This window comes from Saccoglossus kowalevskii, chromosome 8 (genome assembly GCF_978046115.1).
Source record: "Saccoglossus kowalevskii chromosome 8, keSacKowa6.1, whole genome shotgun sequence".
NCBI lineage: Eukaryota > Metazoa > Hemichordata > Enteropneusta > Harrimaniidae > Saccoglossus > Saccoglossus kowalevskii.
In genome coordinates this window covers 29,448,000-29,520,088 of record NC_140648.1, presented here as the reverse complement: position 1 = coordinate 29,520,088, position 72,089 = coordinate 29,448,000, and the positions used below count along the sequence as shown (strand labels likewise).

The 72,089-nt window shown below is 38.7% G+C and overlaps 3 protein-coding genes across 3 annotated transcripts in view; 1 reads left to right on the top strand and 2 right to left on the bottom strand.

Moving 5' to 3' along the window:
- Positions 1-30,247: 30,247 nt before the first annotated feature.
- LOC100373322 (uncharacterized) lies at positions 30,248-32,344 on the bottom strand. The gene has a single exon (XM_006817426.2). It carries the CDS (start codon positions 32,342-32,344, stop codon positions 30,248-30,250), a length of 2,097 nt encoding a protein of 698 aa, XP_006817489.2.
- An 849-nt stretch (positions 32,345-33,193) lies between these two features.
- On the bottom strand, positions 33,194-34,774 carry LOC146739519 (uncharacterized). The gene has a single exon (XM_085502836.1). The coding sequence runs from the start codon at positions 34,772-34,774 to the stop codon at positions 33,194-33,196; it is 1,581 nt and encodes a 526-aa protein (XP_085358962.1).
- Positions 34,775-68,202: 33,428 nt separating this feature from the next.
- Positions 68,203-72,089, top strand: part of LOC100374020 (alpha-N-acetyl-neuraminyl-2,3-beta-galactosyl-1,3-N-acetyl-galactosaminide alpha-2,6-sialyltransferase-like) — a 7,858-nt gene continuing 3,971 nt past the window's right edge. Inside the window, exon 1 of the mRNA XM_002735636.4 lies at positions 68,203-68,334. The gene's annotated coding sequence lies outside the window, so the exon portion shown is untranslated. The remainder of the gene's footprint in view (positions 68,335-72,089) is intronic.

Sequence of the window (72,089 nt, the reverse complement as noted above, 5' to 3'; positions counted from 1 at the left end):
TAGTTTATTTTTTTCAAAATACCAGGTCTTTAACAAAAAATAATGTATAATTATTGTCGTCGGATTAACACCAAATTTTCACAGCTTTAATGTGACAGTGACAATGGGAGGAACTTGAACTGTGTCCAGACAAACTATTTTGTGGATTATTTACCAACGTGTTGTGATTTGATATATGAGCAATGCGATTAAAACGGAAATTAAAATTCAGCACAACTTGAATAAAACTGACAAGACACATTCAATTTACCAGACTATTGAACAACTATGAAAAGTGAAAAACAAACTTCTTATCACCAGCATAATTGCGTAATTATTATTTTTTTTACAGAAAAAGTAATTTGTTACCTTTGATTGAGTAACGCGTCGTAGTATGCAGATACAGACATGAAAAACACACTTTTGAAGTCTGGCGATTCCAAAAGCATATACTTTCCTAGATCTTTTTGTAGTCATTTACTCACAATTAGAAGATGAAAACAAGTATGCAAATAATAGTCTCGCTATATTAATTCAATTATATATTACAACAATTACAAGCTACATGCTAATTTGATTATTGCTAATATATGATGGGTGCCACCATCGTCCGATTCGCATGGCTTCGCTGGAGGCGACCATCTACGGTCGTTCCTACGAACCCATAAGTGATCGTGTTAGGAATAGCTGTATTTGACCTCAGATGAATTGAATAATTCGATTGGGCGCGCCAAAGAGCTTGATCCATCAATCATCCATCGTTCTTGTAATAACAGCTCGCGTCGATTTCATATCTAAAGATGCAATAAAATAGTACTACATGTACTAAATGTACTATATTTAAATGGGTTTTGTTGTCGCGTATCACGCCCTAGCTGAACTGACAAAAACACGCGATTTGGCGCTCGATATCCCATGGAAACGCATCACAACACTTACAAGAGCATGCAACTTTAAAGCGGGGGAGTCGTCACCTGCGCATGCGTCAAATGGCCAAAACGTTTTATTGTTTACAAACAAGCGTCTACCCATGAGCCTTTGCATTTTTAGCATGTGTTGTTATCGTCGCTTGTGACTCCCGCGCGTGCGTAGGTAGGTGACGACCCTCCCGCTTTAAATGTTTTTTCATTTCGTCGACAGCGAATACAGGTTTGTACTGTGTGCGACTGTCGAATAACTGAAACTTGGGTGGAGGAGACGAGGTGCCACATGAGCTCACTCTATTCGATTCACCTGACATCACTTCATGTATGCCATGGAGTCCATCTATCTTTTACTTACGTATTTGAATATTTAGTGTAATGTACTTACTCATTGTATGTCTGTATGTTTTCTTAGAATTTTAAATTTCATTCAGTTAGTTAGTCAGTCAGTCGTATGTAGGGATGTAGTAATGTGATTTTTGAAGCCAGTCATAGAGAATAACTAGTAGAGCTACAGGGGCCACTGCAAACCTGGGTGAGCTAATATAAGAATAGTCGAGCTAGAAATCATTGAAACACTAATTAAGTTAAAATCGCTAAACTATGCGAGCTAGGAATCATTTAATCACTAAGAGAAATGGGAACCATTGACAAGAAATCATTGAAACATTAATCATGCTAGAAATCATTGAAACACTAATCGTGCTAGAAATCATTGAAACACTAATCGTGCTAGAAATCATTGAAACACTAATCGTGCTATAAATCATTGAAACACTAATCGTGCTAGAAATCATTGAAACGCTAATCGTGCTAGAAATCATTGAAACACTAATCAAGCTAGAAATTGTTAAAAAAACTATGCGAGCTAGGAACCATTTAAACGCTAGGTGAATTAGAAACTGTTGGAAAAACAACCGAGCTAGGAGTAATTGAAACACCAGTAAAGATAGAAATAATTGAAACGTTAGTCAAAATAGAAATCATTGAACCAATAGACTAGGAACATTGAAACTCTAGTTGACCTAAAACAATTGAAAAAACTAGTAAAGGTAGAGATCACTGAAACATTGGACGAGCTGGGATCATTGAAACACTAGACGAGCTAGGGATCATAGAAACAGTGGTCGAACTGGGAATCTTAGAAACCTTGGTTGATTTAGACATCATTGAAACTAATTCCTTGAATCATTGGACCACCAGTGGAGCTAAAACACTATTGATACACTATCCAGGCTAGGAATCATCAAAACACTGGTCGAGTTATTGAAACACTGGGCGAGCTGGTAATTCTTGAAATACTAGTCGAGAAAGGAGCGACTGAAACACTTGTTGAGATAGAAGCCAATGAAACACTAGTCGAGAGAGGAGCCCCTGAAACAGTAGTCGAGAAAGGAGCCACTGAAACATTAGTCGAAAAAGGAGCCACTGAAACACTAGTCGAGAAAGGAGCCCCTGAAACAGTAGTCGAGATAGGAGCCCCTGAAACAGTAGTCGAGAAAGGAGCCACTGAAACACTAGTCCAGATAGGAGCCACTGAAACACTAGCTGAGAAAAGAGCCACTGAAACACTAGTCGAGATAGGAGCCACTGAAACACTAGTCGAGATAGGAGCCACTGAAACACTAGTCGAGATAGGAGACACTGAAACACTAGTCGAAAAAAGAGCCAGTGAAACACTAGTCGAGAAAGAAGCCACTGAAACACTAGTCGAGATAGGAGCCACTGAAACATTAGTCGAGATAGGAGCAACTGAAACACTAGTCGAGATAGGAGCAACTGAAACACTAGTCGAGATAGGAGCCACTGAAACACTGTACTAGTCGAGAAAGGAGCCACTGAAACACTAGTCGAGAAAGGAGCCACTAAAACACTAGTCGAAAAAGGAGCCAAAGAAACACTAGTCGAGATAGGAGCCACAGAAACACTAGTCGAGAAAGGAGCCACTGAAACACTAGTCGAGATAGGAGCCACTGAAACACTAGTAGAGAAAAGAGCCACTGAAACACTAGTCGAGAAAGGAGCCACTGAAACAATAGTCGAGAAAGGAGACACTGAAACACTAGTCGAGATAGGAGCCACTGAATCACTAGTCGAGATAGGGGCCACTGAAACATTAGTCGAGAAAGGAGCCCTTGAAACACTAGTCGAGAAAGGAGCCACTGAAACACAGGTCGAGAAAGGAGCCACTGAAACACTAGTCGAAAAAGGAGCCACTGAAACACTAGTCGAGAAAAGAGCCACTGAAACACTAGTCGAGAAAAGAGCCACTGAAACACTAGTCGAGAAAGGAGCCACTGAAACAATAGTCGAGAAAGGAGACACTGAAACACTAGTCGAGATAGGAGCCACTGAATCACTAGTCGAGATAGGGGCCACTGAAACATTAGTCGAGAAAGGAGCCCTTGAAACACTAGTCGAGAAAGGAGCCACTGAAACACTGGTCGAGAAAGGAGCCACTGAAACACTAGTCGAAAAAGGAGCCACTGAAACACTAGTCGAGAAAGGAGCCACTGAAACACTAGTCGAGAAAGGAGCCACTGAAACACTAGTCGAGAAAGGAGCCACAGAAACACTAGTTGAGAAAGGAGCCACAGAAACACTAGTCGAAAAAGGAGCCACTGAAACACTAGTCGAGAAAGGAGCCACTGAAACACTAGTCGAGAAAGGAGCCACTGAAACACTAGTCGAGATATGAACCACTGAAACACTAGTCGAGAAAAGAGCCACTGAAACACTAGTCGAGATAGGGGCCACTGAAACACTGGTCGAAAAAGGAGCCACTGAAACACTAGTCGAGAAAGGAGCCACTGAAACACTGGTCGAGAAAGGAGCCACTGAAACACTGGTCGAAAAAGGAGCCACTGAAACACTAGTCGAGAAAGGAGCCACTGAAACACTAGTCGAGAAAGGAGCCACTGAAACACTAGTCGAAATAGGAGCCATGGAAACATTATTCGAGAAAGGAGCCACTGAAACTCTAGTCGAGAAAGAAGCCACTGAAACACTAGTCGAGATAGGAGCCACTGAAACACTAGTCGAGAAAGGAGCCACTGAAACACTAGTCGAGATAGGAGCCACTGAAACACTAGTCGAGATAGGAGCCACTGAAACACTAGTCGAGAAAGTAGCCACTGAAACACTAGTCGAGATAGGAGCCACTGAAACACTAGCCGAGAAAAGAGCCACTGAAACACTAGTCGAGAAAGGAGCCACTGAAACACTAGCCGAGAAAGGAGCCACTGAAACACTAGTCGAGAAAGGAGCCACTGAAACACTAGTCGAGATAGGAGCCACTGAAACACTAGTCGCAAAAGGAGCCACTGAAACACTAGTCGAGAAAGGAGCCAATGAGACACTAGTCGAGATAGGGGCCACTGAAACACTAGTCGAGAAAGGAGCCACTGAAACACTGGTCGAGAAAGGAGCCACTGACACACTGGTCGAGATAGGAGCCACTGAAACACTGCTCGAGAAAGGAGCCACTGAAACACTGGTCGAAAAAGGAGCCACTGAAACACTAGTCGAGAAAGGAGCCCCTGAAACACTAGTCGAGAAAGGAGCCACTGAAACACTAGTCGAGAAAGGAGCCACTGAAACATAAGTCGAAAAAGGAGCCACTGAAACACTAGTCGAGAAAGGAGCCACTGAAACACTGGTCGAGAAAGGAGCCACTGAAACACTGGTCGAAAAAGGAGCCACTGAAACACTAGTCGAGAAAGGAGCCACTGAAACACTGGTCGAGAAAGGAGCCACTGAAACACTAGTCGAAAAAGGAGCCACTGAAACACTAGTCGAGAAAGGAGGCTCTGAAAAACTAGCCGAGAAAGGAGCCACTGAAACACTAGTCGAGAAAGGAGCCACTGAAATACTGGTCGAGAAAGGAGCCACTGAAACACTAGTCGAGAAAGGTGCCACTAAAACTCTAGTCGAGAAAGTAGCCACTGAAACACTGGTCGAGATAGGAGCCACTGAAACACTAGTCGAGATAGGAGCCACTGAAACACTAGTCGAGAATGGAGCCCCTGAAACTTTAGTCGAGAAAGAAGCCACTGAAACACTAGTCGAGAAAGGAGCCACTGAAACACTAGTCGAGAAAGGAGCCACTGAAACACTAGTCGAGATAGGAGCCACTGAAACACAAGTCGAGATAGGAGCCACTGAAACACTAGTCGAGATAGGAGCCACTGAAACACTAGTCGAGAAAGGAGCCACTAAAACACTAGTCGAGAAACGAGCCACTGAAACACTGGTCGAGATAGGAGCCACTGAAACACTAGTTGAGAAAGGAGCCACTGAAACACTAGTCGAGAAAGGAGCCACTGAAACACTAGTCAAGAAAGGAGCCCCTGAAACACTAGTCGAGAAAGGAGCCACTGAAACACTAGTCGAGAAAGGAACCACTGAAACACTAGTCGAGAAAGGAGCCACTGAAACACTAGTCGAGAAAGGAGCCACTGAAACGCTTGTCAAGATAGGAGCCACTGAAACACTAGTCGAGAAAAGTGCCACTGAATTACGAGTCGAGAAAGGAGCCACTGAAACACTAGTCGAGAAAGGAGCCACTGAAACACTAGTCGAGATAGGGCCACTGAAACATTAGTCGAGAAAGGAGCCACTGAAACACTAGTCGAGATAGGGGCCACTGAAACACTAGTCGAGAAAGGAGCCACTGAAACTCTGGTCGTGAAAGGAGCCACTGACACACTGGTCGAGAAAGGAGCCACTGAAACACTGCTCGAGAAAGGAGCCACTGAAACACTGGTCGAAAAAGGAGCCACTGAAACACTAGTCGAGAAAGGAGGCCCTGAAACACTAGTCGAGAAAGGAGCCTCTGAAACACTAGTCGAGAAAGGAGCCACTGAAACACTAGTCGAGAAAAGAGGCCCTGAAACACTAGCCGAGAAAGGAGCCACTGAAACACTAGTCGAGAAAGGAGCCACTGAAATACTGGTCGAGAAAGGAGCCACTGAAACACTAGTCGAGAAAGGAGATACTGAAACACTAGTCGAGAAAGGAGCCACTGAAACACTGGTCGAGATAGGAGCCACTGAAACACTGGTCGACAAAGGAGCCACTAAAGCACTGGTCGAAAAAGGAGCCACTGAAACACTAGTCGAGAAAGGAGGCCCTGAAACACTAGTCAAGAAAGGAGCCACTGAAACACTGGTCGAGAAAAGAGCCACTGAAACACTAGTCGAGAAAGGGGCCACTAAAACACTAGTCGAGAAAGGAGCCACTGAAACACTAGACGAGAAAGGAGCCACTGAAACACTAGTCGAGATAGGAGCCACTGAAACACTAGTCGAGAAAGGAGCCCCTGAAACACTAGTCGAGAAAGGAGCCACTGAAACACTAGTCGGGAAAGGAGCCACTGAAACACTGGTCGAAAAAGGAGCCACTGAAACACTAGTCGAGAAAGGAGCCACTGAAACACTAGTCGAGAAAGGAGCCACTGAAACACTAGTCGAGAAAGGAGCCACTGAAACACTAGTCGAAATAGGAGCCACTGAAACACTAGTCGAGAAAGGAGCCACTGAAACACTAGTCGAAATAGGAGCCACGGAAACATTATTCGAGAAAGGAGCCACTGAAACACTAGTCGAGAAAGGAGCCACTGAAACACTAGTCGAGATAGGAGCCACTGAAACACTAGTCGAGATAGGAGCCACTGAAACACTAGTCGAGATAGGAGCCACTGAAACACTAGCCAAGAAAAGAGCCACTGAAACACTAGTCGAGATAGGAGCCACTGAAACACTATTCGAGAAAGGAGCCACTGAAACACTAGTCGAGATAGGGGCCACTGAAACACTAGTCGAGAAAGAAGCCACTGAAACACTAGTCGAGAAAGGAGCCACTGAAACACTAGTCTAGAAAGGAGCCACTGAAACACTAGTCGAGAAAGGAGCCACTGAAACACTAGTCGAGATAGGAGCCACTGAAACACTAGTCGCAAAAGGAGCCACTGAAACACTAGTCGAAAAAGGAGCCAATGAAACACTAGTCGAGAAAGGAGCCAGTGAAACACTAGTCGAGATAGGAGCCACTGAAACACTAGTCGAGAAAGGAGCAACTGAAACACTAGTCGAGAAAGGAGCCACTGAAACACTAGTCGAGAAAGGAGCCACTAAAACACTAGTCGAGAAAGGAGCCACTAAAACACTAGTCGAGATAGGAGCCACTGAAACACTTGTCGAGATAGGAGCCACTGAAACACTAGTCGAGATAGGAGCCACTGAAACACTAGTCGAGAATGGAGCCCCTGAAACACTAGTCGAGAAAGGAGCCACTGAAACACTAGTCGATAAAGTAGCCACTGAAACACTAGTCGAGAAAGGAGCCACTGAAACACTAGTCGAGAAAGGAGCCACTGAAACACTACTCGAGATAGGAGCCACTGAAACACTAGTCGAGATAGGAGCCACTGAAACACTAGTCGAGAAAAGATCCACTGAAACACTAGTCGAGATAGGAGCCACTGAAACACCAGTCAAGAAAGTAGCCACTGAAACACTAGTCGAGATAGGAGCCACTGTAACACTAATCGAAAAAGGAGCCACTGAAACACTAGTCGAGATAGGAGCCACTGAAACACTAGTCGAGATAGGAGCCACTGAAACACTGGTCGAGAAAGGAGCCACTGGAACACTGGTCGAAAAAGGAGCCACTGAAACACTAGTCGAGAAAAGAGCCACTGAAACACTAGTCGAGATAGGAGCCACTGAAACACTAGTCGAGAAAGGAGCCCCTGAAACACTAGTCGAGAAAGGAGCCACTGAAACACTAGTCGAGAAAGGAGCCACAGAAACACGAGGCGAGAAAGGAGCCACTGAAACACTGGTCGGGAAAGGAGCCACTGAAAAACTAGTCGAGAAAGGAGCCACTAAAATACTAGTCGAGAAAGGAGCCACTGAAACACTAGTCGAGAAAGGAGCCACTGAAACACTAGTCGAGATAGGAGCCACTGAAACACTAGTCGAGAAAGGAGCCACTGAAACACTAGTCGAAAAAGGAGCCACTGAAACACTAGTCGAGATAGGAGCCAATGAAAGACTAGTCGAGAAAGGAGCCACTGAAAGACTAGTCAAGATAGGAGCCACTGAAACACTAGTCGAGAAAGGAGCAACTGAAACACTAGTCGAGAAAGGAGATACTGAAACACTAGTCGAGAAAGGAGCCACTGAAACACTGGTCGAGATAGGAGCCACTGAAACACTGGTCGACAAAGGAGCCACTAAAGCACTGGTCGAAAAAGGAGCCACTGAAACACTAGTCGAGAAAGGAGGCCCTGAAACACTAGTCAAGAAAGGAGCCACTGAAACACTGGTCGAGAAAAGAGCCACTGAAACACTAGTCGAGAAAGGGGCCACTAAAACACTAGTCGAGAAAGGAGCCACTGAAACACTAGACGAGAAAGGAGCCACTGAAACACTAGTCGAGATAGGAGCCACTGAAACACTAGTCGAGAAAGGAGCCCCTGAAACACTAGTCGAGAAAGGAGCCACTGAAACACTAGTCGGGAAAGGAGCCACTGAAACACTGGTCGAAAAAGGAGCCACTGAAACACTAGTCGAGAAAGGAGCCACTGAAACACTAGTCGAGAAAGGAGCCACTGAAACACTAGTCGAGAAAGGAGCCACTGAAACACTAGTCGAAATAGGAGCCACTGAAACACTAGTCGAGAAAGGAGCCACTGAAACACTAGTCGAAATAGGAGCCACGGAAACATTATTCGAGAAAGGAGCCACTGAAACACTAGTCGAGAAAGGAGCCACTGAAACACTAGTCGAGATAGGAGCCACTGAAACACTAGTCGAGATAGGAGCCACTGAAACACTAGTCGAGATAGGAGCCACTGAAACACTAGCCAAGAAAAGAGCCACTGAAACACTAGTCGAGATAGGAGCCACTGAAACACTATTCGAGAAAGGAGCCACTGAAACACTAGTCGAGATAGGGGCCACTGAAACACTAGTCGAGAAAGAAGCCACTGAAACACTAGTCGAGAAAGGAGCCACTGAAACACTAGTCTAGAAAGGAGCCACTGAAACACTAGTCGAGAAAGGAGCCACTGAAACACTAGTCGAGATAGGAGCCACTGAAACACTAGTCGCAAAAGGAGCCACTGAAACACTAGTCGAAAAAGGAGCCAATGAAACACTAGTCGAGAAAGGAGGCCCTGAAACACTAGTCAAGAAAGGAGCCACTGAAACACTGGTCGAGAAAAGAGCCACTGAAACACTAATCAGATAGGAGCCACTGAAACACTAGTCGAGATAGGAGCCACTGAAACACTAGTCGAGATTGGAGCCACTGAAACACTAGTTGAGATAGGAGCCACTGAAACACTAGTCGAGAAAGGAGCCACTGAAACACTAGTCGAGATAGGAGCCAATGAAACACTAGTCGAGAAAGGAGCCACTGAAACACTAGTCGAGATAGGAGCCACTGAAACACTAGTCGAAATAGCAGCCACGGAAACATTATTCGAGAAAGGAGCCACTGAAACACTAGTCGCGAAAGGAGCCACTGAAACACTAGTCGAGATAGGAGCCACTGAAACACTAGTCGAGATAGGAGCCACTGAAACACTAGTCGAGATAGGAGCCACTGAAACACTAGCCGAGAAAAGAGCCACTGAAACACTAGTCGAGATAGGAGCCACTGAAACACTAGTCGAGAAAGGAGCCACTGAAACACTAGTCGAGATAGGGGCCACTGAAACACTAGTCGAGAAAGAAGCCACTGAAACACTAGTCGAGAAAGGAGCCACTGAAACACTAGTCGAGAAAGGAGCCACTGAAACAATAGTCGAGAAAGGAGCCACTGAAACACTAGTCGAGATAGGAGCCACTGAAACACTAGTCGCAAAAGGAGCCACTGAAACACTAGTCGAAAAAGGAGCCAATGAAACACTAGTCGAGAAAGGAGCCACTGAAACACTAGTCGAGATAGGAGCCACTGAAACACTAGTCGAGAAAGGAGCAACTGAAACACTAGTCGAGAAAGGAGCCACTGAAACACTAGTCGAGAAAGGAGCCACTAAAACACTAGTCGAGAAAGGAGGCACTAAAACACTATTTGAGATAGGAGCCACTGAAACACTTGTCGAGATAGGAGCCACTGAAACACTAGTCGAGATAGGAGCCACTGAAACACTAGTCGAGAATGGAGCCCCTGAAACACTAGTCGAGAAAGGAGCCACTGAAACACTAGTCGATAAAGTAGCCACTGAAACACTAGTCGAGAAAGGAGCCACTGAAACACTAGTCGAGAAAGGAGCCACTGAAACACTAGTCGAGATAGGAGCCAATGAAACACTAGTCGAGATAGGAGCCACTGAAACACTAGTCGAGAAAAGATCCACTGAAACACTAGTCGAGATAGGAGCCACTGAAACACCAGTCAAGAAAGTAGCCACTGAAACACTAGTCGAGATAGGAGCCACTGTAACACTAATCGAAAAAGGAGCCACTGAAACACTAGTCGAGATAGGAGCCACTGAAACACTGGTCGAGAAAGGAGCCACTGAAACACTGGTCGAAAAAGGAGCCACTGAAACACTAGTCGAGAAAAGAGCCACTGAAACACTAGTCGAGATAGGAGCCTATGAAACACTAGTCGAGAAAGGAGCCCCTGAAACACTAGTCGAGAAAGGAGCCACTGAAACACTAGTCGAGAAAGGAGCCACTGAAACACGAGGCGAGAAAGGAGCCACTGAAACACGAGGCGAGAAAGGGGCCACTGAAAAACTAGTCGAGAAAGGAGCCACTAAAACACTAGTCGAGAAAGGAGCCACTGAAACACTAGTCGAGAAAGGAGCCACTGAAACACTAGTCGAGATAGGAGCCACTGAAACACTAGTCGAGAAATGAGCCCCTGAAACACTAGTCGAGATAGGAGCCACTGAAACACTAGTCGAGATTGGAGCCACTGAAACACTAGTTGAGATAGGAGCCACTGAAACACTAGTCGAGAAAGGAGCCACTGAAACACTAGTCGAGATAGGAGCCAATGAAACACTAGTCGAGAAAGGAGCCACTGAAACACTAGTCGAGATAGGAGCCACTGAAACACTAGTCGAAATAGGAGCCACGGAAACATTATTCGAGAAAGGAGCCACTGAAACACTAGTCGAGAAAGGAGCCACTGAAACACTAGTCGAGATAGGAGCCACTGAAACACTAGTCGAGATAGGAGTCACTGAAACACTAGTCGAGATAGGAGCCACTGAAACACTAGCCGAGAAAAGAGCCACTGAAACACTAGTCGAGATAGGAGCCACTGAAACACTAGTCGAGAAAGGAGCCACTGAAACACTAGTCGAGATAGGGGCCACTGAAACACTAGTCGAGAAAGAAGCTACTGAAACACTAGTCGAGAAAGGAGCCACCGAAACACTAGTCGAGAAAGGAGCCACTGAAACAATAGTCGAGAAAGGAGCCACTGAAACACTAGTCGAGATAGGAGCCACTGAAACACTAGTCGCAAAAGGAGCCACTGAAACACTAGTCGAAAAAGGAGCCAATGAAACACTAGTCGAGAAAGGAGCCACTGAAACACTAGTCGAGATAGGAGCCACTGAAACACTAGTCGAGAAAGGAGCAACTGAAACACTAGTCGAGAAAGGAGCCACTGAAACACTAGTCGAGAAAGGAGCCACTAAAACACTAGTCGAGAAAGGAGCCACTAAAACACTAGTTGAGATAGGAGCCACTGAAACACTTGTCGAGATAGGAGCCACTGAAACACTAGTCGAGATAGGAGCCACTGAAACACTAGTCGAGAATGGAGCCCCTGAAACACTAGTCGAGAAAGGAGCCACTGAAACACTAGTCGATAAAGTAGCCACTGAAACACTAGTCGAGAAAGGAGCCACTGAAACACTAGTCGAGAAAGGAGCCACTGAAACACTAGTCGAGATAGGAGCCACTGAAACACTAGTCGAGATAGGAGCCACTGAAACACTAGTCGAGAAAAGATCCACTGAAACACTAGTCGAGATAGGAGCCACTGAAACACCAGTCAAGAAAGTAGCCACTGAAACACTAGTCGAGATAGGAGCCACTGTAACACTAATCGAAAAAGGAGCCACTGAAACACTAGTCGAGATAGGAGCCACTGAAACACTGGTCGAGAAAGGAGCCACTGAAACACTGGTCGAAAAAGGAGCCACTGAAACACTAGTCGAGAAAAGAGCCACTGAAACACTAGTCGAGATAGGAGCCACTGAAACACTAGTCGAGAAAGGAGCCCCTGAAACACTAGTCGAGAAAGGAGCCACTGAAACACTAGTCGAGAAAGGAGCCACTGAAACACGAGGCGTGAAAGGAGCCACTGAAACACTGGTCGGGAAAGGAGCCACTGAAAAACTAGTCGAGAAAGGAGCCACTAAAACACTAGTCGAGAAAGGAGCCACTGAAACACTAGTCGAGAAAGGAGCCACTGAAACACTAGTCGAGATAGGAGCCACTGAAACACTAGTCGAGAAAGGAGCCACTGAAACACTAGTCGAGAAAGGAGCCACTGAAACACTAGTCGAGATAGGAGCCAATGAAAGACTAGTCGAGAAAGGAGCCACTGAAAGACTAGTCAAGATAGGAGCCACTGAAACACTAGTCGAGAAAGGAGCAACTGAAACACTAGTCGAGAAAGGAGCCACTGAAACACTAGTCGAGAAAGGAGCCACTGAAACACTAGTCGAGAAAGGAGCCACTGAAACACTAGTCGAGATAGGAGCCACTGAAACACTAGTCGAGAAAGGAGCCACTGAAACACTAGTCGAGAAAGGAGCCACTGAAACACTAGTCGAAAAAGGAGCCACTAAAACACTAGTCAGATAGGAGCCACTGAAACACTAGTCGAGATAGGAGCCACTGAAACACTAGTCGAGATTGGAGCCACTGAAACACTAGTTGAGATAGGAGCCACTGAAACACTAGTCGAGAAAGGAGCCACTGAAACACTAGTCGAGATAGGAGCCAATGAAACACTAGTCGAGAAAGGAGCCACTGAAACACTAGTCGAGAAACGAGCCACTGAAACACTAGTCGTGAAAGGAGCCACTGAAACACTAGTCGAGAAAGGAGCCACTGAAACACTGGTCGGGAAAGGAGCCACTGAAATACTAGTCGAGAAAGGAGCCACTAAAACACTAGTTGAGAAAGGAGCCACTGAAACACTAGTCGAGAAAGGAGCCACTGAAACACTAGTCGAGATAGGAGCCACTGAAACACTAGTCGAGCAAGGATCCACTGATACACTAGTCGAGAAAGGAGCCACTGAAACACTAGTCGAGAAAGGAGCCACTGAAACACTAGTCGAGATAGGAGCCACTGAAACACTAGTCGAGATAGGAGCCACTGAAACACTAGTCGAGATAGGAGCCACTGAAACACTAGTCGAGATAGAAGCCACTGAAATACTGGTCAAGATAGGAGCCACTGAAACACTAGCCGATAAAAGAGCCACTGAAACACTAGTCGAGATAGGAGCCACTGAAACACTAGTCGAGATAGGAGCCACTGAAACACTAGTCGAGATAGGAGCCACTGAAACACTGGTCGAGATAGGAGCCACTGAAACACTAGCCGAGATAGGAGCCACTGAAACACTAGTCGAGAAAGGAGCCCCTGAAACACTAGTCGAGATAGGAGCCCCTGAAACACTAGTCGAGATAGGAGCCACTGAAACACTAGTCGAGAAAGAAGCCACTGAAACACTAGTCGAGATAGAAGCCACTGAAACACTGGTCGAGATAGGAGCCACTGAAACACTAGTCGAGATAGGAGCCACTGAAACACTAGTCGAGATAGGAGCCACTGAAATACTGGTCGAGATAGGAGCCACTGAAACACTAGCCGATAAAAGAGCCACTGAAACACTAGTCGAGAAAGGAGCCCCTGAAACACTAGTCGAGAAAGGAGCCACTGAAACACTAGTCGAGAAAGGAGCCACTGAAACACGAGGCGAGAAAGGAGCCACTGAAACACTGGTCGGGAAAGGAGCCACTGAAAAACTAGTCGAGAAAGGAGCCACTAAAACACTAGTCGAGAAAGGAGCCACTGAAACACTAGTCGAGAAAGGAGCCACTGAAACACTAGTCGAGATAGGAGCCACTGAAACACTAGTCGAGAAAGGAGCCACTGAAACACTAGTCGAGAAAGGAGCCACTGAAACACTAGTCGAGATAGGAGCCAATGAAAGACTAGTCGAGAAAGGAGCCACTGAAAGACTAGTCAAGATAGGAGCCACTGAAACACTAGTCGAGAAAGGAGCAACTGAAACACTAGTCGAGAAAGGAGCCACTGAAACACTAGTCGAGAAAGGAGCCACTGAAACACTAGTCGAGAAAGGAGCCACTGAAACACTAGTCGAGATAGGAGCCACTGAAACACTAGTCGAGAAAGGAGCCACTGAAACACTAGTCGAGAAAGGAGCCACTGAAACACTAGTCGAAAAAGGAGCCACTAAAACACTAGTCAGATAGGAGCCACTGAAACACTAGTCGAGATAGGAGCCACTGAAACACTAGTCGAGATTGGAGCCACTGAAACACTAGTTGAGATAGGAGCCACTGAAACACTAGTCGAGAAAGGAGCCACTGAAACACTAGTCGAGATAGGAGCCAATGAAACACTAGTCGAGAAAGGAGCCACTGAAACACTAGTCGAGAAACGAGCCACTGAAACACTAGTCGTGAAAGGAGCCACTGAAACACTAGTCGAGAAAGGAGCCACTGAAACACTGGTCGGGAAAGGAGCCACTGAAATACTAGTCGAGAAAGGAGCCACTAAAACACTAGTTGAGAAAGGAGCCACTGAAACACTAGTCGAGAAAGGAGCCACTGAAACACTAGTCGAGATAGGAGCCACTGAAACACTAGTCGAGCAAGGATCCACTGATACACTAGTCGAGAAAGGAGCCACTGAAACACTAGTCGAGAAAGGAGCCACTGAAACACTAGTCGAGATAGGAGCCACTGAAACACTAGTCGAGATAGGAGCCACTGAAACACTAGTCGAGATAGGAGCCACTGAAACACTAGTCGAGATAGAAGCCACTGAAATACTGGTCGAGATAGGAGCCACTGAAACACTAGCCGATAAAAGAGCCACTGAAACACTAGTCGAGATAGGAGCCACTGAAACACTAGTCGAGATAGGAGCCACTGAAACACTAGTCGAGATAGGAGCCACTGAAACACTGGTCGAGATAGGAGCCACTGAAACACTAGCCGAGATAGGAGCCACTGAAACACTAGTCGAGAAAGGAGCCCCTGAAACACTAGTCGAGATAGGAGCCCCTGAAACACTAGTCGAGATAGGAGCCACTGAAACACTAGTCGAGAAAGAAGCCACTGAAACACTAGTCGAGATAGAAGCCACTGAAACACTGGTCGAGATAGGAGCCACTGAAACACTAGTCGAGATAGGAGCTACTGAAACACTAGCCGAGATAGGAGCCACTGAAACACTAGTCAAGAAAGGAGCCCCTGAAACACCAGTCGAGATAGGAGCCACTGAAACACTAGTCGAGAAAGGAGCCACTGAAACACTAGTCGAGATAGGAGCCACTGAAACACTAGTCGAGATAGGAGCCACTGAAACACTAGTCGAGATAGGAGCCACTGAAACACTAGTCGAGATAGGAGCCACTGAAATACTGGTCGAGATAGGAGCCACTGAAACACTAGCCGATAAAAGAGCCACTGAAACACTAGTCGAGATAGGAGCCACTGAAACACTAGTCGAGATAGGAGCCACTGAAACACTAGTCGAGATAGGAGCCACTGAAACACTAGTCGAGATAGGAGCCACTGAAACACTAGTCGAGATAGGAGCCACTGAAACACTAGTCGAGATAGAAGCCACTGAAACACTAGTTGATATAGGAGTCACTGAAACACTAGTCAAGAAAAGACCCACTGAAACACTAGTCGAGATAGGAGCCACTGAAACACTAGTCGAGATAGAAGGCACTGAAACACTAGTCGAGAAAAGAACCACTGAAACAATAGTCGAGAAAGGAGCCACTGAAACACTAGTCGAGATAGGAGCCACTGAAACACTAGTCGAGAAAGGAGCCACTGAAACACTAGTCGAGATAGGAGCCAATGAAACACTAGCCAGGCTTATATCACCAAGGAATACTAGTATTCTGTACTGCAAGGTGATATCTCGTATCAAGGAATCTGTTCACAAAGTTGTCAATGACATTGAGGCATAGACCGAGAACAGTATTATAGCTGTAATTGTCTCACTATAAATGTCACGCATTATCAACGAAAGATTATTTATCGCTCTAGCCATCACGCCAACGGAATCCTACAACGTCGTGTTGCCTGAAACTTGGACTCACATGGTGGATACTTTCACCATATGTCGATATTTACTCCTCTCCGATGCCTAGTGGAAATGACAACTGGATGACCTTCAATATGTCATATCAATTTGGCTTTTTTAATATTCGTTTTTTTATGGTTTCAGGTAAATGCGATTACTGTGGTTTCCTTCTATTTGCAATATTACAAGCCCTTTATATATGTAAGGATATCACTAATCGTTTTGAAAGTCGGAATTCAATGAACAAACCGGACGACGCGACATTACTCTCTTTTTAAAACCAGCGTTGAACTGTAAAATTTTCATTATTTTATAAGCTTATAAATGTTTGCTTTTCGTAGTGTCGCATAGAGGAGAGCCACTGGCAGTTAATTGTAATTAGTATAAACAAGCTACAAATGGAACAAAATAAGCAATCTGAACACATATACAGGACGCACACATACGTTGTGAGAGAAATGTTCTGGAAAAAATGTACGTATATAAACAAAAGACGCTTACCGCCACGAGGTACACTGAATGGTGGGTATCAACGAATAAAGTAAGAACCACAACCGTGCCACAGATTTTGTCTATCCTGGTACTGTCTCGCGGCGTTTATTCGAAAACTGTTGATCCGTGTTTCGCTGACGGCCACGACAAATGCATCAGTTCAGTAACGCGTTTGGTGACTGGAGTGCGCGGTATGTAACACGATACGAACGTTGTAGATAGTATAACAGTTTCCATGGTTACAGTGGAAAAGAGACATGATTTAGAGCAAGACGTTGAAGAACATGCGCTTTGTCGTAGAAACGACTGTAACACTGAACGTTTTGGATTTCTCTTTCCGTGAAATTAATCAATCAGTGCTAGAAGTAGAGCCGTTTCTATAACAAAGAGGACAATCCCCTAACTACGGCGCCATCGTGGTATTGATATTAATCATTGATTATTCGATCCAAACATCTGATTACAATGTTGCCATCCAATATGTGTACATCAAATCTTGAACAATTATACCGAAGAATAAAAATCTTGTAAAATGAGAAGAAGAAAAAAACATCGACTTTTCAATTAATGTAAATAATTTGGGTGTAAGAGTTCACTGAGGTAGAATAAGTGGCGAGAGCCATTTGGTGAGTTAAATGTGACAAGGACCCTCAAAAGGCGAGCAAAATGTATCCCTGAAATAAATTAAGGGATAATCATTAAAAATAGAGGGTGGGCTTGTTCTCGTACACATGAGAGCTGCTTGTTTACTCTTTTTTTTCATTACACTTATTCCCATTGCACGTACTCAGCAACTAACTGTTCTGCCCACCCAATCTATTTCAAAGTGTGAACCCTGTTGTTTTATGGGAAAACTTTGCTCATTAGTTACGAAAGACGTTACGCGTTCGATTTTGTGAGCAAAATCATTATGACTTGCAAAATTTCAGCGCCGAATTGTACCCCCCCCCCCATTTACCTATCGCCAACTTGAAGCTAACCGAGTGCTGACCGTTTTTAAGACTTTTGTTGCGAATATTTTAATACCATGTCCATGTTCTTTTCTTTCACGCATCATATTGCAGTCCTTCCGTGGAGGCAGTTAGATGTAATCTCCGTGACTTGCGACCTCTTTCAATCCCATACTTAGTCAAAATTGCAGTCAAATTCCGCCAATAGGGCGCGAACGTCCTTTTTTTAACCTGGTAAGATACACAACTTTCTACACAGGTTTATAACACGTATATAATAAGTATTTTGCCATTCTGTGGGTGTTTAGCAACTTTAAACAACTCTTTCGTGTAAACGAATATAAGTTTTCGATTAAATAAAATGAGTTTCGCAAACCGGAACTTATCACGCTTTCGACATCAATTGCCGATCGACCGTCTCCCCCCATTTATAGCGCGGAATGTTAAGGTGAGAATTATTACCCTGGCAACGAGGCAATACCACATGTACATCCACCATGAACACATGAGGCTATTCAGGCGGAAGCTTTTTATCCCAGTTGACCGAAACGAACACAATCTTTGCTCGCACTCGACCTGACCGTGTTAATTAGTTGGCTGTTTGGACTTGTTCCCAAGTGACGCTCTGGTATGACGTGCTATGGAATGTAAACATTCTTCGTATACACCACTAGAGAGAACACCACAGCGAATTGCTGGCGAGATAACCCTGTTTTGAAAAGAAAAACTGATTCAGTTCTATTATCTGGGTCAAAGTACCGTATACTCAGCAGTTAGATGCAGGACATGTTATTTACTTAGAAAGTCATGTTTGTTGCACCATGTATCTTGCAGGTCCACGGTTGCACAGTCACGCGTTTTTAAATTGTATTAATAATATCATTCCTAATAGAGAGATAAGAAATAGTAAGTGGGGGACATGTACACAACGAGGCGTTGAGACTTCCAATAAACGTGCATTACCATCACAAGTGGTAATATGAAGTGGATGACCGGTTGGAAACTGAAATCCATGATGCGACTTGATGGCACTAATATAATTAGAGTTAAACAACTGCTAGTGGAGAATCTACATGAGATTTACTAAAAAAGAAACCACTGGAAGTGGTACTGCTTTTATACATTTGCAAAGATGTGTTCTCATTGGTCGATCGACATCACGTGATCTCCAGTTATCACACGATAACTTCAAGTTGGAAACAATGCACTAACGCACGGAAAAAATGCTTGTTGGCGTCGTCGACTCCCGGCTCTCGTTAACTACACGGTCGATTTATTTCTTTTCAAGCGTACCACTGCTCGAATATTAAATGTATCTATATTTCGCGGTTAATAAAATCGAAATATATAACTCCGCACTGCCCATTATTACGCGTTATAAAAACAGCACTATCAGAATTAGAGATTTTTATGACGTCATAGCTTTACATTATCATACGATGAATTAAACCTTTATTTGCAAGTAAATTCATTTCAACAACAAAAAACTAAATCTAACTTGTTGTTTAAATAACTGGGTTCGGGTGACGATGTACGCTTTATTTTGCGTCTCGTCCATTGTTGCTCACAATATTGCCAGGCAACTTAATGGACAGCGCGTTGTACTTTATTCCTCATGATAATGGCTATCGCCAGAGGTCTAAAGCTGATTTTTGAAAAAAGTCGATCACAAAACCATATTGTTAACCGATCATTGGAGTTCTAGTTTGTAATGCCAATGGTATCCATAGCAACACAATTGTTAAAATATCCTTGGTGGCGTTTTCATGTGTATTATGTTTCTGAAGATAAAAGGTCAGATATCTGTAATCAAACGATGTCCAAATTCCATGATGATACGCCGCGACCAAATCTCGTAAATTTTCTGGTAAAATATTGCGATGACGTAAATAATGGATCAAGACTATGTACACCACGGCTAAGAAGAACGACTTTTTTCCAGGAGGGACGTACACATTTTTCGCCAACTTGGCAAACTTATCTGCATCTTCAGAACCACCCAGGTGACAATTCTTTGCATTCTAATTTCAATCATGTTTGTAATTTCACGCTTATCTATTGATGGAATGTGACATTATACCTTTATGATAACATAAGTGAGGAATTATAATGTCGACAGTCAGCAGGCATAATTTGTTAGTATAGCAAAAGTCGAAGGCGGCGTTTGCAAGATATGCCGCAGGCATTTCAGCGAATGCCGGAGGCTGAAATTCATGTGGCATTCCTTGCAAACGCCTACTATACTAAAACAATTAGGCCCGAGGACTGCCGACAGTCTAGTGTGAAATAGTCGTACTGAATCTAAGCTAGCGATAAATGGTTTTCGTTTTCCGATTGTTGGTTTTATAGATTTATAGAGTTTAGCATATCGTTTAGCATATTAAAAATTTATTGTTGCTCGGCTTTACCCATTTTCCTTCAATTTACAAGCCTCTCCGAGGAAATACTTTACAATCTTAGACTAAATATTAACATACTGTGTTTTCGTCGAAGCGGTGCGCGTGCCATGTGTCACTGAATGCAGACGCGACTGCGGATTAAGCCCAGAACCGGGGTTTGTTCAACAACGCCCTCTATCGTTTGTTTTTTGTTGAGAATGGCGTTACATGCATCATTTGCTGCGGTACTAAACACGACCCATAATAAAAACTTCAACGCGTGTATGAATTTATCATTTAAAATGTATTTGAATTTATCACAAAATTCCAACTTACTACTAAATGTGTTAAACTAATTTTATTTCAACAGTCACTTAAGATCGTCAGATTACCGTAGTACAGTACCTGTAATTCCATTATCCAGTTCTCAGGTAGCGAGAAGGTTTTGTGACGTTTTTAAATAAAACATTCTCTGTCTGTTGTCTCGTTCAGAACAGTAATTTAGGTTATATATATCAAAAGACTAAGTATAGAGATGCAAGTTCGCACAAACTGGACAGACATTGTTTACATAATTGTCACATGACATCAAAAATGGCGAACCTTGTAAAAATGACTAAGTCCGCGATTGCGAGAGCACACTGCGGAATTTCCTGGTGAAATTTACGTCATGCATTGTCCGTAATCAAGTTCATTGAAATGCGTCTCCGATAATCAAAAGACCTATTATTCCGATTTCTATGCAGGTTTGTTTTTTAGTCCCCAAATTATTTCATACTTGGCACCTTTAACAGACTATTATTCTGTGACAAAGCATTTTCTTTAAAAACCCAGACATATTTCGCACCATCGTTATCTTTTGAACGATAACTGCGAGTTTGAATGTCCTAGTCCGAACGCACTTGATTTGGCGGCGGTCCCAATGAGTCGTACTCGATCAAAACTTCAACTCGAGAAAAACGCGAAAAACAGTTTTGGTTAATAAAACACTGTAGATTTGCTGCATTATTATAAATATACACTAAAAATGGCCAAACATATTGACCACTGATATCATAGAACTCATAAAGAGTGTTAGATAATGAATAATTTCAAGCTCGAGCGTGAAAAATGAAGAAAACTGCTGGCATTTGAGTCCGTACTCCAGGAACGTTCGGGTTTTCCATTGTTATGCAAACTAACAATGAGGGATAATCCTCTGACAAACATTACTGTCCCACTGTACACGCTGACAGTTTACAAACAAGCTAATCCTTCAAGTGTCTCTGATAAGACATCTAAAAACGGTTTTCATGGTGAAACAAAATGGCCGATGTTTGAAAAAAAATTGCTGTGTCAGAGTGCGACACTGAGTGGCAGATTTTTCTTTGCCTCGTCTGTCAACGCTTTCTTTCTTTTCTTCGCCATTGCGTTAGAAAAAAAAATGTATTAGTAAAATAGAATATTGACTTGGAAAATAAAACGATTTAAAAGAAAGTTGTGCAAAGTTACAGTACTCCTTTCGCACAACCTCCCGCCCGCTTCCGCTTTCCAATCACCTTTTTCTCTCGCTTTTGCGACCGCTTGTTGAATTCGACCGGACAATTTCCGCTTTGTTTTCGACCGCGCAAACCCCGAAATATCACCGCCCACCTGCTCGCTCGCGCGCATTTAAAATTCAGACTAACAGAATAATTTCCGAGGTTCACATTGTCTTATAATTGTCTTTCTGGTTTTTATAGATGTTGAACAGCTGACAAAAGTTCAAATACTTTTTGTTTTAACTATATATAATTATATGCACGCAACCTGACCCTTTGACCTCGATTTGGCTTGGACTGAATATTTTATTTTAAACAATATTCTGACGTGAAATACAAAATGTATTTCAACACAAGTACGACATGGTTGTCTGGGGTTTCTTTCCTGATTGTTGAGTCTTCGCAATGTGTTTTGTATAATTATTGTTGTTTTCCCCGATGCTGAAGGACCGTAAAGCTAAATGGCAGTTACATGCAGTGAAAGAAAATATTTCTAAGCCTAAAATAAAACCTAATATTACACCTCTTTGTGTATTTGTTAATTTTACATATGTTTGTCATGACAGTATGTTTGTAAATATCTAGAAAAATCTCGTCTTTCGTTGATAATTTCGATTGTTTGTTTGGAATGTCGATCCCCGTTGGTTTCTCCATACTGAGTTTAGAAAGGGCGTCGATCAACACCGTGACAATCAGCCGAGAGAAGACAAACATTGACCGTAATTCATGGGGATCATGTCCGTAATTTGTGGGCTGAAACCCCAAATAATTAATCAATATTATTATTTTAATATATATTTTATTTTACATTGCAAAACTAAACCATGCCCAAAACAGAGCTAGAGTTGTTCGCGGTGAAACAACCGCATTGAAGACGATGCAACTTCAACTAGCCACTTTTTACCTTGAAATAAAAAAAATGAAAATTCGAAGAGCATCGGGGAAAATATTAATAATCATCCTTATCAATCGCTTGCTTTATTTTATTCGAATCCATGAAATTCACGATTTTTTTTAACATTGTTGGCAACTTCCGCGCTAAAAAAGATTGAAAATGTGGGTGTGGTTATTTTGCAAAGTCCTGTTGATAATACGGACAAATATGGTTCTGTGACCCAGGTCGTGCTCCGATCAGGTGACTCTCAGCCAATCAATGATGTTGTAACAAAGCATATTTGACGCTAATTGAAGGGTCGTCGTACAATCCAATCACCGGCGTCGATTCACATGGTTTTTTGTGCTGTGACAGGCTTCAAAATTATTCGCTGAAAAACATATATTTTGACAAACTGATGGAATTTGACCTTAGTTCAAAAAGAAAATACTAGGCTAAGATACATTAGAGTTCACGCGAATCAGTTTTCTCTGCAAGTTGTGAAATAAAGTAAACCAGAGTAGCGTCGACGATTTTCAGCCCTGAAGGACTTCCGTGTGAATCCTGAGTTTTGAATTGTTCATCGACTGGCCACCAAATAGTTATGGCTACAACTAAATTTGACACGTTTTTCTTTTAAGCCCAATAAATTATTCATACATGTCAAGCTCTGTTCGATTTTTTCAGGGCATGTGGCCGTTTTTAGTCGAAAATATTTTTTGTGGGAACACTTTTGTGGTACGTATACGGTATAGACCGAGCTCATTCAATGATCGTGACTTAATTTTAAAAATTTAATGTCAAATTTTACCAGACGTGGACCGATGTGGATTCGGTGTCGTTATTTTTGGAATTGATCATTAACATTTCCTCGTTTCTCTACTCTCTCAAAAGGAGTTACCTAGGCTTTTTTCACGTAACTGTCTCATTAAAATAAAAAAAAATATTACATCTAGAACAAGCACCCAAAACACGTAACAAGAGGTCCCAGTTCAGTTGCTTTCACGATACAAGTGTCATACAACTACTAGATTTGAAGTATCGTACAGAATTTAATAATAGTTAATACTAGTTGTATGTTCACACTTTACTATCAAAACCACCATTTCGACCACCCATGTGCCAGTTTTCAGTGCTTGGGCGAGCGGTCAATGTTTTCAATGAGCGAGCGAGCGAAAAAAAACGCGATTAAAATGCGGTCGGTTTCCGGTCGGACAAGACCGCGTGGTCGGAAATTAAGCGATAAGCGGTCGATGTAAAAGCGGAAGGTTGGGCGAAATGAGTACTGTATGACCATGTTTCTCCGACGAAGTCTCGACTGACAATAATGCTGACAATGGACGTTAGATAAACACGCGTTGTTTGCAACTGGAAGCTTATCACCCGTTATATCAGAATCGTCAACAACAGAGTATACAGATAAGATGTTATCATTTAAACCCTTTCAAAGATAAACATTATGCAAATATCCACGAAACGGCAGTTGTAGTCTTTTCTGCTAGTGTTTTAAAACACTAATTTGAGCAACGTTATTTCGCAATTTCGATCTTTTGTAAACCTGGGGTGATGTATCAAGGTCTAAAGTAACCGTTTTATCAATTTTTGAAAAATCAAGAAAAAAGTGAAAATTTCCCTTCTCGCTACCTAAACCTTTTCAACACAAATTCACAAAATAGTCCCCGTTATAGTCTGCACTTTCCTTCTGAAGATTGGGGCAAAAAAAGCCAAATTTTTGGGGTAAAAACTAAAAATTGACTCAAATTCTATCTGTTTGCTCCAAAATTAGGGTTCATTTTCTATAAATATTGAAGATTATAAGAAAAAGGTGGAAACAGCTTTGGGCGAGAATGTCTGGTGTTGAAAAGATTAATGGCTGCGTCTGTCACGTGTGCCACCATAGAACGCAAACATCCTCGGGGCGGACATCCGGGCATTTTCACCGCCTGGCAACCCGCGGCGGTGAAAACAAAGGCCCAAAACTCGCAGAAAATGGTACTTTGGAATGATTATTGAGACTCCTCTGAACAGTGCAACAAGAATAGCCCTACGTGTGTAACATATATAAATTTGGTTGTTCGGGAGTACTTCAAAGTTGAGTTTGTGTTGTTTTCTCGAGTTTTCACCGGCTCCACCCGCGTTCCACAGCAGCGCGCACAGAGCCCGTAGAAATGCATGATACAGTGGTGCACGTCTTAGCAACGTGGAACGTCTGTGACGTGGCTCCGCCCCCGAGGATAAGAAAACTTTGTATGCATGGTTCCGATTATCCTTTTCCACACGCTCTTGTAACTCTTGTCAGAAGTGAGAAGGGAAAACATGATGAATGTCGATAGCCAATGTTAAGTGAATGGTGTTTCACTCGCAAAAGCACATTTAGTAGTAATTAGGATTTATGTGATGAATTCAAATAAATTTTAAATGATAAATTCATATACGCGTTGAGATTTTTATCCTGGGTTGTGTAAAGTACCGCAGCATATGACGTATGTAACGCCATTCTCAACAAAATACAAAAACAAACGCTAGAGGGCGTTGTTGAACAAACCCCGGTTCTGGGCATTTAGTCTTAGATTTTAAAGTATTTCATTGGAGAGGCATGTAAATTGAAAGAAAATGAATAAAACCAAACTACAATCAATTTTGAATATGGTACACGAAACTCCATAAAGTCAGCAACCGGAACACGAAAACCATTTATCGGTAGGTTAGATTCAGTACGACTATTCCTCACTAGACTGTTGGCAGTCCTCGGACTGAATTTGTTAGTATAGTAGGTTTGCAAGGAATGCCGCAGGCATTTCAGCCTCCGGCCTTCACTGAAATGCCTGTGGCATAACTTGCTAACGACTACTTCGACTTTTGCTGATTTACTATACTAACAAATTAGGCCTGAGGACTGCCGACAGTCTAATTCCTCACTTATGTTATCATAAAGGTATAATGTCACATTTCATCAATAGATAAGCGTCAAATTAAAAGCATGATTGAAGTCAGAATGCAAAGAATTGTCACCTGGGTGGTTCTGAAGATTCAGATAAGTTTGCCAACTTGAAGTTGGCAAAAAATGTGTACGTCCCTCCTGGAAAAAAAAGTCGTTCTTCTTAGCCGTGGTGTACATAGTCTTGATCCATTATTAACAGCATCGCAATATTTTACAAGAAAATGTACGATATTTGGTCGCGGCGTATCATCATAGAATTCGGACAGCGTTTGATTACAGAAATCTGACATTTTATCTTCAGAAACATATTATCAAAGACTGTGTATTGATTTGTTTTGGTCAATACACACTTATTCACATAAAGACGCCACCAAGGATATGTTAACAATTGTGTTGCTATGGGTACCATTGGAACTGCAAACTAGAACTCCAATGATCGGTTAACAATGATGGTTTTGTGATCGACTTTTTCACAAATCAGTTTTAGACCTCTGGCGATAGCCATTATCACGGGGAATAAAGTACGACGCGCTGTCCATTAAGTTGCGTGGCAATATTGTGGGCAACAATGGACGGGACGCAAAACAAAGCGTACATCGTCGTCCGAACCCAGTTATTCAAACAACACTGACCCCTCTCCCCTCCACAGCGCCACATTGGATGAGTAGAAGGGTCTACGGCAGGATATTCTGTGAGACGTTGTTGTTGTTGTTATAAAGTTGTTGTTATCCAATGGATTTTCTTTCAGCGCGTGCTGTCTGAAATGCGATGTATGAGGGCATACTCCAATTACGTCAGCTGTTAGACTTGTGCGTGTAGCTTTATTTCTTGACAAGTACCGGTGACTTGTGGATCTGGGTCACTCTTGATTGGACACTTCCAAACTGGCTGCGTTACTGAGAATATTGAAGATAGAAAGCCTAACATATCTGTGTGTTTTGTTTACAACCATTTTGTTGGAGTTTGACCTGGCCAACAAGTGTTTTACTGGCCAGAATTATATTACATACATGTGATTTCAACAAATTAAAACAATATAGTGATTTTTGTAATCCTTATTTTTGGAAAACAATCACCCAAGACGCTAACGTTGTCGTCTACGGAGTATTAATTAGTGGTGTGAGCCCTAAAATGTTCAGTAAACTTCGCCATTAGTTTAGCTATGTAAATAACAATAACGAAACCACTTACAGTAAATTTACATTCTCGCTATATTGATTGCTACTATAGATTCCCAATCGATCTCATTCTCAAGCGCAAAAATATAATTATTGAATTATTGCATTCGATGTCAATACCACCAAACGTGTCTTAGTCGTTTAGCACGCATCTAGGTAAACGTCAATAATATCTTCATTATTTCAAATGAAATATTATGGTATGATCATTTCTGTTTTTTTGTATGTTAAGATGGATCAGTATTAAGATCATATGACCGAGGTCGACCTAGTTTTCACACAAAATCTAGCAGATTGACCTTGGTCATAACCGAGATCGAAGTACCTAGTCAAATTGAGAACGAACGAAAATACATGACCGACTTTTATCTAGTTATTCGTAAAAGTTTGTTTTCACTGGCCTGTTGTACCCGACGATATTACAGATATCGCAAACAGTTTCTCGTAATGAAATGATTTCCATTACGTAAAACGCTACCGTGGCCGGGATACGTGCGCGCCCTCTCTTGACCAGCGAAACATCCTGTTCCGCCCATACAACTGAAATGGGGATGACGACTGGAAATCACATTTAACTGTCACACAGGGCTATTTGATAGTGAAATATGTGAACAAAAATTGAGAAGACGGTATTGAATTCGAGGGTATGTTATATAATTGATGTTTTGGAAATAGAATAAATATAGATGTATGAAACAAGGTATGGAATTTAACAATATCATTACGCTTAATGTTAATCAACAGAGAAAGGTCTGCCCACACTTACGAAAGTGATTATTTATAGCGGGAATAAAAAGTTTATTTCGAAAATCATGATTTGAATTCAGGGTGTTGCTGCTTTCATATATATCATTTTTAAATAGTGAGGGGCGCGTTATGCTCTCCACTCGAGTCGTACGAGAACAACGGGTAAACGGGTATTGTTGATAGCAAATTCATAATAAACGTGTACTGCTTGGAACTAAGAAAGAGTACCTTTCTAGTTAATGCTTAACAACAAATCTATACTCTTGATATCAAATATGCCATTAACTACCACTGGCATTCATTAATCGGTTTAAAAAGATGCACAAAGATAACGAGTTTTGATAAATTACATACCTTCCAGACTGGATCATGATGTGCCCCTATAATGCTTATATATATATCAAACATTCCTTACCAAACAATTGGCTAATAGTACCCAGTTCCAACTGTGCTGTGTTGTGAATGTATAATAGGGTGACGCCCGAAATGATATATTATAGAGCGCTGATCGTCGCGACTGTATATGTTCAAACTTGAGGTAAATGAACATTAATGGATTAACCGATTGAATGATATAACATGACAAACATAATTGCCGAAGCACTATATGTCTCAATATGATAGGATTCGGATTAGATTACAAATGCGGTTAGGATTCATTTACCTTAACGTATGTTAACGTCAACTTTAACGTCATTTGCAAATTGCTAGGATGGAAAGCAGGCTGTTATTTCTGTGTATATAATTGAGTCAGAACCTGAGATCCAGTCTTGGTCCATTGTATGATAAAGTTGATTATTATAATTACGAGCTTGTACTGATTACTTAGGGTTAGCAGTTGACTAGACACAGCATGTACCACAGAACAGAGTTGATGAAGACTTTGTTATACCTGCGTATGGAGATTCTGTGATTTTAGGTATGAAGGTGAAGTTACCAAAGTGAATCTCCACACTTCATTTACAATCTGGGTATTGTTTCTGATGTGGATAATGTAACGGAAATTTGGTTTTGCTGAAAAGTTTCGTAAACGATTCTCATGGATGTATCACGGGGGAAGTTCTTCTCTCTGGGTTCTCCACACTTGCCAGGGGGGAATCTCGTCTCGTCTCTCTATCTCGTCCCCTTGAGGTACGGGATCGGGGAAGTCACTTAAGCCTTACGGTCAAATAAGACACACACAACGAAATACGTTTCAACTCTCGTCTTAGTCGATCAGTCGAGCACTCTATAAGACACAGCGCCCTGGGGAAAAATCCCCAAGACTATCGCCAGGCTGACTCAAGACTCGCCCAAGACTCTCCAGGACTGGACCACGACTGCGTCTGTCGTGCTGTACTCGCCAAGACCAACTAAAATAACTTTATTCATTTTCAAAACTCTAACCAATTACAAAACAGTAAAAAGACTCTAGGGCGTAACCTTTAATCATAAAGCCAATCACACTAAGTACTGAATACGACATATCTTTTGATTAATCGTTCACTACATTAATAACTACGGATACTAACTGTCAGAAATAGTAGTCAGAATAGCGACGGTTATCTCGTAATTAGTTCCAAAACACTGAGCCAAGTTCCGTCCAAAACTTCAAATAGGCCTAAACGATGACAGACATAACACAGCAATTCAGCTAATAATGAACTAATTAAGTCGGTCAACAGATACGCAAAAACAAATTCATGACAGATGCTCCAAATATGATAAAACTGAAGTGAGGAAGAATATGTTGAGGTGGGTTCATTGTTATCTGAGCCAGTATGTACAAACAAACTCCATGAGAAACAAAATAAGTTGACAGAGCACCAACCTGCACGGAAAGTTCTTGAATATAATTTGACAAAAGCATGTTGAGAAATTGTCTCACTTGATGTCAATTGTTTGAAACAGGAGATGGTACAATCTTGAGGTTATGGAGTTCCGTGAGTGTAATGCATGCGCTACATGGTTCTGAATCAGGAGGTCATTTGGTAATGGAACAAAAATTTCAATGTGAATAAGCAAAAATCCGGACACCATCTGAATTCACAATTTCAGTAAGCCAAAGGGACAGACACGACAGAATATAAGACAGTCAATTCAGGGAGAGGTACATGGACCTCCTGAAAAGAGGTGACGTGAAGAGCTTCAAACAATTGTGAAGCACATCCTACCCTGCTGCAGCACCCGCCACATGCCTACTTTGCGATATAATACGAAGTGTGCTTACGCACTTGAGATAGGGTCCGTTAGAGGAGAGAAAAAGAATGGCCAACAAAGGCGTGAAGTGGAGTTGGTTATCACAACGCTTTTTTCTAACAAAGCACTCAAATTCAAGTACAATGTACAATGCTTATATAACAATAACACTATGAATATTAATGAGTAAACTTAAATGAGTGACATATGATTAACATAATAAGTAGGAGGTGTTGATGGGTGGAGCTTACATTTGCACACGGTTCCCGACATCCTCCCCCTAGCAAAGATGAAAAACACCGAATAAAGATTACATGACTGTTTATAAACACATCCTGTAAATCGTATTAACAGCAGGATTAACAGATGGAGCATGACAAATAAGACGTTTACAAGAAATAATCCATAAAATACTACTACTAATACTAAAAGTCAACACCGTCTGGAATGTAATTATACTTGGTAAATAAACGCTGGGTTCTAACATATTGTTAGACACATAATCGAATGTTGACAATCCGGCTTTTAATGCCTTTCCCTTTTGTTATAATTTCTTCCAGGTGTGGCAATCTACAGTAACTCATTAAGTATTTATTAATGCTTACCATCTGTCTAAAGGATCGTCTAAACGATGGCGTGAATAAATATAAGACTGAAGTTATCAACCTAAATTACGATAACACATGAAACGAATGTTACGAATACTAACTTGAAATAAAGGTTCTCAATGACCAAGTATTTCACAAGGTTGATAAAGTTGATAAAGATAAAGTTTCTAATTGATAATTGACCTCCAATGGATAAAGTTTTGTAATGGGCCTGCTAGTCTTGCCAGTGGCTGTCCTGATATATGCAGACCTCACTAAACCATCATTTCCGGTGTTCAGTTGTTCGATCATGGCCAGTTTCCACTTTATTCGTGGTACAGAAGTGTCTTCCACCAAAACTATATCTCCCACCCGAATTTGATTTTGTAGGGCCCCTTTACCTGATAATCTATCTTGTTCGCGTAACGAATTGAGATACTCTTGAGCCCATCTTTTCCAAAAATGATTTTGAATTTTGGCTAAATGTTCAGATCTCTTTTGGAGGTTTTCAAAATTGTCATATGTTGGGTCATTTAGTTCCTCCTCATCTACACTGTAATACGGCATAGTCGTAATAAGGCGGCCATGTAAAAAATGTGAAGGTGTTAATGGTAGTAAATCATTGGAATCAGAGGAGAGATAAGTTAGTGGGCGGTCATTTAATGTGGCTTCGATTTCTGTAAGAACTGTTTGCAGTTCGTCAACAGACACAAAGGCGCGACCGAGGACTTTTTTGAGGGATGTTTTTGTCATACCAATAAGTCTCTCCCAAAATCCTCCAAACCAAGGGGCACGTTTTGGTATGAAGGACCACTCCATGCGGTGGTTTGCAAAGTAGTTTTGAATTGACGCTGACTCGAATAATTTCTGTATTTCTTTAGCTGCGGAAAGATACGTTGATCCATTGTCCGAAATAATTTTACTAGGTAATGAACGCCTCGCAGCAAACCGTCTGAAGGCACGTAAAAATGTATCGGTAGAGAGATCCATAACCAATTCTAAATGAATAGCCCGAGTCACAGCGCATGTGAATAAACAGATATAGGCTTTCCGCTCTGACTTCTCTACCGAGACAAACACGGCTCCGGTAAAGTCCACACCTGTAACGGTGAAGGGTGGAGCATTACGTAATCTACATGCTTGTAGGGGTGCAGGAATCGGTTTCCTGTAGGGTTTTCCACACACTAACCGGCAGACAACACAATTTCTCAGTATCGATCTCACAAACGGCCGAATTTGTGGAATCCAAAATCTTTGGCGAATATGTGTGATTGTTGCCTGGGAACCCGAGTGTTTAATATTTGAATGGGCGGCGGTCACCACAAGTTTTGCGAAATGGTTTCCTCTAGGGAGAAGAATTGGAAATTTTGTGTCACAATTCACTGGCGCATTGTGAAGCCTGCCGCCAACACGAATAAAGCCCTCTCTATCAAGAAACAAACGAAGTTGGTGGGCTAACGGGCTTGTAGATTTCTGTTTGATACTCAGTACTTTAATTTCTGAAGGGTATGCGTGAATTTGAGCATCGTGAATCCACATTTTTTCGGCAGAGTTAATTTCACGAGCAGTTAAAGTGCTCAAGTGTCGGTCTTGCTTTTTGGCCTTTATGTTATGAATAAATCGCATAACATATGCGCTTACACGTAACAGTTTATTTAATGAACTGTAATTGGACGCGTTAATAACATTAGCAATACCGATAATTTCAGTAGTATGTTTATCCGTAACTTTGTGGGTGTTTGTCGGAGTACTTTCATCCGAGACATGCAATACCCGACTGTCAAAGATTTCACAAACAGGCCAATCACCGAATTTAAGCCACTGAGGCCCATACCACCAAAGTGTATTGTTTGAAAGTTGGCATGGGGTAATTCCGCGAGATAATATATCTGCTGGATTGTCATTTGTAGGACAATATCTATACTCATTGATTATCGCATTTGTTTTGATTTCAGTAATGCGATTCTGCACAAAACAAGGTAATTTTTTGTTATTTTGCAGCCAATGTAGGACGATCTGACTATCGCACCACAAAACACTTGAATAAACGAACTTTATGAGACGTGCTCCTAACAATGTACCCATAAGCTCGGTACGTGGGATAGTCAATGGTTTGACAGGAGTCACTCTGCTCTTAGAAATTGTTAGCGCAGATTCACGCGAAATTGTATTGCGTAAATAAACTACAGCACCGTAGGCTTTCACACTGGCATCAGTAAATACGTGTAACTCAAATGTCCCGCCACTCATTGTGGAATTAAAATAGCGACGTGGAATCTGAGTGTGGGTAACGGTTTGTAACTCTTGACATAGTTTAACCCATTCGCCATGGAGTTCGCTAGTCAAGGGTTCGTCCCATTCAAGTTTAGCTTTCCATAGTTTTTGAATAAATATTTTTGCACTGATATGTACAGGCGCAATAAAACCGAGTGGATCATACAAACTGGCGGTTGCCCTGACAACTTCCCGTTTTGTGATAAGTAGGTCAGTCTTAGACGGCTGTACAAATTCTCTTTTTGGGTAACAAAGTGAATCAGTATTAGTATCCCAACGCAAACCAAGAACATTTACTTTGGAATCTAAACAAGAACTGTTGGATTTTATGGCAACTTTTCTAAGTTCACGAGAGTTTGTAGCCCATTCGCGCAGATTGAAACCACTTGTATCATGAGATTCGTAGCTTCAGTATGGTAAGCAATGAGATCTTGTTCAGTATCGCGTCCACTGAGAATGTTATCCACGTAAATGTTTTTACTGAGGTCTGTAGCAATTTCCAATCCGTCATTTTCTAAATGGGACTTAATCGCTGCATTTAGAAAAAATGGCGAGCACGCTGCGCCAAAAAGAACTCGATAAATTTGAAATGTATTGTTTGGATCGTCCGGGTCAGATATCCACATGAATTTCGTGAATTTTCGATCATTCTCATCAAGACCTACATGTAAAAATGCTTTCTCGATATCTGCAGTGGTTCCAAATTTGTGTGTACAGAAACGGAGAATAATTGAAGCAAGATCGTTTAATAGCGGAGGTCCCGTTTCTAAACAATCATTTAAACTAGGATTGTTTGAGATCTTACAACTACAATCGTAAACTATTCTAATTGGTGTTGTTTCGGAGTTTTTTTTTCACGGGATGATGAGGGAGATAATGACCCGAATTCTTGTCATCATTAGGAATAATTTCAATAAAGCCACGATTTAATTGGTCCTTTATAAGCTTATCGTACACGTGTCTTAGTTCCGGTGTTAGTCGTTGTACCATAGCACGCGTTCTTTTCTCACAAATATTTTCATTTGTAGGTAGGGGAGCGTGATCTTGGCTCCAGGGAAGTTTAGCTACATAACGATTCTTTTCTAAGCGTAAATGTGACTTGGTATAACCATCGTAATTAATTTCTTGTGGGGTGGGATCGTCCCTAACACCTATGCTCTCAACATTCCAGAAATTTTGAAGTAGAGAATCTTCACCGGACACGTGCGTAGCGACATGCATTACAGTAGAGGTGGGGAGGGGGTTCGTATGTTGCGGTGGTAATGGCCCAGATAATAAGTAACCCAATTTGGAAGACACTGCTGTGGGTCCCTGGCCACGAACAACATGATCACCAACAAATGAATAATAAAAATCTGCACCTACCAGAACTGAAACTTCAAATTCCCGGTCACCAGAAATGGCGTGTGCCAATTTTAAGCCTTGTAGATAGGGTAAATTGGCAAGACTGGCGCTAGATTTCAGATAATTTTTAAGAGGTGTAGTGATTTGGGGTACAATCAATGCATGAATATCAACAGTTGAACCACTAGAGGTAATCACCGTAATTTCTGCAATTTTCATTGATCGTAACCCTGTAGACTTTGCGCCAAGTGTGGAAACATTTATTATTTCCGAAAAACATTTTTCAAAGTCTATTCCGATTGATCTGGCTGTACGTTCTGTTATGGAAGTTCTTTGTGATCCGTCGTCAAATAGCAGTGTGGCAGGTAACGGTGTTGAGTATCCTTTGGCAGTAATGTCTGCAATAGCCGTCTTTAACATCACGTGAGAATTTCGGCTAGTGGCAGATGAAACACAGGTATGTACATTATCTTCCGATGTGGCTGGTTGTCTGCGAATTTCCCCTTGGCATATCGCAGTGTGGTGTTTGCGTTTGCAAGTTTGGCATCTGAATTTCGATTTACAATCTGAAACTCGATGTGTGCCGAGGCAATTGTAGCATAATTTGTCTCTTTTGATGATTTCGGAACGTTTTGCCTTGTCGGAAACTACCCTGCAGTCTATTGCCTTGTGTCCGCTCTTTTTACAAAATGCACAGTGAGCTGACTTCGGCGGTTTTTCTCGGGTTGTTGTCACGAATGCGGCAGTGGCTGGCGGTTCTGTGTAGTGATCGCCGTCAAGTTCAAAAGTAGTTTCTCCCGCTCTGGTAGCATTGATTTCGTGTTGAATCGCTTCCCTTAGGCTTTTCAATGTCCAGTCTACGTTTCTGTTGTCCCTAGAAATTTGGCTTCGGGTGTTAGCTGGTAGTTTCTCTAGTATTATTGGGACTAGTAGGTCACCGAAGGTGTCATCTGATTTCCCGAGGGCATTTAATCCACGAATGTAACTTTCTATTTTGTCGTGGAAAGTTACAAGATTATTCAATGTTCCGGAGGGTAGCTCAAGTTTCCATAAAGCCTTCATATACGCGCTAATTATTTTCTGTGGCTGACCATATCTCTTGGTGAGTAAGTCGAGCGCATGTATGTAATTGGTGTTGGTGAGTGCATGGAACTATAGTTCCATGGTGAGTGGTAGTCCGTCGATAGTTCGCGCTGCTTCGCCACACAGATGTGCCCTCAAATACTGAAATTTCTGGACATCATCCAGACTTGAATCGTTGTGGACGGCAGCGTCAAATCCGTCTTTAAAACTCATCCAGGTCAGAATGTCACCACTGAACGGGGTTAACGTCAGCTTTGGGAGGTTGACTTTCCTTGTTGTTTGCTGTGTAGAGTCTGGCGAAGGACCGTTCTCAGTTGTAGAGGTATTATCTCTGGAACTTGTTGAACGAGTCGTCATCCGTTGTAGAAATCCTTCGAATTTTACCACGTATTCGTCTGATTCCTCAAGTTCCTTGTCGAAATCATCGTCTTCGGTTTCGTTTAGTATTTCTTCGTCCAATAGTTTGAGATTTTCTAGTTTTGAAGTCATACTCCCAATTGTCGCTTTCAACTTGTCAATCGTGCTTTGTTGTACTGGAGTGTCGGATGCGACGATATATTCAGCCCTTTGAATAAGTTTAGTCATTTGACTGCGGTGGCTCCCTCTACATCGCTTGTTTCTCTCAATAGACATCCTGGTCTCGGCACCAACAATGTGCTTACGCACTTGAGATAGGGTCCGTTAGAGGAGAGAAAAAGAATGGCCAACAAAGGCGTGAAGTGGAGTTGGTTATCACAACGCTTGTTTTCTAACAAAGCACTCAAATTCAAGTACAATGTACAATGCTTATATAACAATAACACTATGAATATTAATGAGTAAACTTAAATGAGTGACATATGATTAACATAATAAGTAGGAGGTGTTGATGGGTGGAGCTTACATTTGCACACGGTTCCCGACACGAAGTATATTTAAAATTTGCTTGTTAATTAGTTGGGAGTTGAATCAATCAACCATATAAAATACATAACCCTGCTAGAAACTAAATTAATCAACAGCCAGTTATATTACCACTTTCTAACGCCTTTTTATTATTTAACATACTTTTATTTCCTGATTTTATTTCCTGATACACGAAACAAAGACAGAAAACCATTTGACAATGTTTCATCTTGTCAGTATTTGATACTGGGACAACTACCATCTTTAACTGAGAATTTGTGTAAATATAAAGTTTTAAATAAACAAATACAATGTACAGCTTTCTTGTATAACGCATGTTGAAAGCACCCGGATGTTTTCACGTCATTTAACAGCTGGCTATTGCGGTATCATATTTAATAAAACAATTTGAAATACATGCATTGCTTAAAAAATAACTGGAATTAGAATCATAAAAGTACACAGGACAATACAAATGAGAATTACAAAGTATGTGTTGATAGTAAAACAGCGCCATCACAGTTAGTGACGCAAAGCTTCATTTGTTTTTAGTGTCACGACTGTACGTATACAAGTACGGTTAATAACCGTGTTATGAGTTAACTTGCCGAGTCAAAAAATAATTATTCATGTTAAAAATAACAAATAAGCCCGCCCCCCCAAAAAAAATATGTGTGCCCAAAACAAGATGGTGCAGTTGTGAATAAGAGTGAAGACTTTCAGGTTTCGGCATTGTGAGATTCTTCCGTTTTTTTTGTTTGTTTTTGTAACTGAAAACAATTATTTTGAGTGAATTTATAAGGGAATTCATGATGGTATTTGAGAATATTTCGCAACGAATGTATTCAATATGCACATCAATAAGGACTTACATAATTACCGATTACACGTGAATATTGAAGTAAAACATAATTAGTTATAATAACGATATTTTGGTATTTCATTGTCTTGAATTGTGACTGAAACAGCTGGATGTAATTCTAAAATGTATATTGTGTTCAACAGCTCATTTATGAACAATAACTTTAATAAGTACGATTTTAATTGGAAAACATCTCGTATTTCCTCCATAAAAACGAACAAATTTCACAATTTCAAAACTGTAAAGTTTTTATATTAGTGTTTGGGGTAAACTTTTGAATTAGGTGAAATACTAGCCAAATGAGTTCCACAGCATGTTTTTATTTTATTTATTGTGGTGTTATTCAGTCTATTCTCCCTGAATGGAAACAAAATGCTGATCTGGTCAAATTCACAGTCCGTCCACAAAACACAAAATGATCACATCAACCGTGCAAGAATACATTTATAACTTTCTAAATTAATCAACCAACGTTACCAACCAAGCACAGTTATATTAGTTTCACTGGTGATCAAGAATAATGAAATGTTTATGTTGATTTACTGGAATTGTATTCTTGGTGGTTACACCAATGCAATTATATGGTATTTTTTTCAGTGATTTCACCAGTGAATTAGAATGTTGTCATAGTGATTAAACTTGTAGACTTGAATAGGATTTCCTCTCTTTGATTTCACCTTTCAATTTGAACGAGAAACATATTTACTCAGTTTGCCAGATATGTATAATCAACTGTAAAATTAAATGACAACTGCAATAAAACAATCACTTGTTGGTTATTGAGTCGTCAATATAACAACTCTATAAAACAGTATTTTAATTCACTAACGACCCCCAGATCGACGCCCTCAACGGCGTTACATACATTTCAATCACATTACAGATTGAATTGCTTTGCCACTAGTGGGCGCCACTTGTGGGTGAACAGGGTGATACTGTAAAATATACCACGTAGTTAAATAGAGTATTAATAATACTTTGTATTATTTGGTAACAATAAGCCCCATTACTACTAGCATGAATATGTTTCCTATGATCCCCCGAGAGTCTGTTGCTAAATTTTCAGAAGTTGTATGCGTCGCGTGGGTCTCACATTGAACATTACGCGACACGATGACAAATGTGCTGATGGTCAACGTATTACTTCATAATTTTTACGTCGATGTTCTTTTAAAACAAAGAATGTTTGATATGAAGGATGTGTAAACTAATATCTAGGAATATATTTACAACGCAAATTATTAAAGTGCCTGTGAAATGCTTGCTATTTTCTGGCCTAAAATAATTTATTGTTACATCAATATTATTATTATACATCTGTCACCGTAACGCCATAAGTTACAGCGTACACGCATTGCTGCATCCGCCAAAAATACAACGTTTCAAAAAAACGCCGAATGACAAATATATACATGTATCTATAATAATATCGTTGTAAATGACGCAGTATTTATAAAAGTATAGCGCAAGAGTGTTGATTCCTCTCATATTTTGGCATTTGGCGGCGCACCTTTACTTCGGCTAGAGTCGGAAAGCCGGAAACAGTCGACTGTTTCGGGATAGGCGGACGTGGTTACAACACGAGAAATACCTCAGATGTACTCTGATACGATTAATCATTTTCAACAACAAAATCAATAATTTCTGTTACAGTGGAACTCTAAAGTTAAATTTTACGTTACGTTGTAATATTTTTGTCAACTTGAATTATAACTTTGAAAGCTTAAAGATACATTATAATATTTTATTTTTTTAAATTGTGGTGGTATACGTTATATATAATCGAAGGAAAATAAATAAATAAATAAATAAATAAATAAATAAATAAATAAATAAATAAATAAATAAATAAATAAATAAATAAATAAATAAATAAATAAATAAATAAATAAATAAATAAATAAATAAATAAATAAATAAATAAATAAATAAATTTAAGATGTATTCATATTCAAAATACTAGGTTTCAATAAATTCAAACACAGATTTCTTTGTTCCAAATAGTACCCGTTTACCCATTATCATTCAATACACAAAACGTTACGTAACACGCGTACCCTGTGACAAACACACAACCCGCACTGGGGCTGTAGAAAAATCGCAAAATTCCAGTGTTACCTTAGTTAAAGTACGACTCGGACACCGACGGAGGTTAACGACCAGTTTGTGAATCATATGGGTCAAGGACGTTTACTAATACCTTGACCCCAAACAGACCGTTAACTTTTGTTATCCAGTGTCCGAATTAGATAAACGTGATACCTTGAGGGAACAATCAATTGAATTCCAGTGCCAGTTTAACATCACAAAAAAGAAATGCTTCACGATAGATTATATGTAAACAGCGCTGTGTTTTTAAATTTGTCATGTAATACAAAAACAGGTCATCAACTATTGTTACCGTTCTCGTAGACATTTGTTAGCTAGCAGTAAATGCTGCCCGAGTTAGATATACGTGATATCTTGAGGGAACAAACAAATGAATTCCAGTGCGAGTTTAATATCAATAACATGAAATGGTCCATGAGAGAGAATATGAAACCAAAACAATATATGGTCATTTAAATTTAAAATCGTAAATCAGGCGTGGTCCTGGCTTCTGAGTGGCCAGTGTCAACAGATTGTGGAAATTAGAATATGATTTCTTTGGAAAATTTTGTAGATTTTGTCTAGTACTTTTGTAAAGTAGCTAACACTTCTCTGTTACAACACACTTAAATTGTGGAAGTAAGTAACAAAATGAGACATGGGAAATTGTGAGGGCTACGCCCTCTAACCAGTCCCGTATTACCGTAGTTCAGGCCTCGATTTATACTGAAGTAACTACGCTATATTTTCGTTTTCGTGTCGCGATCATCGTGCTTCAATTCAATTCTATGCTCAACATGCTGTGGTTGAACTTTTAACTTGAATCCCCCCTCACTATTCGCGTGTAACAAAGACATATTCATGAAATGGACAGGAAAACTACTAGTGATTCACCAGTATCCTCTCTGGTTGGCATTTTGCTTGTTATAATGCCGATTTATTGTGACATTGAAAGATTCAAAATTGAAGAATTTAATATCATAATTTCGAGATTATGATTTTTAGGAACGGCATTACGGAATTCCGAGCACGTATTTGCAATCTCAATATGAAAGCCAAAAGTCAAAATTTCGCGAATAAATTCCGAGTTTCAAGATTATATATTTCTAAGCACAGCTGTCGTACATAGAGCCCAGGCACGCCCATGTGTCCTGCTTCTATGTAGCCACGTGGTCTCATCGACCCTGTTTCCAGCCTTGTTCCTGCACGTGATAATGTGGAGATTACATGCCTACATGTCACGTGTTCTCAGTGCCCCTGTAAATATACTTGGTTACGTGTTACAGATCTAATACTGTAGTAAGGATGACTTGCAATATACGCCAGCAATGCCAGCAATGCCAGCAATGACACATCACAAAAACACCGTCTTTATTGCCATTTAATGAATAACAAAATTAACCACAATTTGGGTATTCTAAAATACCAGGCTTTCTGGACATATATATAAACATGACGTTTAAATCTCAAGGCGGAAGCCCACTCATAAATACAACTTGAAATATATTGCGATAAATCGGAGTCACGTCCAATGCTCGTAAACATGTTTACGGGGGTATATTTTCGAGAAAATGATGGTTTATTTTTTTTAAGGAATGGTGGTAGTAGAACACTTTTACAATTGTTGCTATGGTTACGATATTATGACACATCTAAATGACATGAGGTGGCATATTATATATCGTAACTGATGGGGCACTTTTCGTTTTCCTTTATTATTTCAAAAATCTAGTTTTAAAACGTTTTAGGAATAAGTATGTATATTGGTTTATTATGTAAAATCATGGATCTATAGTTCCATGGGACCATGAAATAGCATTTTTGTTTTTGTTACAGTGATATATTTTGGGATCTTGTCCTAATATTGTTCAAGTATGGTTAGTTTTAGAACAATGTCATAGAACACAATCATTTTTTGACATTTTTAAAACCTAATTTTTTTAAATAATTAAGGACAACAAAAGTTTGTTCAGCCTACGTCACCAGCCTACATGTTGAGATATGGCATAATATCTCTGCCATAGGGACCTATGGTAAAAGTGTTATAATACTGACAAAAATACAACCATCATTTTCTCAAAACTTGGGGCGGTCACCCCGATTAACTTTTTTTTACAGTTAACCTTATATTACCCGGGAGTACCAGTTATTTCAAAATGAACAAATTCTCGTTATGTGCATTTATAAGTAGGCTTCTATATACCTTAACATTGTGTCGAATGGAACTACTCTAAACATAGCAATTTGTGAACATTCAGTCAACGGCTGATATTAACCGATCTCAAACGACAGACAAACAACACTATTTGTTACCGTCTATTTTGTATGATAAAGTTACCATTGTTTAACTATTGTTGTGTGCCATTCTCATTTTGTCCCTTGTATTTTTTGTTTTTATCCCACGCCGCGAAAATCTTTCTCTCGCGAATATCAACAACTCACCCGCCTTTTATTTCCCAGACCAACACTAAAGGAAATCTTAGTACTTCTATTTATATCTCTACGATGCCTCATTAGGAGCATTATTTGCAATAATATATTTCAAATATTATTTAACAATCTCAGACTGGATACTTATATCAGGGGGAAATTCTTCTCCACAGGGTTCTCCACACGTGTCAGGGGGGAAACTCGTCTCGTCTCTCTATCTCGTCCCCTTGAGGTACGGGATCGGGAAAGTCACTTTAACTTTACAGTCAAATAAGGCACACACAACGAAATACGTTTCAACTCTCGTCTTAGTCGATCTTTTGGAGCACTCTATAAGACACAGTGCCCTGGGGAAAAGTCCCCAAGACTCTCACAAGGCTGAACCAAGACTCTCCAAGACTGGACTGCCTCAAGGCTCGCCCCTGGACTCTCTTAGACTGGACTCGACTGCCCAGGACTGCACTCTCTCTCTTCTGCGTCTATCGTGGAGTATTCGCCAAGACCAACTCAAACTCTCTTTATTCATTTTCAAAACTCTAACCAATTACAAAGCAGTAAAAAGACTCTAAGGCGTAACCTTCAATCATAAAGCCAATCACACTAAGTACTGAATACGTCATATCTTTTGATTAATCGTTCACTACATTGATAACTATGGATATAAACTGTCAGAATGGCGACGATTATCTCGTAATTAGTTCAAAATCACTGAGCCAAGTTCCGTCCAAAACTTCAAATAAGCCTGCACGATGACAGACATAACACAGCAATTCAGCTAATAATCAACTAATTAAGTCGGTCAACAGATACGCAAAAACAAATTCATGACACTTACATGCAATTAATAAGAATATAACTTTAAAACAGCATCATATGTCTACGAACATTAATCTGCACACATTGGCTCCTTAAAGATAAATCGTGAAACTCGCATCTTCGCGATTATGACCTGCCCTATGGCTATGACATATTTTTAGAATGACTAAACAAGAAACCAATTGAAAAGTTGCATTCCTCTATAACCGTGGATACGACACAACCGCATAACCGGTACAAGTGGCTTGAAGCGCACACCGACGGTCATATATTAATTAACTGATATTCGGCTGAACAGCCAGCTACATGCATACACCAAAAAAGGGCGTTCAATTTGTCAAAAAGAAAAAGCGACGTTACACGGTCAGAGTTCTAGTACACGTGTCGCAGGCGTGAAGGAAACGTACATATGATCGTCGTTATCCTCACGATGTAGCGGCATGGAAGCAATGTACATTACATCGCTATATGCTCTGCCGATAACTATTCTAATGTTCCAATAATAACATTACTCTCAATTGGTAGCCGTTAGTTGCCCGTGTGTTCAAAATTATCCCAAAATTACAAGTCACCGTGATTCTCAAACCAAGACACACGGGCAAAGCACATGCACAACCAAGGCACAATAATAAGTAAATTAGGTGTCCATACATTCGCGATGTCAATCAATAATGACGTCGTATATGACGTTATTGATCACGTGGGAGAATCAATGACACTCCACGCTGCCGTTGCTCACTGGCACGGGTTCAATTCGTGATATAAAAAATGTAATATTCTAAGAAATCCATCTAGTCATGGACATAATCGATTTATGGTCTATGGTCTGATCTGTTAAAATCATCGCTTATATATTGGCGATTACATATATTATTAGATATATTGTTGACATCGGTACATTTGAGCCACCTATTAAACATGCGTTGTTTTGAACCCACATGTTCATTTCAAATACCATACAGAATTTCCTCTAATACAGTGAAAAGCTGAAATATGAATATTTCCTCAATAGGAAAATTCGACTTAGTATTGTGCACATATCAATATAATGTACAATTATAGCAAGTATAGCAATGATTTTATCATTTTATACTAATTGTATATTATTCAATTAATTTAGTCTTACTAATTGTTTCTCTATAGCTTTATATTAAAGGTGACATTATATATCGTGACTGGTGGGTCATTTTTCTTAATTATTTCAAAAATATCGTTTTAAAGAGTTGCGTAAACATATGTTGTCAACATGAATAGAACTCGAAACATAGCAATTTTTGAACATTCATTGCTGTATTAAAACACACAACAACACTTCGAGTAGTATACTCAATAATCCAAACAACAGTGTCTTGACGCGACTTGTGACCAACACAAATTCTAAAACAAACAATATATATATATAGACTTCATAGAAACCGTTGACGTGTATTGGAAGTGGTGGAGGAATTCATGCTTGTAATGACTGGTTGTAATATGCTATCTATATATTTGACGCAGGTATTTTTCCAGAGGAATGGGTTAAAGGATTTATCGTTCTTTCACATAAAAAGGTAATATAAATGATCCCCAAAATTACAGAGGAATCATGTTACTAAACTCCGTAAGTAAAATTTGTACGTACATATTGAATAAAAGGCTGGTACAATGGGCAGACTTTATTGGGTGTGTCACAGAGTCCCAATGAATGTCTTAGAAAGGGTCATTGTACTGTTGACAATATTTTCATTGACGGCGTTGGTGGGAAAATGATGAATATTTTAAAATCTATGCATAAAGTATGGTATTACAAATTATTCCCCATGTAATGCTGGCGCAAGACAAGGGTGTATGCTTAGCCCCTTTTTGTTCTCACTTTTTATAAATGAACTAAATAGTATGCGGGACAATTCAGGGTATCGGGGAATACAAATTACACAAGATTTGATTAATTTATTCTCATTCTTGTATGATGATGATGTTGCGATATTTAGTGACTCCCCTATTGGGTTGCAGAGACTTTTGGCAATATTAGACTCTTATTGCTCAAATGGCAGTAAATATGACTAAAACACAAATTATAGATTTTAGACGTGGGGATAATTAAAAAGAAGTGAAAATGGTTTCTAAATAGCAATCCTGTAAATACCGTTGGCTACTATAAATATTTGGGTTTACTTATTTCAAGTAGAAACACTTTGGACAAAGCAGTAACAACGCTTACACAAAAAGCACTAAAGGTCATGTACACCATTTTTCGTATGATGAGAAAAACTGGGAGCTTGCCTCACCAAGATTATTTTAAATTATTTGATAGTATGGTTTTGCAGGTTTTAAGCTACGGGGCTGAAATATGGGGGCATAGTAAATACCAGGTGATGGAAAGAGTACAGCTAGAATATTGTAAAGCACTTTTGGGGGTAAAATCATCAACACCCGATGAAGTAGTTTTGGGAGAATGTGGCAGGTTTCTAATTTTCTTGCATACATATAAGAAATGTCTCAAATACTGGTTTAAACTACTAAAAATGTCTCAAAATAGAGTCACTAGACAAACATATGATTTGGCTATTTCAATTGATAATAATATTAGGGAATCTTGGGAATCAAAAGTAAAATATCTATTATCTGTGCATGGGTTCGGGGAGGTATGGCTATGGCAGGGACCAGGAGACTTTGATGCATTTTACATCTATGTATGACCAGAGCATCTGATATATTTAAGCAAGAGTAGTGGGGGGGGGGAGTGTTGTCTCAAAGGAAAAGCTGTGGACATATCGAAATATCAAAACTTAATTTCACCCATAAGTATATTTGTATTGTGTAAAAATTGATAAATTAAAAATGACTCTTGCTTGTATCAGGTGCTCTAGTCATAGGATAGAAATATAACAGGGTAGATTTATGGGACTGGGGATAGAAGAGAGAATATGTGAAATATATGAATCGCTTGAAATAGAGGATGAATCCCACTTCGTTTTAAAATGCCCTATGTATGAAAACATTAGAAAAAAATAATTACCCTCATGGTCATATACTTATCCAACATTAGACAAATTTTATTCCATTATGTCAAATAAATCTGACCAAATAATCACAAAACTAGCAATGTTTGTACATAAAGCACAAATTCTGAGACAAGAATGTATTAACATGAGGTGACTTTTGACCTCAGGAAAACATTAGTTATGTATTTATTTTTCCATTTATGTTGTGAAATGGGCCAGTGGCCTTTAAGAACAAATAAAGATTTATTGGTAATAAGCTATCTCGGTGTTTACAGAATGCAGCCTGATATTTGTTGTTTTCTTGGTTGTTCAATTATGAATACATTTTTTGTGGCGGTGGATTATGTGTTGATTGGTTGTTGTGTCATTTGTTTAGACACCCTGTAGCTTGAAATGGTATGGTCCTAATCAAAGTACCATCGATATGGCGGTGTCTTCTGAAAACATTGCATCAAAATAATTCATGTGTATTTGTTACATTGTAGATCCTGCGAACTAACCATTGAATATGGTGTCGATGAATAAAAGGTACGCTGAATAAGATGTATTAATTATTGCTGGTAATATTTCACTTTATATTGGGAGCAAACTGTGCCACCAAGGCTAATCGTTATATTGTTATGCTTCTGAAATAAATTTATAAATGTCACGAAGCTGAAATAAAATGTAAGGACATGGATTGTAAAATGTGAAGATGAAATAGTGTCTAACAAAGTAATTTGTATATGGTAACAGTCAAGTATTATTGACACTCACTGGGGTGAATCTTTTCATGTATTAGTAAGAGCTTTTTCAATTTTCAGAAACAGAATTTATTCAAGTATATTGTAACAACGGCTCAAGTGATTGTCGAATATGACTTGTCCTCCCTTCTCCTCCCTTCTTCTCTACTATTGGTACTGGTATACCCCATACTTGATGCAAATAAGTATATTCAATTTTGGCGAATTTATTAATTAATTACATTTGTAATTGAGTGCTATGTAACACCGCTAGGAGTTTTAGTATGCCCGTGCATATTAAAACTCCCATAAAATCCAGCGAAATACTGCACAAATTAATTATATAGCAAATTAGTTTTAAAGAATTCACTTAAAATATTATGAAATAAAATAAATTAAATATAGATAGTATGTGTATTTGTGTATGTTTTTTTTTTTTCATTTTTGTGTGTGAAAAAAATTGTTTTTTTTGTTTTTTTTTAAATTGCAAACAATAAAACACTTAGTGTGCAAGGCTAGATCACCAACATGTCCTACATGTCTCTTCCCTTGGTTGAGTGTGAAAGTACGTGGTTACGTGGCTAACTCATATTTTTTCAATTTATTAATCAGTATAGTTATGATGGTATATTGTTATTTCCATGCTCTTTATTCCTTGATTTGTTTTATTACTAATACTAGTAGCTTCGCGATGAGTGGCTTTCGCGGTTAGTGGATTCCGTTGTGAGTTGCTTTCACAGTGAGTATATGCTTTGACGCAGTAACTGGTTCTTTCATCGGAGTTGAGAATTAATGTTTTATGTGTCATTGACAACTGGTGTTAATCTTGGAATGCCGTCCTTAAGAGCTGTTGATTTGTTCTTATTATTTGCTAAGTGGCTCTGACGGAAGTTCCTAAATATGAGCCATGCTCTGATATTGCCCCCCCCCCTATTGCCTTCTTACTTTGACCAAGAAACATTTGACCATTTATAGAATGGGCTTTGTATCAACTTATTGGTTGAAGCTATTATAGTTATGGGGAGGTGAGGTCAGGGGGAATCCATTTTATAAGTAGTGTAATGTAATGGGTGTATTTAGCGGTCAGTGATATTTAGAAAAATATTTGTTCACAATTTTATAAAATTAAAACTGGTTTGGCAATTCCCATCACCAATTAGATATCATATCACAGCATATTGGCAAATTTTTAACAAACCAAAAATCACTCTCGATAATCGTGTTTACTTTGCACATGTTCTATGTATTGTATTTGAGGTTTTTATATTTTAATACATACATGTACACTCACATAAATATCAATGAAATATTAATTACAGAATTTATTATAAAACCTTGACAAAAGAAATCAATTTCAAGTTTCCTTGCTATATTGATAACGTGTAACTTCATGTGGAAATCCTAATAAATGAGATCTGAAACTCACAACTGGCGGTTTAGCATTAGGGAGTGTCAACTAGTGCAAGGGGTCTACACATTTAAAAAAAACAAAGTATTTTATTCACTGACAATTATTTTGTAGTTACATTTTCATGTATATCATAGGGTCCCTAGTATATTTTGCTTACTGACTTGACTACACTTTATACTTGGCAGTTTCCAGTATGTATACTGTGTTCTCCAGCATAAATTATTATATCTGATTATTCTGGAACAAAAGATTGATGTGAATTTCGTTCATTAATGCTGTATCATGATGACGCTATCATTAGGTATTGCCTGTTATTCAGAGTCTCATCCCAGACCGTTTACATAATTACTGACTGACATACAAAATGCGATCAAAAGCTTAAAATCAGTTGCCCGTGCAAAGAGAGCAGCAGAACCAAAACAATCTGTCAGCCGTCGTCGTCGTCCACAGCAGCGATATGATTTTACACATAGAAATTGAGAGTCACAATTGCATAGAAATATAAACACTAAATACAGCTATCCCGGCCAGCATTCGACTCATCAATCTTCATGAGTGATGTAACTACTATTTCCATCTATTTGCTTAGTGGTCTGTGAGTGAATATTGTAAAGTTCGATAGTGCGTCTTTCCGTACGGCGACGTGAACATTATCTATACAATCAAAGACACGTTGAACAGGAAGTCTATTTGGGCTAGTTCCAATGCTAAATGAATTTTAATAAAGGACATGAATTCAGTTTTATTACAGACTCCAGATATTAGTGATATAATTCACTCGGGGGGGGGGGGGGTGACAAAGGTCAAAAACAAATGTGAGGGTCTTCAAACACGTAACTTACGGCACGTGACTTAAACAAAAACAATTTAATGCAAGCGAATTTCTCAACGAACGTTTCAATGTTCTGGTTGTCTCTGGTGTGGGAAGAGTAAAGAATAAATAAAAATGGCAACAAAGGTCAAAAATATTGTTATGCTAATTACGTTTTCGTCAGGTTAAAAACGTTATTGGCAAGATTCCAGGGACTGCAGGGACGAGTCCCAAAACGTAATTGAAGGCAAGTAAACACGTGAAGCATAACAAACTGTTTCAAATCTTAGCTTAAATTGCGGGACTTGACAATTGTCTAGCCTTAATGGGAACTGAAATTAATTATCATAATAAGCGAGGGTGAAAACCGTGTTTATGCTATGAGGTAGTATAAGTAGTATAAGGTAGTAATAACTACTTTTTAGCTTTTTCGTTCAGAATTTAAAGTGAAAGTTCTGTCTGTGTATCAAACAATACCCGTTTAGTACCCATTGTCCTTCGATACAAAAGGAATTATGTCACAACCCACAAACCGCGCTTAGGTTGCAGAAAAAAAAATGTCAAATTTACATTGGTTAAAGTACGGCAAGTCGGACGCTAGCGGCAGTTAACGGTCTGTTTGGGGCCAAGAACGTTAACTAGTACCTTGACCCCAAACAGACTGTTAACTTTTGTTATCCAGTGTCCGAATTAGATAAACGTTGACACCTTGAGGGAACACATAATTGAATTCCAGTGCGAGATTAATATCACCAATAAGAAATGCTCCACGAGAGATTATATGAAAACAGCGCTGTGTTTTTAAATTTGTCATGTAATACAAAAAAAACAAAACAGGTCATCAACTATTGTTACCGTTCTCGTAAACATTTGTTAGCTAGCAGTAAATGCTGCCCGAGTTAGATATACGTGATATCTTGAGGGAACAAACAAATGCATTCCAGTGCGAGCTTAATATGAATATTAAGAACGTCTGTTAAGCCACTATTTTGGTATTTGCCACTATTTTGGTACCCGGGAAAATTAAAACCAACGTTCTCTTGCTTTTTGTTATTATTTTTCTTCACAAATCAATAAATCTCATAATTCTGAATAATTCTGGACAGTTTGTGTATAATTTGGAGTAATTTGTTATGTTTAGTTTAAGTTTTCTTTGCTTGCGCATCTTTTCCGACCGAATTGTCATCTTTTTGACGCAGACACAGTGACGCTAACTTAGGGGGTATTACAATCAGCTGTCCTAACAGCCAAATCACGGAGCTCAACTCAACTGTCGTACTTTTAAAAATCAATTGTATAGCATATCCGTCGCCGATTGAAATGGTATTAGTGCATCGAAACTGTTCGGCAAAGCTGCTAGCTAAGTATATGGCGATTCAATACTAATATTGATATTTACTAGCTAGCTATCCCACTATGACTTGTTCAGTGTGCCTGCTCAGACTGCTGCGGCGTCTCGAGTCGTCCATTTGATTCTATCATCATCATCATCATCATGTTGTGTTCAATTCCAATTTTAAATGTGCATCGATTTCTCAAAACAGTAATTTATAGACATGTATATAGTTCATCTGATCCAGAAAGTGATAGTTTAAACTTCATGTACATGTCCAGCTTGAATTACATGTAAATAATCTATATGCGGACGTTGAGCAGGCGGACAACAACAGAGCCACCGAGCGAAATGATATTTTCCGTTTTGTGTTTCTTCCATTTGAGATGCATTTCTGTAAAATATTCCATATATGATGACTTTCCAGAATTTGCTGGTGTTGTCAAGAGTTGTAGCATCCATTCTGGAAAATCCATATTTTAGCAGCTATTTATTTTCTTGAAATTAAAATGTTTTAATACGCAAGATTTACAGTAATTAATGAGGTCTTGATGTTAGTAATTTATATCCATAACCTCAATGGTATTCTTGTATAAAACATGTCAGTCACTTTCTTATTTTATCATATTTTTCTCTATAACATGACGAGATAGAACAATTTGTATAATATATTATGCACTTGCGTAAATGACAAAGGTGTGTCAATAGTCAATAAAACAGCCTAGGCAATACTATAGTCATTTAGAAAAGACATACAATTTTGTTATTAATCTTATTATTATCTTATCTTTGTATTACATTTTAATTTGTTTAATAAGTTTTACAATACAAAAACCATCTTTATTATTGCTGCATTGTGGATATACATTTGTAAATGTAGCTCCAGAATGTGAGTAACCACTTGGAATTCCTACTGAATTTTGGGACGCCATGAATTCACAGAAATGCTTTCTTAATTTCATTTCCAAATACTTGCTGTGATAGATGAATGTTTAAACTATACTTTATACATGTACCATAAGTGAATGAATAATATTACTAAAAAAATCCTTTGAAAATAAAAAAGTTTGCCATGCAATCTATTTGTATCTAACTACCTTGGCCTGTCTCACTGACCTGATGATCAATGGGATAGTGGCTTCCTATAGAGGAGAAATGTGTTAACTCAATATTGGATTTTGCAAAGAATTGTGGGATTGAAAATTCAACTGAACAATATAACCATAACATTTTTAAAAATAACTTGCATGTTGCTTGAAAACAGGAGAGGTAAAAAGCTTATTTTAACGGAGGGCTCTATGGAAAAGATGTGAGCCCCCCTCCCCCCAAATGCCCTCTTCAGTTCAATTATCTATCCCACAACTTTTTGCAAAATCAAATATGGAGTTAACACAGTTCTTCCCTATACATGTATATCTAAAACTGGATATTATGAATCACTGCCTTAACTATGAACTAAATAATAAGGTATAATTATTCCCTTAGAACCTAACCTGACTCACTGCACTAACAACCAATAAGACATTTGTTACTCATAATTAGGACTAGGTATTATTATTATTTTTAATAATTTTTTTGTGCCAGGCAATGTGAATGTCACTGTTGTCTCTCCTGACTTTTTTTTATGTGCAAATTGCAAGTGCTGACACATAGTGCATTTTTGCCACAGAAGTCATATTCAAGTTTGGGACTACATGACAGGGCTGTGCGGCCATTTTCCTATCAAATGGCAATTTAATGCGCTATCCTAGTGGACCTTAATCAAGGTTCCCCCAAAGTCGCATTTGTTAGTGAATAAATCTTGGCCAGTGGAATTGGGCTTTCCATGTTCAGCCTAAGTAGGATTTGAACTTGGGTCTACAAATCATGAGTCTGATGCGACAACCACTATGCTACCAGTGACCGGTAGGACTAGGTATTATTAATCGAAGACGACCTGACCCGACTCACTGCACTAACAATAAAACTAATAATAAGGTATTATTATTCCTCTAGAACCTAACCTGACTCACTGCACTAACAACCAATTGGACATTTTTTACGTACATGTATAACAACAGTGTTCTCCCCAGACCTCTAAAGCGTCATAGTACAGTGATGTGACCCTGTGAGAAGTTCTTTCAAGGGTGTGGCCCCTCTAAATCCAAATCAAATACTAGAATATAAATAATTTGCCCATTGCACGTAACAGCAACAATGTGACAAAATAAGTCTCACAAATCACAAATGCTGCATACGTCTGGAAAATATACTGATTTGGTATACTGCTGTTATTTGCAGTTTTTGCTTTAATTTAAAAAAAACAAGTGAAATTAAGTCCCATTGAAAATAAATAAAACTGTACATAAATCGAAGCAAAAATTATTCAACTGCAGGCGAGATCGCCAAAGAAAAAAACTGACTGGCAACACTATTGTTTGGAGGTGTCAATCTGCCAAACGAATGTGTGTCTTGGCTACGCTGGTGGCTCACGCTTTGCCAAATTTTGCCGAATGGCGAGTACACACATTGAGTTTTAAGTTGAGTTGCCAAATAATATATTTTATAGCCAAAATTGACCATATTTTAGGAAAGTAATGATTATTTGAATGTATAAACCATCTTTATAGTAATGTTCTTGAATGTATAATAAAGAAAAATGAACGACTTTTACCATAACATTTTTTCTGATAGTTGATTTTTCTAGGATAGTTGACGTCGCAATTTCTACAACAGAGCTGGTATTATGTTACTGTATTTTGCCGATCATGTATTAAAAAACTCTTGAAAATATGATACATCAGGGCAAAATGTAAGATAAAATATTAAACTTCGGCCTGACCTTTTGCATCACTTCCTGTTGAAACACCATAGTTCCTCACAAAGTCGTATGTTATCGCTTGACTTTGTGGACATTTTTTTTATCATCCCCAGTTCTTTCTAAGATTAAAACATTAACTCGAGACACATGTTAGATCAAAAGAAATACCTGGATTGCCAAGTCTGTTTATTAGTGGTTCTAAGATAATCGCCAATGAATCATTTTCAGGAATTTTTTAGCTCCGCTGTCGACTTTGTCGAGCGGAGCTTATCATATGAGTGATTGTCTGTCGTCGTTCGTGTCAATGTTTTACTTTTTCGACTTCTTCTTGAAAACTACAAGCCTGAATGCTTTGATACTTGGTGTATAAGTACCTTGGGTAGACTTCTCTTAGATTTGTTCATTTCATGATGATATCTTCAATTCTCTAATTTTGGTGAATATTTTTGTTATTTTTGATAAAAAGTGATATTTTCAACTTCTTGTTAAAAACCGCAAGTCCAATTGCTTTGATATTACATATATAGATACTACATGTGGACCTCTCTCAGATTTGTTCATTTTGTAATGATATCTTCAATTCTCTAATTTTGGTGAATAATTTTGTCATTTTTGGTAAAAAGTGATATTTTCGACTTCTTGTTAAAAACCGCTAGTTCGATTGCTTTGATATTACATATATAGGTTCTACATGTGGACCTCTCTCATATTTGTTCATTTTATAATGATATCTTAAATTCTCTAATTTTGGTGAATATTTTTGGTAAAAAGTTATATTTTTGACTTCTTGCTGAAAACAGCAAGTCTGATTGCTTTGCTATTATATATATATATATAAGTGCTACATATGGACCTCTCTCAGATTTGTTCATTTTGTGATGATATCTTTAATTCTCTAATTTTGGTCAATATTTTTGTAATTTTTGATAAAAGGTGATATTTTCGACTTCTTGTTAAAAACTGCAAGTCTGATTGCTTTGATACTATACATATAGGTACCTCAGGTAAACCTCCCTCAGATGTGTTCATTTCATGATGATATCTTCAATTATCTAATTTTGATGAATATTTTTGTCATTTTGAGTAAAAAGTGATATTTTTGAATTCTTGTTGAAACAGCAAGTCCGATTGCTATACATACTATATTGTTCATTTTCTTATATGATATCCTCAGTTCTTTAATTGAAATGTGCCTTGTTAACAGCGGAGCTATCTCAGCCGACAGGCTGCTTGTTTTGCTGTTCTATTTCAAACTTTATTTGACTTGATAAATACATAAAAGACAATGGAGTAAAATGATATAAAATATCAGACTGTCTCGTCTTTATTTAATTGTAGATAGATTGTTAAATAATTTTATACCAACAGTTATTGTATCAGAATGTTCAATGGGGAAAATTATGCAAATTAGATACAGTGTTTGACATGGGGTCTGGGGAGAACACTGAACTTGGACTGGATTTTATTAATCCTGAGGCCCTGACCTGAATCACTGCACTAACAACCAATGAGACATTTGTTATCTATAACTAGAACTGGGTTTTACATGTATTAATCCTGAGACCCTGGCCATAATCATTGCACTGATGACCAATGGGACACAGGTTACCTATAACTAGAACTGGGTATATTAGTTTCAGAGGACCTGACTTGACTCAGTGCACTAACTACCAATGGGTAATTTGTTATCTATAACCAGGACTGGGTATTATTATTACCAGAGAACCTGACCTAACTCACTGCACTAACTAGCAATTAAACTTTTGTTACTTATAACTAATACTGGGTATTATTAATCCCAGAGGACCTGACCTAACTCACTGCACTAACTAGCAATGGGACTTTTGTTACCTATATTTTGGACTGGGCATTATTATACCGAGGGAACCTGATCTGACTCACTGCACTAACTAGCAATGGAACTTTTGTTACCTATATTTTGGACTGGGCATTATTATACCCAGGGAACCTGACCTGACTCACTGCACTAACTAGCAATGGGACTTTTGTTACCTATATCTATGACTGGGCATTATTATACCCATGGAACCTGACCTAACTCACTGCACTAACTAGCAATGGGACTTTTGTTACCTATATCTAGGACTGGGCATTATTATACCCAGGGAACCTGACCTAACTCACTGCATTAACTAGCAATGGGACTTTTGTTACCTATATCTAGGACTGGGCATTATTATACCCAGAGAACCTGACCTAACTCACTGCATTAACTAGCAATGGGACTTTTGTTACCTATATCTAGGACCAGGCATTATTATACCCAGGGAACCTGACCTAACTCACTGCATTAACTAGCAATGGGACTTTTGTTACCTATATCTAGGACTGGGCATTATTATACCCAGAGAACCTGACCTAACTCACTGCATTAACTAGCAATGGGACTTTTGTTACCTATATCTAGGACTGGGCATTATTATACCCAGAGAACCTGACCTAACTCACTGCACTAACTAGCAATGGGACTTTTGTTACCTATATCTAGGACTGGGCATTATTATACCCAGGGAACCTGACCTATTTCACTGCACTAACTACCAATGGGACTTTTGTTACCTATATCTAGGACTGGGCATTATTATACCGAGGGAACCTGACCTAACTCACTGCATTAACTAGCAATGGGACTTTTGTTACCTATATCTAGGACCAGGCATTATTATACCCAGGGAACCTGACCTGACTCACTGCACTAATTTCATGTACAAATCAGACTTTTGTTACTTATACTAATACTGGGTATTATTAATCCCTGAGGCTCTGTTCTGGCATTTGTTAATGAGGACTGGGTTTTATTAATCCCAGAGAACCTGACCTGACTCACTGCACTAATGACCAATGAGTCATTTGTTACTTATAATTAGGACTGGGTACTACCGGTATTAATATTAATTCCCTGACCTGCCTCACTACACTAACTACTAATGGAAGACTTGTTACCGATAACCCTTAGGCCCTATACTGGGATAAATTAGCATAACATACAAGCTTTGTATTTTGATAGATATTTTAACAATTATTTTTTTTTATTATTGTAGGAAACTTGGAAATACTATACAGAGAAATGAAAGAATATGGTATCAATGGCTTCAGTACCCATAACAATGATTTAGTAATTGTTTAGTGTCGCATACGACTTATGTACCACTTCCGTGTCACTGAGAATGTTCTAGAACCGTACTGTGTCTGGGTGGAATATTCTAGATTTTGTTTAGAAACTGGTTGAATAGGTAATAGAACACTGTAGGAGGCAATAGAAGGTAATGGAACATTCTAGAAATTGGTAGTAAGTTCCAGACTCATTATGTATGCTGATGTAATGGTCTATTCATAGACAGTGTGGGTATATATAGGGGAGTTGTTCAGCACTGAGTTCAGATCGGAGATCTCGTTGAATTGTATTGGAGTTTAAGTATCTAGTTATTGGAGTAGTGGAGTTTTACCGCGTTATTGTACTTGATGTTTGCAGAGTATAATAATACCAGTACCAGTTGAAACCTCATCTGTTGGCTCCGTGTGCGTATTTTATCATCGCCGCCAGGGAAGTCTTTCTGTTACTGTTGCCATTTTGGTATTTGAACCATCACACCTGTACTATACCAATTACGGTAATATTACGTTGCGTGTGACATTTAGTAATTTTTAGTAATTGCATTACCACTTTTTCAGTTTTCTGATTATTTCGTGACTACTAGTATATGGTGTATTTTGTTATAACATGATGATAATAACAAAAATATTATAAAACTGTATTACAAGTGTATTACATAATGAGTGAGATGATAAGTAAGATGGTGCATTGTTTATTTTCAAGCATGCTATATATTAAATTGCTCAGTACTATGGAAAATTCTATAATATTTGAAATTGCAGTGTTAGATTCTTTAATTGGGCAAATAATACAGTTTGTACACCTACAAGACAAAAATATATTATTTCTGATTCTTGCAATACCACATTGTGTTGTGTTTATATTCTACAAAATGTTTGCTTTAAAAATTTAAACTTGATTGAAAAAGCTTTGATCTTTATGATTTATGTCTAATAATTTAAAAACAACTGTTCATATGTACCTGCATTGTTAACATGCCAGGACTGCTAACATTCTAACTGTACACGTGCATCAAACATCTTGTGATATACCGGTATATATCAATATGTATATACATTGTGCTGAAAAAAGAATTAGATATTTCTATCATTCTGAAACCAGATTCTGGTCGTGTGTATGGGATTCTTTCAAATTTGGTATAAACATGGGATCATCCAATATGACAATAAAATTGATCATGTGTGGGGTCCAGTGCCCTTTAGTTTAGTTCTATATTTTCTGATGAGTCAAGTCTACTCAAAAAATGTAGCCCAAATAGAAAAATTCTTGGGATAGATAAGTATATGAGGTGACTGAGGTGGTACAATAACCTCAGTGTAGATCCACTATTACACTACTGCCACCTGCTGTTGATTCATTCGTCGAGCAGAGGGCAGGGATATTAGGTAGGGTTGCAAATTCCACACCATGCCAAAGCATCATTAGATTACAAGTGGGAACATCAGTACTGTATTTCTGGTGACAAACCAGATTGTAAAGGAGACCCTGTATCATATGATCCAGTACTGTTGGTGGGCCCAGATGTACCATTCTTTTGCAAGGAAGAATGTCTAACCTTGCGCATGGTGTTAAAGAAATTTTAATTTCCACATAAGTTGCATTTTTCTGATTTACCAAGTGCTGCTGCAGTCTCTGGCTTTAAGCTGGCACTCAATGGACAATACAAGAATTTGCTGATCGTAACATGTCCCTTTTTTTACATGGCTAACATCACCCAGAATGTTGTATTTATGGTAAAAGGATATTCACTGAACAGGGGCATGCAAAACTATTTTGATTCAATGGGACCAAATATAAGGAATTAGTTTGGCCCAGTCCTGCCTAGGTAGCTTGCCATTTTGAGGGCCTCAACAGAGGCAGCAGTCAACCACATTGCCAGAACCAATGATGCTAGGCATAGATGCACCAATATAATATGTGTTCTAAATATGGTAATCTGAAGACAGATACACACGAACAGTAATCTCATTCATAGGGTCAGAATGCCCAATAATGACAGTCTGGTCGAGGGAAATACAGGAACAATCATAGCAACCAAGGAAATGATCGTTGAGGTGGATGTGGTTGGGGTCAGGTGTTTTCAGTGGTATGAATTAAAGGATTCATTTTGTTTCCCAACCCTTATTTCCTGTGGCGTTAAATTGTTCAGTTACCGTAGCTAACTGGCTAACTATCACAATGACCCTGTAGGACCTTTCAGAAGTTAAGCACAGCTACAAGATCAAGTTGGCCAAAAAGCTTCAGTTGACTACATCACCAGTGTCTATGGCTCTGATTTTCCAGGAAGTGAGAGAATTATTGGCAAATGGCAGCAGTGCAGTGCCTGTTATTCTCCCATATTTTTGGTAAACAATAAAGAACAATATAGACCCAAGCCAACTGAATCAGTATATTCTCTCAGAGCATTTCATGATGGTGACCCCAGCAGAGGTACACTGCTGTGTACATCAGGGGATTTCCTGATATCACTCAATCTCATACATTTGATTTAAGATATTAGTTCAATGTTTGCCCATTGTAGCCTCACAGGTTTTTTCCAAAATTAATGGTAGTGCCAGTTTTGTGGCTGCACAGCAGGCCAACAATGTGAATCCATTCTATCAATATCTGGTTGATACAAGAGCAGTTATTTTAGCGCACATCCTTCAAACAATCACATTTAGTATTTCCGGGAATGTATTCTTGGGAGTGTTTCAGGTTGAGAGACCCGGCAGCCACACTTTTTGGCATGCAAGCACAGCTCAGACAATTAATGAGCTTTGTGGAAATGGCTTTGTGCCTCAAACAGCTCTCAGGAGTATGCTCGTCCAGGTCCACACACTCCAGTTGTGTGGGTCGCCACATGGGAAATATCATGGATCCCACAAAGCTTGACTGCCCTCAAGTGGATGGACTCAACCAACATGAGACGGAGATAACAGATTGCTCCATCAACTCCGGCTATAACACTGGTCATGGACGCCTTGAAAATAGAATGGGGAGTGGTTCCCTTGGAAAGCACAGCTCCACATAAACATACCTAATATGTTGGGAGGGCACTAGATTGCTTTCTAGATGAAGTATAAAATAAAACGGTTCCCATCCATTGCGACAACACAACTGTATTAGCATATATCACAAAACATGGGTGGACAAATCCCACAAACTAGCCAGCTCGTGGAGGAGATAAAGAGTGGGAAATAGAAACAGTGTGGCCAACACAACGTGCAATGCGTGTTGCACATTCCAATCTTGTGTTTCAGTTTATATGTTCATATATGTGCCTGTAATTTTGAATAGATAATTATTTAGCTGCGCCCCTTTCCCCGTTTTGGAATTTACTTGAGGGTCACTAATGGGCTTGAACTCCCGCAGTTCACCCACCACCAGGGTATACTTTGTACCCATTGAACATACATACAATACATTGGTTTTGGCAAGGTAGGTATGGCTTCACTATGCAAAATTTCGAATAATTCCCCGGGAATCTGATAATGCAATGATCAGTACATTAACAAAGGGAATTATGAATTGTTGTGGGTCATGAGACAACAAAAGAATGCACACTCCTATGTTGGCACCTTTCATATATCGATTAATTACAGATCCCGACAAGAGAATAATACATGCCACTATTTTCGTACCAATCGTATATTGAATAACAGATCCCGACAACAGAATAATACATGCCACTATTTTTGTTCCAATCCAATATCGAATAATAACATATACCGACAACAGAATATTACATGCCACTATTTTTGTACCAATCCTATATCGAATAATAACAGATACCGACAACAGAATAATACATGCCACTATTTTTGTACCAATCCTATATCGAATAATAACAGACCCCAACAACAAAATAATACATGCCACTATTTTGGTACCACCCCTATAGTAAAGTATAGGAGTTCCCACCAACTAAATTATATGTGCTACTATTTTGGTACCATCACCATAGTGAAGTATAGCAGTTCCCGTCAACTAAATTATATGTGCTACTATTTTGGTACCATCCCTACAGTGAAGTATAACAGTTCCCGACAACAAAATTATATGTGCCACTATTTTGGTACCATTCCTATAGTGAAGTAAAGCAGTTCCCGCCAACTAAATTATATGTGCTACTATTTTGGTACTATCCCTATAGTAAAGTATAGCAGTTCCCACCAACTAAATTATATGTGCTACTATTTTGGTACCATCCCTATTGTAAAGTATAGCAGTTCCAGACAACAAAATTATATGTGCCACTATTTTGGTACCATTCCTATAGTGAAGTAAAGCAGTTCCAGACAACAAAATTATATGTGCCACTATTTTGGTACCATCCCTATAGTGAAGTATAACAGTCCCCGACAACAAAATTATATTTGCCACTATTTTGGTACCATCCCTATAGTGAAGTATAGCAGTTCCCGCCAATTAAATTATATTTGCCACTATTTTGGTACCATCCCTATAGTGAAGTATAGCAGTTCCCGCCAACTAAATTATATGTGCTACTATTTTGGTACTATCCCTATAGTAAAGTATAGCAGTTCCCACCAACCAAATTATATGTGCTACTATTTTGGTACCATCCCTATTGTAAAGTATAGCAGTTCCAGACAACAAAATTATATGTGCCACTATTTTGGTACCATCCCTATTGTAAAGTATAGCAGTTCCAGACAACAAAATTATATGTGCCACTATTTTGGTACCATTCCTATAGTGAAGTAAAGCAGTTCCAGACAACAAAATTATATGTGCCACTATTTTGGTACCATCCCTATAGTGAAGTATAACAGTCCCCGACAACAAAATTATATTTGCCACTATTTTGGTACCATCCCTATAGTGAAGTATAGCAGTTCCCGCCAATTAAATTATATTTGCCACTATTTTGGTACCATCCCTATAGTGAAGTATAGCAGTTCCCGCCAACTAAATTATATGTGCCACTATTTTGGTACCATTCCTATAGTGAAGTAAAGCAGTTCCCGCCAACTAAATTATATGTGCTACTATTTTGGTACTATCCCTATAGTAAAGTATAGCAGTTCCCACCAACTAAATTATATGTGCTACTATTTTGGTACCATCCCTATAGTGAAGTATAGCAGTTCCCGCCAATTAAATTATATGTGCCACTATTTTGGTACCATTCCTATAGTGAAGTAAAGCAGTTCCTGGCAACTAAATTATATGTGCCACTATTTTGGTACCATCACTATAGTGAGGTATAGGAGTTCCTGCCAACTAAATTATATGTGCTACTATTTTGGTACCATTCCTATAGTGAAGTAAAGCAGTTCCTGGCAACTAAATTATATGTGCCACTATTTTGGTACCATTCCTATAGTGAAGTAAAGCAGTTCCCGCCAACTAAATTATATGTGCTACTATTTTGGTACTATCCCTATAGTAAAGTATAGCAGTTCCCACCAACTAAATTATATGTGCTACTATTTTGGTACCATCCCTATTGTAAAGTATAGCAGTTCCAGACAACAAAATTATATGTGCCACTATTTTGGTACCATTCCTATAGTGAAGTATAGCAGTTCCCGCCAATTAAATTATATTTGCCACTATTTTGGTACCATCCCTATAGTGAAGTATAGCAGTTCCCGCCAACTAAATTATATGTGCCACTATTTTGGTACCATTCCTATAGTGAAGTAAAGCAGTTCCCGCCAACTAAATTATATGTGCTACTATTTTGGTACTATCCCTATAGTAAAGTATAGCAGTTCCCACCAACTAAATTATATGTGCCACTATTTTGGTACCATTCCTATAGTGAAGTAAAGCAATTCCCGCCAACTAAATTATATGTGCTACTATTTTGGTACTATCCCTATAGTAAAGTATAGCAGTTCCCACCAACTAAATTATATGTGCTACTATTTTGGTACCATCCCTATAGTGAAGTATAGCAGTTCCCGCCAATTAAATTATATGTGCCACTATTTTGGTACCATTCCTATAGTGAAGTAAAGCAGTTCCCGCCAACTAAATTATATGTGCTACTATTTTGGTACTATCCCTATAGTAAAGTATAGCAGTTCCCACCAACCAAATTATATGTGCTACTATTTTGGTACCATCCCTATTGTAAAGTATAGCAGTTCCAGACAACAAAATTATATGTGCCACTATTTTGGTACCATCCCTATTGTAAAGTATAGCAGTTCCAGACAACAAAATTATATGTGCCACTATTTTGGTACCATCCCTATTGTAAAGTATAGCAGTTCCAGACAACAAAATTATATGTGCCACTATTTTGGTACCATTCCTATAGTGAAGTAAAGCAGTTCCAGACAACAAAATTATATGTGCCACTATTTTGGTACCATCCCTATAGTGAAGTATAACAGTCCCCGACAACAAAATTATATTTGCCACTATTTTGGTACCATCCCTATAGTGAAGTATAGCAGTTCCCGCCAATTAAATTATATTTGCCACTATTTTGGTACCATCCCTATAGTGAAGTATAGCAGTTCCCACCAATTAAATTATATGTGCCACTATTTTGGTGCCATTCCTATAGTGAAGTAAAGCAGTTCCTGGCAACTAAATTATATGTGCCACTATTTTGGTACCATCACTATAGTGAGGTATAGGTGTTCCTGCCAACTAAATTATATGTGCTACTATTTTGGTACCATTCCTATAGTGAAGTAAAGCAGTTCCTGGCAACTAAATTATATGTGCCACTATTTTGGTACCATCACTATAGTGAAGTATAGGAGTTCCTGCCAACTAAATTATATGTGCTACTATTTTGGTACCATTCCTATAGTGAAGTAAAGCAGTTCCCGCCAACTAAATTATATGTGCTACTATTTTGGTACTATCCCTATAGTAAAGTATAGCAGTTCCCACCAACTAAATTATATGTGCTACTATTTTGGTACCATCCCTATTGTAAAGTATAGCAGTTCCAGACAACAAAATTATATGTGCCACTATTTTGGTACCATCCCTATAGTGAAGTATAACAGTCCCCGACAACAAAATTATATGTGCTACTATTTTGGTACCATCCCTATAGTAAAGTATAGCAGTTCCCGCCAATTAAATTATATGTGCTACTATTTTGGCACCATCCCTATAGTGAAGTATAACAGTCCCCGACAACAAAATTATATGTGCTACTATTTTGGTACCATTCCTTTATTGAAGTATAACAGTCCCGACAACAAAATTATATGTGCTACTATTTTGGTACCATCCCTATAGTAAAGTATAGCAGTTCCTGCCAACTAAATTATATGTGCTACTATTTTGGTACCATCCCTATAGTGAAGTATAGGAGTTCCTGACAACAAAATTATATGTGCCACTATTTTGGTACCATCCCTATAGTGAAGTATAGCAGTTCCCGCCAATTAAATTATATTTGCCACTATTTTGGTACCATCCCTATAGTGAAGTATAGCAGTTCCCGCCTATTAAATTATATGTGCCACTATTTTGGTACCATCCCTATAGTGAAGTATAGCAGTTCCCGCCAATTAAATTATATGTGCCACTATTTTGGTACCATTCCTATAGTGAAGTAAAGCAGTTCCTGGCAACTAAATTATATGTGCCACTATTTTGGTACCATTCCTATAGTGAAGTAAAGCAGTTCCCGCCAACTAAATTATATGTGCTACTATTTTGGTACCATCCCTATAGTGAAGTATAGCAGTTCCCGCCAATTAAATTATATGTGCCACTATTTTGGTACCATCCCTATAGTGAAGTATAACAGTCCCGACAACTAAATTATATGTGCTACTATTTTGGTACCATCCCTGTAGTAAAGTATAATTTGTGTGCAATTTTACTGTTAAAGAATTTTTGTCATCAAATCCATTTTCAAGAAACATTTAATTTGGTACACACCTTCAATTTATTTTATTTTCATGCTAAACGTTGATACTTTTACAATCCACCAATGTCCAAACAAGCTGCAGGTATTTTTGTTACTAGTGGCGGTCTTTATTGTCGAAGTAGTTATTGTCCGCTTGCTCATTAGTAGTATTCAATGGGCTTTACTGCCACCTCCTAGGTCGCTCATTATTGACACGGTACCAAAATAGTGGCAAATACCAAAATAGTGGCTTAACAAACGTCTCCATGAGAGAGTATATAAAACCATGGAGGTAATAAGAACTTATTACCTCCATGATAAAACCAAAATAATATATGGTCAATTGAATTCAAAATCGTAAGGCAGGTGTGGTCCTGGCCAGTGTCAACAGATGATGGAAATTAGAGTATGATTTGTGGGTGGGAAATTGTGTAGACTTTGCCTAGTACTTTAATTATGTATAATTAGTATAGCTAATACCAGGGGGTATCTAGAAGTTGTTTCAGCCTACTTCCTCACAACACCCTCTTTATGCCGTGGTGTTTTCCCACCGGTGTATAGGTAGGCAACACCATTGAACCCGCGCTATATTTTCGTTTTCGTATCGCTGAATATAAAAAGCCCTAGTAATTCATATTTCACGATCATCGTGCTCCAGATCAATTATATGCTCAAAATGCCATGGTTTTATTCATGGCGCTGAACTTTGAATCCCTCTCATTATTCTTACTACCCGCCCGAAAAAAATGCTTTTAACCAAAGACTGGAAAACTACTATTGACTCACCAGTGTCCTCCTTTCTGGTTGGCATTTTTTTTTGTTATAAAGTCGATTTGTTGTGACATCGACAGATTTAAAACTCCAAATTGAAGGATTTAATGTCAGAATTTCGAGATAATTATTTTTAAAAAAAATTAGAAACGCAATTCCGTGCAAGTATTTGCAATATTTGCCATGAAAGCCAAAAAGTCAAAATTTCGCGAATGAAATCCGAGTTTCAATATAACTGTAGAATACTTTATTTTCGCTATTTTTGCCGAAGGAATGATTTAGTGAAAATCAAATCCAGCGAATACTAGTATATCTTTTTTCCTATATTTTAAATTCAACCCATCAAAAATTAGTGAAAATAAATTCCACACAAAACAACCAAAAAGTGTATTCAGCGAATTTCAAAATGAATTCCAGCTAAAATGAAGTATATTGTAGTATATGATTTCTAAGCACAGCTGTCCTACATAGAACCGTGAAGGTAGAAAAGGGATCTCTTTTCTACCTCCATGATAGAACCCAGGCACGCCCATGTGTCCTCAGGCTGTTTCTATGTGGCCACGTGGTCTCATCGACCTTGTTTCCAGCCTTGTTCCTGCACGTGATAATGTGGTGATCCAGTGCCTATATGTCACGTGTTCGAAGTGCCCCTGTACCTATACTTGGCGACGTGTTTACAGATCTAATAGCCTAAGATTTTATCATCAATAATCATATATTGACATCAAACTATGTCAGCAATGCCACAATAAACACTGTCTTTAGTGTTATTTTTTTCACGATTCCTTACACAACAGTCACAATTTTACGAAGAAGAAAATTAACCACAATTAGCCTGAGTGTATTCTGAGATAACATATATATTAACGTGAAGTCCACTCAGAAATAAAAATAAATAAATCGTACTCCCGTTCAATGTACGTAAAAATGTTTACGGGGGGGGGGACATTTTTTTCGAGAAAATGATGGTTTATATTTTTTAATGAATGGTGACCTTTTTATCAGTATTGGAACGCTTTTACAATTGTTGTTATGGTTATGATTTAATGACATATGTAACATTTTAGGCTCGTGACATATTATATATCTGTTTTTATTATTTAAAGTATCTAGTTTTAAAGAGTTTATTAATAATAAAGCCTACTCATAATATTTGAAAAAGTTGGCCATAAATCGCATGGTATTGTTCATTGGTTTCGTATTAAAATTGTGAAGCTATTGTCCCATGACACCATGAACTAGCTTTTTTGTGTGTTACTGTGGCGTATTTTGAGAACCTTGTCCTAGTATTTTTCAAAAATCGCTATTTAAAGATCAATCAACTTGAAGATTTTTGAAATAATTCAGAACAACAAAACGTACCCATCATTCACAATATTAAAATCGTTATTTTTTGGATCAATCAACTTGAGAATTTTTGAAATAATTCAGAACAACACACGTACCCATCATTCACAATATATCATTTTATTCAGTTTATGTCACTAACTTCAGGCTACAATTTTAGATATGGCATAATATCTCTGCTATAGGAACCTATATGATCATGATAAAAGCGTTATAATACCGACAAAATGGCCACTATCCACTAAAATACAACCATCATTTTTCACGAAAATTAGGCTGATGATTCCACATCTTTTTTTGAATATCCTTATATTGCCTGGGAGCACAATTTATTGCAAAATGAATAAATTCTGGTTAATATGTGCATTTATAAGTAGGCTTCTACCTGAATATTATGTTGAAAATAACTACTCTAAACATAGCAATTTGTAAACATTTGGCCAACGGATGGTTTTCACCGATTTCAGTCGACTGACTGTGTTTACTACACATGGCAACATTATTTGTTAGCATATGTTTGTATAATAAAGATATTAATGTTTTATTAATTTTGTGTGCTATTTCCCCCATGTGTCGTGTGTTTTCATCTCGCCCGAGAACAGTGTTCTCCCACGAATGTAAACATACTTACCTTTCATTTCCCAGATCAACACTAATAGAATTTCTGAATTGCTGCTTCCATTTATATCTCTACGATGCCTCATTTGGTGCATTATTTGCAATATTATATTTCAAATATTATTTAACAATCTCAGACTGGATATTTTACTCAATGAATCAGCATCATATGTCTACGAAAATTAAACTGCGCACACTGGCTACTTCAGGATCAATCGCGACGCTAACAATTGCGCGATTATGACCCGTTCCTATGGCTATGACGTATTTTTAGAATGGCTAAGCAATGAAACAACTGAAAAATTGCATTCCTCTATAAAAACGGATAAGTCTCTGCCGCATAACCGGTACAAGTGGCTTGAAGCGCACACCGACGGTCATATATTAAACAACTTAGATTCGATTGAGTCTATGGTTGAACCGCCAGCCAAGGCGGGACATAGACTTGAAATCGAAACCAATAATTAAACTACTAGAGCAAATACCTGACTCAGATTATAATCACACACATACACCAAAGTAGGGTGTTTGATTTGTCAAAAAGAAAAAGCGACGTTACACGGTCAGAGTTCTAGTACACGTGTCGCAGGCGTGAAGGAAACGTACATATGATCATCGATATCCTCACGATGTAGCGGCTTGGAAGCAATGTACATATGCTCTGCCGATAACTATTCTAATGTTCCAATAATAACATTACTCTCAATTGGTAGCCGTTAGTTGCATGTGTGATCAAAATTCTCCCAAAATTATTAGTCCCCATGATGCTCAAACCAAGACACACAATAATAAGTAAATTAGATGTCCATACATTCGCGATGTCAGTCAATGATGACGTCGTATATGACGTTTTGATCACGTGGGAGAATCAATGACACTCCACGCTGCCGTTGCTCACTGGCACGGGTTCAATTCGTGATATGAAAATGCAATACTCTAAGAAATCCATCTAATCATGGACATAATTGATTTATATATATATATATATATATATATATATATATATATATATATATATATATATATATATATATATATATATATATATAGTTATTATTATTACATTCGTGCCGCTTATTAAACTGAACATGCGTTGTTTTATTTGATCACATGTCCGTCAAACATGCCGTACAGAATTTCCCCCATAATGTGGACTCCTTTACAGTGAAAAATTATAATAAATGTAGAAAAAAAGGGCAAAGTACGTTGACTCGGTCACCGCTGATTCCGTCAATATATTTGTTGATGGTAAAAGTATTGCTGTTTTTGTGTCAGTACAATATATTAGTAAAGGGTCGTGCGTCGGTCGCCGGGTCGGATCGGAGAGAGCGAGCGTCGAGCGAGGAGCTCACTGCTGGCACGAAGCCAGATGTATTTATAACATAATATATTCATTCGAGCATAGTTGCAATAACCTAGGACATACTGTACATTATACCGGATCCGGATCAATAATCAGACACCAGAACTATTTTTTTCTTGAACCCTCCACGGGAAATTTATTTCATCACTTTACAGTACCAGAGGAATGGTGTAATACGATGTAATTGTAGAACCTACGTTAGTTCCGCTAGATTTACTCTATTGTCATGACTTTTTCCCGGCTTGGTTTCATGTCATGTTAGAGGCATGATGGAAAATTCGATTGGAAACAAGTTTTTGGAGATTTCATACTGACATTTTTGTAACAAAAATCGGGCTAAAATGAACTTGAATTCAGTGAAAATAAAAAGGTGTTCGTCAGTGTCGATGTTACGGTAAGTTCATATGTTTTAGCCAACACTCGAAATAGTAAATTTTTTCGTTTGTGGCCGTCACGAAAAAAGTTACGAAAAGTCACAGGATAAATTACGAAAAGAGGAAATAATGCTTTCTAGTGGTGTTCTGCACTGGGCTCCGTTGATGACACTGCAGATGCCAGAGCACATTCTTGCCTTTTTGTCCGGTTTGCGAAGTGCTTTTACTTTTTGTATTAGCAGTGAAAAAATAGAATGTCAGATGTTTCAATTGCACGTTGATATGAGAATTTTTTTTTACCTTAGTACGTGAAGAATTTAGAAACCGTGCTTTATATTTTGTAAGCATAATCGCTTTTACTTTTAGTCTACACGTATCTTGGCTGCCATTATTTGTACGCGTGATACATTGACATTTACCAATAAGATGCGTGGGCGGAGTGTGGGAGGAAATTCCTGTCCCGCGCTTACTGCATGCCTGCCATTGGTTGTCCTCGTGTTTACCTTGGTTTATGTTAATAAGGTACTACCATTATTTTGTGGATGTATGGCGGGGGGTTGTCCCGTTCGTCCCTGCGAGCGAGATTAGAAAACATACTACATTTTCATAATCTACGCTGTAAAAATAAGCAACATGCCATTTCATATTTAGCTAAAGTATACTTTAGCGAAAAATTTCTTTCAAATGTTTAAAATCTATATTTTTGTATAATTTGTTTCAGGTTTTGTCCCCCACACTCGTGGCCAAGACCCGTTCATTCATGTTCGTGCAATAACACGCTACGCTCCACTATCTGTTCACGTGAACAATTATGCTGGACTTCACGAGCATGTGCTGTATGGTAACGAAGTAGTATTGCATCACCTGAACGCTAGGAAGACAGTAGTTTTTATCACTCTAAACGCTAGACCTTCCGAAAAACAGTTGTTGACTTACACAAGTAAATAGGTAAGTTTGCGTCGTGTATTTTAATGTTTTGCTCAAAATCGCATTTGTAAATTGTATATTATCATGATAGGAGAGCTTCGCGACCAATAACATACTGAACTTCTGACTAAGGTTACACGGCGGCAATCCGAAATATGCCGTGAATCTCGTGTCGTTTATTAATATGAATCATATAATAAGCACACACATAAATGTACTAGTTGTTTAATGTATCTGCACACCAATATTTTTACGTGGGAAACGTTCTATAACAAAAAAAAAAACGCTTTGTTTTTTGTTTTGTTGTCATTCTGTTTATTGTTAAATCTCCGGTCCATCACGTAAACAAACGAATTTGGCGCCAAATACGAAATAAAAACAATTCACCAAGCTTGCCATCATTAATAGAATATTAAGACATTTGATTGTGTGACAGTAAATCTCTTAACCACGATTTGTCTGACACATTTATGCAGAGTATCTCGCATTTTCGTGTTTGATTCTGATACGGCCTGGCCCGCGTGTACAGTGTAAACAATAGACTTGTAAACAGTAGTCAAGACCGTTTACGCGCCATATATAAAATCGTATCCATAGCCGTAGTATACGTTGAATTGTTTCCAAGCTTTTCACCATATGTTTGCCAAATTTAACCACTTATGTTTTACACTAACCCCCCCCCCCCTTTTCTAATCTGTACGTATTTCGTCAAGAAAATATCGTCTAGAGTAGGGTCGAAATTTTGAGCCAGATATAATTTCATACTAATGATCTAATTATTTAAATTTTTAGCCCCAGAGTGAATAGTATTTCTGGATTGTGTGGTGAATAAATCTAATTCACGCGTAAGTGGGCTTCATTGGGAATTTGTTTTCTTGGGAAATTTCTACATTCCTGCTGTCATTTATTTTGCAGTCTGTGATTGCATCATGTATTCAACCCCCCCTCCCCCTCGCTGACATAGATTCGTTTTAGACTTCAATTTCATCACTTAGCACATTCTTTCAAAACTTATTTTAAAAACGCATTGAATATAAATAATTCTGTATTTCTTTTTAAATAATTTCTTATTCATATTGCATCTTATCTAAAACATAGATATAGCCAGTACTTTAATGGAATGGTGAAGAATTCTAACATGCTTGCATCCTATTTTTATCAATATGCAATATTGAAAATCTACTCTGTCTCTAACTATGTAAACCAAATCCAGTCGCACAGTGGCAGGGGAAGGGGGTCCACTGTGCCCATATTCTGATCTTGTGATCTCCACCAAAATACTTGGTGTAGCAATCTTGTAACCTTGACGAATTGTTGCAATGCAAAAGCTTAGTGAAGCCAAAAATATCCAGTAACCCTGCCTACTAAATTTTTTCACAATTTAAACATTAATTATGCAAATTAGCTTACCTACCAATGTTGTGTACTGTTCAAAAAGTTCATTCAACTTCCATTAGTAACATTATTAACACAAGCACATACCTACATGTAGACATGGTACTAGTCCCTGGCCATGGTATGACTTACACAAACTAAAAAGCCATATAAACTATGCAGCTGAGGTAAAATGTGGTCTATAGAATATCAATTATTTTTTGGCTTTCAGGAAATAAATTAAGCTAGAAGGTTTTTTTTTGTCCAAAACAACAAAAAATATATAAAATGTCAATGTGTTCTCAACCATTTGTAAAACTCAAACATGGCATGGTGGGTCATTTTATTAATGTACAATTTTGTTTTTCAATTTTATACAAAGGGCCATAATGTTTGCATATCAGTTTATTTAAAAGGTTTTGGTAAATCTAACTAACTTCTCTTGAAAAAATTTTTCTGAAGTTAACTTTATACAGGCTTGTCAGCTTCAAAAATTGCCTTGTATTTTGACAAATCATTGTAAAATTAAGTACAAAAGTTAACACATGGTGGACTGAAATACTTTTTTGTTTTTGGGTGTTTCCTATAAATTTATTTTTCACTGATTTTTGACAAGTTGAATGTGAAATATAGGAAAAAGGTATATTTGCCGGATTTTATTTTCACTGAATCATTCCTACAGCGAAAATAGTGAAAATGAAGTATTTCACAGTAATCCAAAAATGGTAGTGTGACATCATTAGTTCTAATTAATATTAATAAGCATGTTCAACATAATCCAATCAGCAAGCGTCTCATTTTGAATAAGCAGGCGGTCCCAGTTGCTGTTGTGTGAAGGCATGTGCTTGCATTATTAGTGTAGACAATGCCATTTTATATTGAGCTCTTGGGCCAATTACTATTAAATGTTTGAATAAAGGCTGATGATCGGTACAAATTGTAATAAATACGTTTATATACTAATGTTCATCCTTCTGCCTTTTGGTGTTTTCCATATTCATGCCAAATTAGTTTTGTTCCATGAAGTTCACTCAAAATTATCGAGGGGGGCTATATGTCATTCACTATCTCTGTGAATTGTTCAAATCAACTTGTGGTACTAGTATATTATCTAAATATCAAAGGTCTGCAGTTCATTCATGTTTCTAACCTTTTCACCACCAGGTCCCTCTTTTCATCACACAATAGTCCCATTTATAGTCTGTACTTTCCTTCAGAATGTTGGGACAAAAATAGCCAAATGTTTTGAGTAAAACCTGAAAATGGGTTCATTTCCAGAAATATTGATAAATATAAGATAATACAAGTCTGGTAGTGAAAAGGCCAATGTAGTGGCAAACTAATAAACTTAACTCGGCACTGATTTGTGTTTTACAGAATAACAATGAATTGAGAGGATAGCATACATTTTTGTAGAACTATGCCTTAGGCTAAAACTTCTTTCAGTTCCCATTCGGATATGCTTACAAAATAAAGACTTTAGTTTTGGTTCTTGCTCATTCATCCTGACATAGCTGGTCGATTTTGTACAAAGTAGTTACACCAGATTTGTACTTTTTAGAATTCCACATATTAACTATTATCTTTATTACATGCTATTTTATTGATGTGTCTTACTTTCACCATAGATTTACTTTTTCATTTACGCATGTTGTCTGGCGTGACATTCATTTGGGTTCTCAAAATGCAGGAAAACTTAAATGTATCCTTAAACCCTTCTTTTGGACAAGCCTGGGCCAATTTCATTTGCACTTGATATTATGAAACATGCATATGGGGGCTTACTGATACATTTGCATTTTCAAAATTGGACATGCTAATTTTTAAGACACTGAACAACTTCGTTCAAATCTAGTACAAAAGAAGGAAGGAAAAAAAGAATGAATGATATATGTATAATTGCATATCAATTTGTTTTTTTATTTTAATCATGTTTTGAGTTACTGATGCACATTGTTGTGTTTTATGATCTGATTTGAAATATCAGACAGGCAGCTGTTGTTTTTTTCTTCTTAACCATTTCTTTTATGAAATTTTTGCTAAATTTGATATGAAGGTATGTCATACATGTCTAGTAATGCTGTATGCTTGTCGATTTTTCAGTGAAATTTAATTTCTTAAATTTAATCTTTTTTCTCAGTTTTATATCCTCTAATTTGAAAATCATACCAAGGCTAAAATAACTTGTATATAGTTTAGTAATGCTAAGGTTTGAACTTCATATTATTGAAGGTACCCCCTTCAAGGCAAAAGTTGCCAAAATAAATAGCCTTGGTGTATTTACACAATAAAAATCTGTATGGCAAACTCTTTGGGCGTTGATGCAATTTACTTTTGATGCTCCCCTAAAGTTCATGCCCTGTAATGCCAACACCTGTTTCTGCTGCTCTATGAAGCCACAA

Coding starts and splice junctions, on each gene's coding strand:
- LOC100373322 (XM_006817426.2), bottom strand. CDS start 32,344: ATGAGTGGCGGGACATTTGAGTTACACGTATTTACTGATGCCAGTGTG.
- LOC146739519 (XM_085502836.1), bottom strand. CDS start 34,774: ATGAAGGCTTTATGGAAACTTGAGCTACCCTCCGGAACATTGAATAAT.